Below are 72,089 nucleotides of genomic sequence, written 5' to 3' on the forward strand. Positions count from 1 at the left end.
CAGTGGTGCCAATCTCACATGTGCATTCTTCTATGTAGTGATCACTATCTCCGCTGTGTAGAGTTCATATGGAATTTCAATCTATAGGTTTAGTTTGGCTAGATATTCACTAGCGGAGAATGGCAGTGATGCCAAACTCATGCTGGCCCTAAGAAATGGCATTGAGAAGCCTAAAGTCACATGTGCATTCTTCTATGTAGTGATCACTGTCTCCGCTCACATGTGGATCGGAATCAGACACCATGATCATTGGAATACCCCTCCTAGAATAGTAGGGTAAACATCTATACAAGTGGAGAATGGCAGTGGTGCCAATCTCTTATTAGGCCTTAAGAAATGGCATTGAGAAGCCTGTGTCAATCTCTATGGAGAATGCCACCAGTGGAGAATGGCAGTGGTGCCAATCTCATACCATGACCTGAAAACATGCACAAGGAATGCTAAACCCACATGTGCATTCTTCTATGTAGTGATCACTGTCTCCGCTGTGTAGAGATCATATGGAATTGTGTCAATCTATGTGGAGATTGATATTGTGTATATTTGCTTGCTGGGTTGGTATAGTTTTTCATAATGCATATATAAGTTGCTTCGCCTTGGTTATTTTGTTAATAGAAGTTGCATTGTGGTTGTAATATTTCCTACTACAGTTATGATTTTCTATTATACATTTCATTGTGTCCTTGGTTCTTTTGTTAACAGAACATTGCAAGAATGGCTAGCAAGGGAAAGTGAAAGGTTCGAGAGGTGTCAGTTTATGATGGAGTTAGTTCTGGAAAAGGATGGTTTTTGGATATATACAATAACGAACTCCAAAAACTTCATAAAGTGCATTGTTTTGTGAACATCCAAGGAAAAACTTTTGAAGATGTTGGACAAGTTCAAGAGATGGAGGATACCGAGAAAGACAACGTTCCTTGTCTCCAAATTCATACATTGGGAGGCAATGTGTATCAATTGGATCCTACTTGTTTTGATCATGCGAGGATGAATGCTATTGGGGAGGACACGATGATATCTAGGGGTTGGATTAATGAGCCAGAAAATTATACCAACCAACAGATATTAGAAAGCTTTGATTTGGTAACAAAAGTTATAAAGCAAGATTTAAAAAAGAGTAGAAAAGTTTCGAAAAGAACCAAGAAAAGTGATGTTGTTGGATCAAGCTCTCAAGTGTCTCAGAACACAAGGTGAATTTGACCAGGGGTGTTCTATGAGTAGTCTGATAGATGTGCTGCCAGCTTTTTTTGCTTATTTTTTTAGAGAAGGCTAGAGAGACCGGTGAGGAGGAAACAACAGGTGAGAAGGAAATAAGGTCAGATGGAAAAACAAGCATTGGGGATAAACTGGATGCTAAAGACAAAGAGACAACTTTAGGAGGAACACAGGGAGGTACGGGAATAGTCACTGATGGAATTGGGATTTTAAAAATAGGCCTTGAACACACATGATATAGAGGGTTTATACATAGTGACCCCCCAATGCAAATGGTCCAACATTATGTGGTTTGTTCCGAAATGTGTTTCGCCAAGTTTTAAAAACGCTAGTGGAGGTTCTATAGATTGGTGGTTTTTGAATATGCCCAACACTGTATCATGGTTGAGGAAATATAACACCAATATTTGTCCTTCATTTATAGTGGCTTTAAACCACCAAGGTCAAGGCAATTGCAAGAGCATGGCGATGCCCAGATGGTTGGATATTCTCAACTTATAAATTTTCCATTTTTCCTACAGTTCTTCGCATTGTTGTGATTATCTGAACAACATCATGCTCCCCAACATCCAAGATTACAGCCTCCAATTGTTCAACAATGTATTCACCTCTCTTGGCATTACCACTTGTGTTAATGGATTGACAAAAAGCCTCTCCCTTAAATATCATGACCATGATATTGGTAAGAGGCCTCTTGGTGACATTTTTCCATACATCACTAACAATGGTACATCCTGCTCTCTCAATACCATCGTATACTACTTGCTCCATCTCTAGTTTCATTCTCTCATAGTATGCATCCAAGTAGTTGTTGCAAACAACATCGTAACTGGGAAATGTAAAGCCTAGACCCACCACCTTTGCTATAGATACCATGGCTCTTTTCCAATGCGGATTTTGACATATGCTTAGTGGGTAACTGATGCGACAATGGCCTCAAAAACATCTTGTTACACTCTCTCTATATGTTGTTGTCTAAATGACTCTTTCAAAGATCTTTGTTGCAGATGTGCACGTGATTGCAAACGAGAAATGTCACTACATTGTCCACTATCCATATACTTCATAGAGCAGCTTGTTGTCTGTGTGAATGAGGCCACACCACTACTTTGAGGTGGCACATCTACAGATTGACTAGTTGGAGGTGTAAGTAAATCATCAAGCATATGTTCTTGAGGCTAGGATTGGTGAGGTGTGACTATATCATCTACCTGGTTGTCCGTACTTTTAGGCATTTTTCCACCTAGAGTGGCTATAACTTTCTCAACTCCTAGCCCCTTCCATTTTCCAATCTGTTTGTTGCTATCACCCAAGAAGTGCTTTTGCATTCTTGTGCCGAAGCCTGAGTACTCTTCATGACAAAAGTTGCATTTCCACTTCTTGTTAGGAAACATCGTAACGTAATCACGAGCCTTTGTTGGATTTCTTTCTCGTTTTTCCAGATCCATGCTTCCAATAAAGGCTGTAAGAGAAAGAAACAAAATTTATATAAGTGCTATGTATATTCACATTAGTTTTCATGTTCGAGATACTACCATATCATTTAGATTCTAGGACACATAATAATATTATGAATCGTTTACAGTTCTACATCCAAAATCAATGTGGCTATTTGGGACACTAACTTCGAATACTCCATGCAAGCTTGCTAGACCTCGAGAGAGAGAAATCATCCAACTGTCTTGCCTCCTCCTAACGTGATTGGATGATTGTGAACATGGTAATCTACCTGTTGAAATAGGTGTGGGATGGCAAATTACCTTTTCCCACATTCTTCTCTCTCTCGAGTAAGCATCTATTTGCACCATGATCATCCGCAACATCATGCTCTATTAACAAATGTCAGTATTTTACACACACTGGTGCAGTAGCTAGCATTACTTACACAAGTAGTTATAAATAATTTTACTACTATTTTCTAAGCTAGGAGAATTTGTTAACCTAATGCCCTCAATCCTCAATATTTTTCTTTTCTACGTATATATGTACTATGGAGTTTGAGTTCTAATAAAGGCTACAAATTAAAACGTATGTAATATATTCATATCTAATTTGTTTCATCTAATAATGTATAAAACATAAGGATAGTAAACCTATGTATACCACTATCTCTCCACATGTACACAACATAATTTTGCAAGTTCCTACAAGCCGGCAATTGTGAGCTCCACAACTGGCTAGACTTCAAGCAAGATGCAAACGATCAGCATAAGCGAGCCTGCAATTGGCTCAAAGTCAAATATTTCCTCATCATTCTTAAATACTAGTTTGTAGAGTTTTAGTAATATATAGTATGAATTTTAACCACATACGAGATGTTCCGGGTTGGCCTAAGCGAACCTCCATCTGGCATGTGGTATAATATTATTCATCAACGAACGAGTGGTTACAAGCTGGCTTAAGCGAACCTCCAACCGGCTTATTGACTTTTTCTTTAGGTATAGTTACAAGCTATAGTTACATGCTTATAGATAAATACATATGGGGTCAACGTTTGCTTGGGTGTAGCCAACTACGAAACTATTTTCGAGGCCATTTTGTATGCACTTCTAGGTGAATATTTGAATTTTGTGTGGACCTGCGCTCTCGTAAAAAATTTTCCCGACATCATGAACATGCATTGGCATAATAATGGGACGCAATCTTATCATGGTCAATAGCGTAGAGCTTGACACATGGCACTATATGCATTTACTCATGAGCATAGAGAGTGTTGCTCTGGCCTGACTACATCACGCAGCCTTTGCCTTGCCATGTTTGCTTACGTAGCTTTGCCATCTATCACTGTGCAACACAATCTTTTGTGGCACTAACCACCGTGTTGGTTTGAGCACAACCACGTTGGCCTGACAACATCCTAAAACTTTTTCCTTGCCACCTATCATTATGCAGCTTCGCCATCTATCGCTACGCAACACAATCTTTTACTGCACTGACCACCGTGCTGGTTCAAGCAATGATGTTGGCATGGAGAGACCACCACGCTGGCATGAAGACCACCGTGGCATGTCAATCTCTAATAGGACCCCTCAAGGTCCATATTCGCAACCACCGCACTGGATGTCATATTACTCCTTGTGCAACAATTTCTCAACCATCGCACACGTTCTTGGAGCTATTTTAGTTCCAAGGTAAGGAAAATGTAGCATTTACAATTTACAATTTAGTATAGTTTCATTGCAACCACTGCACTAGTTATTGGAGTTATCATAGTTCTAAAGCACCGCGCTAATTATTGGAACCATTTTCACTATAGTAAGAACAATTTTTTCAACAATTTCTTGTGCAATGATCCCTATGGTTGCAGTAAAATGTAAATGAGGGCAGAAATATGCCATTTGTTCTTCATTAAAGCCACTTTCACTACCAAAGTAACAACCAACAATAGTTTTGGCAATAATGGTACTACATTGAAATTGAAACAAAAGAAATTACATTAAGAAATTACATCCGAGAGTTTTTACGATAATAGTATTACATTGAAATTGAAACAAAATAAATTACATCCGAAGCAAACATTTAACAAAATAGATTACATACAAAGATGCTAGCACTTTGTTTTTGTGACACTTCTTTAAGCACTTGTCAACACCACCACTGTGGTAGGACTAGGTGTCACTTTTTGCCCTTGTTATCACTTTCTTACACTTTTGACCTGGTGCCTTGTATCTTGTATGCAAGGGACAATACAAGCACCTCGTAGTGCTATCATAGGTAGGACTTTCTTAAAAATTTGACTTGGAACTCCTCATATATAGGGGATAATACGAGCACCTCGTAATTGAAATAACCTTTTTCATAGCAACTTCAGAAGTCAAGGCACTGGAAAAGGGAGCTCAACTTGGAGGTGAGCTCAATCAAGCACAACATTTGATAGTGGACAGGGAACTCCATTTGGTGCTGAGCTCCAGCACACTGATGCATGCTCTCATTGCATTAGAACTGATGACCAAGTTGAGTATCTTCCCCAGTGTGAAAGGTTGTGTGCAATTAGAGAGGCTCAACACCAAGTTAAGTTCTCTCCCAGTGCCTCACGGAACAATGATGACCCATTTCACTTGGCTCCCCATCCTGCAACATGGTTGGTCATGAGGTTTTTCTTTCAAGTCTTTCAAGGAATTGCCTTCGTCATAGCAACTTCTTTCAAGGCACTGACAGAGAGAACTCAACTTGGCGGTGAGCTCAATCGAGCACAACATTCAATAGTGGACAAGGAACTCAATCTGGTGGTGAGCCCGAACACACTGACACATGCTCTTAGTGTGTTACAGCTTATCACCAAGTTGAGTTCTCCTTCCCCAATACCGAACGTTGTGCTCAATTACGAGAGTATCTTCACTAAGTTGAGTTCTCTGCCAATTCTTGATAGAACAACAATGACCTATTTCCCTTGGCTCTCCATCCTGCAGCTCTCTTGGTCATGGCAATGGATCCCATGACTTGGGCAGCATTATGAAGGGGCATCGAGGTTGCAGCAAAATATTCATCATAGGGGTAGAAGGGGGCTTGGAGAGAGCATGGAAAGGGGTATGATAGAAATTTTCCTAGGTGCAGTGAATTGTTTCTCTGCCCTTAAGGCCTTTATATAGCTAGACTTGCTACCCTCCCACTCTTTCCCCCTTTGTTTCTTATGTCAGTTGTGTGACTATGTGTGCCTATCGCTGCTAAGAGCACACAATCCACCAACTAGATTTTGCCGGTAGCCCAGCCTAGCGTAGGCTGATTACATCATCGTCTAGCCATGACGTGCAATTAGATGGTTGCCATGCTAGAATTTCTTGGTCATCGGAGCCAAGATCTTGTGTTAATTGTGCGACTCTGGTTGCCTATCATTGCTAAGAGCACACAATCCACCAGTTGGATTTTGCCGGTAGCCCAGCCTAGCGTAGGCAGTCATCTACATCAGCTAGAATTTCTTGGTCATCGGAGCCAAGATCATGATAATTCAATAGGATGAGGGGGGAGGAGCGGTGGCACATACACCCAACTTTGCTAGTAGCCCAACCTAGCATAGGCGGTCATATTCATCATCGACTAGCCATGATGTGCAACTAGATGGTATTCATGGGAGAATTTCTCGGTCATCGGAGCCAAGATCATAATAATTCAATGGGATGAGGGGGGGAGGAGCGGTGGCACATGCACCCAGATTTGTTGGTAGCCCAGCCTAGCGTAGGCAGTCATATACATCATTGTCTAGCCATGACATGCAATTAGATGGTTGCCATGGGAGATTTTCTCAATCATCAGAGCCAAGATCATAATAATTAAATAGGATGAGGGGGGAGGAGTGGTGGCACATACACCCAACTTTGTTGGTAGCCCAACCTAGTGCAGGCGGTCATATACATCATCGTCTAGCCATGATGTGCAATTAGATGGTTGCCATGTGAGAATTTCTCAATCATCGAAAAATGATAATCTAGGCAGCTTGTGAACTAGATGGTCCTTGATGCAAAGTCATTGTTATTACAGTCAATTGAAGAAAGGAAAGACCAAAACAAGACATTAGATTAGCATTGAGTCGATTCATCAGGCTATAATAACAATAATAGTTCTCATTCTAAACTATTGTTATTATAGCCTGATACACCAAATGAATTCTAATCTAAGCTTGTGAACTCAATGGTCCCCCATGCAAAGTCATTGTTATTACAATCTGATTCCGGCTCAATGCTAATCTGAGCCTATGAATTAGATGGTCCCTCATGCACAATCATTGTTATTACAGTCTGATTCTGACTGAATGCTAATCTAAACCTATGAATTAGTCGATAAATCATGCACAGTCATTGTCACTAAAACAAGCTCGGTGGCTGTTTGGGATTAGTATACTGTTTGGAATTTATATTTTCCTTTGTTTAGGATTTATTGATTGGGATTTATTGAAACAAGCGCAGTGGTTGTTTGGGATTTACTAAATATTATATTTTGTGGGGGTTGTAGTTAATCCTAAACCAACAAAAATGCATTTCATTGCCAGTGCCTACCTCCTCTACCCTTAGCTATCATATAACTAACCTGTCATACTCATCAATGTAATGTGTGAAAAATCTATCGGTACATGAGTCTTCAAAGATGGCAAAAATCTCATTGGCTTACATCGTTGAGCATGTCAAGATGGCTTGATTTTATAGATTAGAATATGTGAACAATTACATCTTGGATAGCAAGAGAGTAAACTAGTTTAAAAACCTGACAAGTCTTGAGTGAAGGAACAACGGCGGAGGAACTAAGATGGAAAGCCACATTCCGGCTACTTGATGAAGCCATTTCACAAGGGGTCCCTCGATAACCCAAGATTGTCGTAGATGAGATTAATCGCTTGGAGGAGGAACATAGAGTTTCCAAGTGTGTCATTCATAAGATAATCATATTGCATGAGGAATTGTGGGAAGGCCTTCAATACTATAAGAACCCACAATTTGCGAAGTATGTTGTTGAAGGCTCCCACTGTGTGAAGTGTCGAGCCTGCATCCTAGAATCCTTGCGTAAATATAAATCCCTTCAAAGATCTCAGACTTTAACTCTTGTAATCTTGGATATATATTACGTGGGGCTTTTTTAGGGGCTGACCACCCCTCTAATATAGTCAGGTTTTCAATAGAACTTGAGTTTAGTAAATTGTCTTCTTTGAAAAAAAAAAGTAAATTTTCTTTGTATTTATCCATACTTAGATACGATGGTGGTCTCTTTTCAAAATGTAGAAGAGTAAAACTTGGTTGTATACTACCTGGGTATATAACTTTAGGGGCTGACTGTACATTTGTCTTTTCTATATAACTTGAGTTTTAAAGAAATACTTCGCCATTTATACGTCCTTGGATATGATTGCTTCACTCATCTGGATCTTATAATTTAAAAATGTTGCATTTAGTTGGATTCGAAGGTTCTATTTTCTTATGATTGCTTCACTCATGACATGCAATTAGATGGTAATTCTAACTGTGTGACCGCTTGAATGCTAATCTAAGCTTGTGAACTAGATGCAAAGTCATTATTATCACAGTCTGATTCTGGCTCAATGCTAATCTAAGCCTGTGAATTAGATGGTCTCTCATGCACAATCATTGTTATTACAGTCTGATTCCGACTCAATGCTAATCTAAACCTATGAATTAGATGGTCCCTCATGCACAGTCATTGTCACTAAAACAAGCTCGGCAGTTCTTTGGGATTAGTATATTGTTTGGGATTTACATTTTCCCTTGTTGGGATTTATTGATCGGGATTTATTGAAACAAGGGTGGTGGTTGTTTGCGATTTACTAAAGGTTATATTTTGTGGGGTTTGCAAGGCATTTTGTTGCCAGTGCCTACCTCCTCTAGCCTTAACTGGTGTTGGAGCTGACCCAATCAAATGATGCAATAAGTAATGTTTAAATATTGTTTGTATAAGTAAATGATGCGATAAAAATGATGATCCAATTGATTTGATGGGCGAGAGGTGAAATTTTGAAATTCACACGAATAGCAAAATTTCAGCCGTCAGTTTTTCCCCCCTCCCGATGATACACATCAGCAATTTTGGATATCCCAAAGAAGTGCAATGTGGCCTAAAATGCTTGAAAACACAAATAGGCCAAAGGGCATTCTATCGGGTTTGTGCTATGTATTATTAAATGCAATGACCTTTGGCATGCTTATGAGCCATATAGAAAGCAAGTGCATGGAAAAAGAAACAATTCAAAATTGTAAATAGTGTTGGATTTATTAAAATATCTTTTCACATGCACAAATTGCACTTTTCCAACTCCTGCCATTTTAAAGTGAATCTAGATACCAATACCAATAACTATCAATGTTTTAAGACCACCATGGACTAGTCGCAATAGTTTGGATTTCAAATTTTCAATCCGTTTTGGTTTTGAACAAATTTAAAAAAAGTTATGGAGCGTGTTCTCAAATGGGTATGCATCACTTTAGCACAACATTGGAGGCCATTAACCCATTCATAATGATCTCATTTAGGTGTGTCCTTGGGTTGAGGAGAAGCTCACGTAGTATACTTTAGAATGATTACTTGGTTGCATGTATGTATAGAATAAAATTTTAATGTTTTTGAATAAATTGCTATATCCTATAGTCTTCAGGATGCATGCTTCACATGCAACATTGTAATGCTTTAATGGTCTCGTTCCAGATCCTTATTCCATAATTTTTTGCTCTCATGTTCAAGTTTGGAAAGTGTACTACAACTTGAAGACAAAGCTTGTTGAATTCCATTGAGCAATGCGTAAGTTATGGGTCATGCAAGATACCTATATATAGAAAAGTCCTTAAACGTCACCAAAAATGGCTAAACCCAAGCAAACAATGACCCTATGCTAAAAGTAATAAAATCATACACACAAACATTAACTATTCCAAATGGCAAAAGTAAATCATTTCATGCGCTAATGTCTACTATTCAATTTTTCTAAAATTTACTTCTATCTATCTACTATATTTCATGCATCTAGAATGAAATCTTATGTAACTAAACTAAAATTCCAAGCCATGCAACTAACAAACTCTTTACCTAGTCCTAATTGACAAGTCTTTCCAAAGAGTCTATTTTCTAGACAAGTTACAACTTATATACTTCATGCAAAAAATGAAAATCATCTATTTTTCCAAAGCTAAGTACAATGTCACATGCAACTAACTTACGCTTCACCTAATAGTATGTAAATGCTAATTTTCCAATTAGTATCCAAGTGCGAGTGGATTCCAACTGGCAAAAGCAAGCCCACCACTAGCACCATATACTTTTTTCAACTTACAAGGACTAACAAAACTTACAAATTTCTTTGTAGCTTTGTTTATCCTCTTTCTTATGCTTTTTGTCTTTCCCAAGACTCCACAATATTCTAGGAATCTCAATTTTGTGAATAGTATAAGCACGACATTGGTTTATATAACATTAACAACACTGATTGGTGTAGCTAAACACCGACTGGTGTTGTTAATTATACTGATCAATGTAGTGAAACACCGGTCGGTACCCTACACCAGTCAGTATTATGCAATATCGGTCGGTCTTGTGTCAAAATACCGATGGCTGGCATATCGAAACACCGACCGGGAACCAATCCTAGATAAAAATCGTTACTTAGGCATTTTAAAATGCCCCAAGGCTACTTTTAAAACATTTAAAACATTTAAATACCGCCACAAATCCCTGGGTACAATAGCTTGCATGAGTAGCCTTGCATAGTACTACATTTTGTTTGGTGAGGGGATTCGAGAATGTATCCAAAGAAAGTGCATCATGCAAACCCTATCATGAATTGAAGCAAAGCTTCAGCTACCAAGAATCACATCACATCATAGTCATTGCATTCATTTCAAATGCAAAAGGAGAAAGAAAGTATATTATAGTCTACGAAAGACCTAAAGGTCTATGAGACTAAAGAAACCAGAATCAATTAAGGACTAAGAGTCCATCCTAGTGTCTTAGAATACTTATGCATTAAATTAGGTACATGCTATCTCCACATCTACACTGGTGTCATAGCCACCTTGAACTCTTTAATGAGAGCAATGCCTTTGCGGTATACTACCCACTTGCCATTCTTTCGAGCTTCCCATACTTTTGGAAGTTCAATAGCCTTTATCTTAAGCTGTTGAGGGGTGAGATCTTCCGCTATCCATACTTTGGTGCCTTTCAAGGGTTTTGTTTGGCAAAGGATTGCTAACCTAGCCTCTCTTGCCTTGAATGTGATGATGGCATGATTGAGAGAGAGAGAGAGAGGGGGGACTAACTTAATTGAGACATAGATGAGTTAATTTGGTACATAATTTTTATATTCATTAGGGTACATAAACCAAGTAGTGCTTGTGAATTCTAACATGATTTTTGCTCTTTCTGTTATGAGATTTCTTGTAAAGTTGATTCAATGCTCAATGATTTTTATATTTTCATTTTCTATATGCCTAAAGTATTTCAATTGTTGTTATATATGTAGCATGGCAACTCCCTCCCTTGTTTCTCTTGTCACATTAGAGCACCACATTTAGGTTGTTGGGGCAAGGGAGATCCAAATCTTGTTACAAAGCCATGCATATGCTTGTCCATTCATAGTGGATATCATGAACTCATCGTCCACTAGAAGGCTATGTACAATAAGCATCCATTTTCACATGTTGTTAGAAAATCCCACATTCCATGGGAGAGGGTGGCTAATTATATTGAGGGGGAGAGCAAAATTGAGGGCATGGACAATAACTTTGTGAAGAAAACTAGAGTAAAGAAAAATGCCGGTCCTATCCTCAAGGAGCCAAATGAATTGTGTTGGTTGAGCTGCACCATATAAGTGCTCACAAATCCTTTGACCATTGAGCCATTCCTCATGTGCATTAATTTTTTCATTGATGTGCAGGGGGTATGTACTTTATGATTTCTTTGTAATCACATTATATTTTTCTTCCACTAGGCATTGATGTTCGTATAGCGTAGTCAACTCCTTCAACCACATGCACCTCCATGCACCAATGAGATCTTTTCATCGAGGATAAAAGCACATCCACCACAACAATTAACTCTACCATAGTTAGACCACACAGGAAGTCCATCTCTTTTAAGGATGGTTGCAAATATCATTTTGTTGTTAAGAGATTATATGTATGGTCTATCACATATATGGAGATGAATTATGTTGCCACAGTGTTGCATATGTGAAGGATGATGCCAAAAGGAGCATCATCAATGCTTCTTGGGTTGTCATTGCTTAGATAGTAGAACCCTATGATGGATGACATACCCTTCATGCGTTTTATAGCTCCATTTCTACACTATCTTGAAGTTTGATGCACATCGGCGGGTGGCATGGGTGATAACATCATTCTGCACTTTTGCAGACATAATTTTTTGCTTGAAATTCTTTAGGGATAGTATGCTCTTCTGCAACCACTTTTGGGAGGCAAAATGCCTTCATGGTGTATGGTATACCAAATGAGTTGTAGGCTATATGGTAGGTCCACGTGCTTCTCTGGTGGGATGCAGAAAATAAAAGAATTGGTACCATTGTGTCCTTTTTCTTTCCCTCTATTCCATGTGTTGTGGGTGTGGTTACAACTACAATGGTTTGCAACTTGTCATGTGTAGGGAGGTATTTGGGACCCCCATCTACCTCTCCTTATGACATGTACAAAGGTGCTGGCAAAAGTACCTCATGCTTAAGGCTTGAGATGGCTAACTATGGTAGCCATGTTCAAGGATCTTGGAGAAACCATGATCATTAAGGTGGCTATAGGGAAGGGAGTCCAAGAATAGAGTGGAAGAGGCTAACACCATGGTGGAAGCATTCAAGTCCAAATATCACATCATGCTATTTTTGTCAATTATTTCAAGGCATAATGTGAACCACGCATAGGTGTAGTACAAATCATGCATTGACCATCTGTTATGCTAGTAATGTTTGCTTCTGTTTTACATTTGTTATCCGTGACTTCTTGGGGCATTTCTCACGTATGTGGATCCGTGCTACCAGATCCATGCCTCTAGCAAGTCAAGGTATGAATGGTGCTATTAAATCCTTTCACTCTACATTGAAGGCTAAGTGCTTGGTTGGGAAGAAAAATGCAAACGAGAGACGAGTGGACTAGTTTATCCACAAACTCATGACAGTCTGCCTTCCCTACTTTTGGGATATTGGAATGCTAAAGGTTGCTGGGCTCAAAAAATGTACAAAGTGTAAGAAGTTTTCAAGCACACAGTTAGGATGTTAGGAATATTCCATGTGATTTCATCATTCTTTGTGATGGGACCTCTTCAGTTGCCCCATGTGAGGAGACTAGGCATTCTTACACCACCATTGTTAATGGAGATTGTGAATGGGCATGTTACAACTATGGCTCGGCCCAATAAGGAAACTTGTGCAAGCATCAAGCAAAAGTGAGGATGCTATGCAAGGTGCCAATGGTGACCATGGCCACTAAGAATGTCTTGCATCTATACAACAATCATGTTCACACCACCAATGCTAGTAAGACTTTTGCGGTTGTGGAAAAAGCACTTGAATTTTAATGGCTGTAATTATTTTGGCACAAACAGGACTTGTGGCAAAGGATACTTCTATCATGATATTTGAACTCCTCTTGCCTCTGTTCCCATAGCTTCTATTGGTACACTTGGTGTCATTAGGAAAAAAGGAAGCTCATTTTGGGGCCCTATAAGAAATTCACTATTTTCTCTTTTATCTCTCCGCTAAAATGTGGAGAAAGTAATAAAATATGGATATATGTCAGTATGAATAAAGAAGTCGTTTTAAATAACTCAAAAGACACTGCATTAAACTCTCCATATAGACGGCATTCTACATCTCTTTCGACGGCGTTCCGACAGCCTCTTATAAAGAACCCATAACTAATCTATTTTTTCAAATATTTGAATGGTTACCGTGAAACATTAATGAATAGTTTTATAAAAAGCAGACAATAAGAAGAACCAAACCTCACAAAATGGTTGCATGCAACCATACTGTTAAAGAAGAACCTCAAAAGAAGTGACTACACCATTTGCACATTTATTTGGAAGAATAATATGCACCACTACAAAAAAGAGGAAAGGTTATGCTTGTAAATGCTGAGCGAAAGGAAAACATGATAAGAGCAGGCTCCGAGCATATCGACTTATGGTGCGATGTATAAATTTACCCAAAATGCCCATTGAGAAATTCGAGCCCTCCATTTTTTAATCTGACAATGCTATTGAGGTTTATGGGTGATGGGAACAATGGATTGTATGGATACATTTTGACTCAACATTCAATTGTAGAAATGTACAAGACATTGTATGTCCAAGAAAGAATGGAGAAGGCGCAAGAAATGTCAAATCACTTAGTTTAAGGCCTATGTAAAGTATCATGCCCATAAGATATCATTTGCATGCTTTGAAATGCATATTTCCTTGTTTCTTATTATGTGGTATAAATGAGTGTTAAAAATATGCATCGGTGTGCTTTTGTCCTATGTGCTTGTCCCTGATAAGTATGATACTTTGTACAGGTCTTAAACTTACTTATTCTAAGGCCTGTGCAAAGCATCGTACCCATTTGATATCAATTCCATAGTGTGGAATGCATTTTACATGGTTTTTACTAAACCTTGAATCCTAAACCCTAAACCCTAGGCCCTAAACCTGAACCCTAAATCGTAGACCCTAGAACCTAAACTCTAGAACTTAGAACCTAGAACCTATAACCACTAACATATAAGCCATAAGCCCTAAACCCTAAACCCTAAACCCTAGGTCATAAACCTTAAGCCCTAAACCCTAGGCCCTAAACCCTAAACCCTAGACCTTAGACCCTAAACCCTAGATTTTAGACTCTAAACTCTTAACCTTGTACACTAACCAATAAGGCCTAAACCCTAAACTCGAAACTCAAAACCCTAAACCTTTAACCTTATACCCCAAACCCTAAACACAATCCTAAACCCCAAACCCCAAACCCTAGACCCTAGACCCTAGAACCTACATTCTAGACTCTAAAATCTTAATCATATACACTAATCTATAAGCCCTAAACTTTAAACCCTAGACTCTTGACCTTAGATGCTTGCCCTTACATCCTAAACCCTAAAATGTAGATCTTACACCCTAGGCCTTAGGCTCTAAAACTTAAACCCTAGACCATAGATACTAAACCCTAAATTACAATCAATAATTTATGAAATATATTGATTTGTGCAATAGTTTGCATAGCATGTCTAGCAGGTTACATACACCCCTAACCTAATTTGTGCAACAGGTTGCATACACCCCCAACCTGCTGCAGGTGCAACAGGTTGAGTGTACCCCCAACTTGTTGCATGTGCAATAGGTTGGGGATGCATATAACCTATTGCACAAATCAAGAAAATTTGATGATTTGTGCAACAGGTTGTGTGCACCCCAACCTATTGCATGTGCAACAGGTTGTGTGCACCCCAACCTGTTGATGACACACGTGATTACATATAGTGACTTTTTCTATTTGACTCCCAACAATCAAAAACACAACAAATCATGGTTTTATCACTCTAAAAACCAAAGAACTAGAAAGGATAAGGTTGCAAAAGCAAATCAAGCCCAAAGATCCAACCAAGAGAAAACCATAGCGGGTGCACGGACCACTCATCCGTCCATTCATGAGGCAAAAAAGGAAATGGTTATTAGCTCCATAAAACATGAAGTTTTGCAAGCAAACAAGACTCTGCTATGGTGGAAGTCTTGGAGCTCAAGAAGACAATCAAGGAGATGGGGAAAAAGTTGCAACATCTGGAGCACTATTACGAGAGCTTGAAGCGAAAAAAACAAGCAGTCATAGAGAGGAAGAGGCAAGAGCTACATGGGTACTCGATGGAGAGTATGGAGACGAACTTCGATAGTAGTTCTAGTTCCCTTCCTTCATGCAAACGGATCGGTCGGATACGTTGATGACACTTTATTTGATCAAGAGCGAAGACATGCTTGGATGTTTGTGCATTAGAATTCTTCAAGACTCTATACACATGTTGTCCAACAAGATTGATCTCATTGTCTTTGCATTGTTTAGCTTGTTCTTGAAAATATTTAGTTTCAAGTCATGTGACAATAGGAAAGATATGCAGATTCGAATAGTAACATACCAAATACCAATCACAAGAAATCCCCTACTGTTGAAAAGTGTTGTTGTGATGGACTTAGGGTGTGGAATAGGCATAACAAGGTGTGAAATGCTTGGCCTTTTCATCATGTTTCTTTGGTACTCTAGATAGGTAAAGATTGAGACAGCTAGCCCCAATCTATTTTCTCACCTTGATGGTTCCAATTTGTTTGCAGCAAAAGTCGCTCGTGGTGATTCTATCGACCTTCGACCACGATTACAACTATTGACATTTAAGTAATATGCTAGTATCTTATCCATTTGCAAGACTTGTTCTCGGTGCTAATTTTCTCCACGGTTATATTCTCAATGCTAATATTCTCGGGCGTTAATATTCTCAGCACCCAGGGAAAGGCCCATTCCCTCAGATTATAACTCTTTGGGGAAGGAAGCACGCTGCCTCCCCACCTGCACTATGTGTGGTTATAATAATTATATATTATATATTGTCATACAAATATTTTCAATTTCTCGTCCATTGAAAATCACTTGTTTTCAATGTGAATTCTTACAACATTCCTCTCTTTTGATGCATGTTCTCGATGCGAGGGACCAAGGAAAATCAAGCTAGATGCAAGATTGAAAGATATCGATACCTTTATTCATATGATTTGTAGTCCATGTGACAATATTGTATAGATTGCAACGAGGATCAATCATGAGCTCTTGTGTCACCTTATTCATGTATTTCTTGGGATTCAACTCCCAAAATGCACAAAAAATATGGCCAAGTCTATAATAAATCACACCCATGACATTTGCAAGGAGGATCGAGTCCTAACGGATCCTACATCATCTCTCATGTCCACATTTTTACTCATTCGGTTTTTTCTGTTAAATTTTTTGATAAAAGGATAGGATTTAACTTCGATTTCGAGTTAGTTATTAGTTATATGCACATGACGGAAAGGCTGCCTGCCGCAGATCTAGTTGAGATTGGTCAAGAATCAGATGTGGCTTTGTGAGTTGTCCCTACTGCATAAGCTTCCATAGCATATTCCAATGCTGTAGGCATTGTGTAAAATTCTCTATTATCCACGTTTATTTATAGAGGTGCAGAAAAGTAGAAATAGATGTCTCCTCACATTTGTGTGTTTGTTTGCAGCCCGGGGTGATCTTCAGCAACAATGGTCTTGTCTCTCTCCTTCCTTTCAGGAGTGCATTGCTTGGTAGTTCCAAGAGTAGGCCAAGGCTAGGGTAAGTTCAAAGTAGGCCTATCATGCAAGTTCTTGGTCTCTCTTGTAGGTCCTTGTCTTTTCTTGGCTTTTCTTGCAGATTCTTGCAACCCAGTTAAATCTGAGAGGTCTGCGTGGCTTGGAACAATTCATGGAGGGGGCCCATGGCCTAGAACAGACCATGGTACTACGTTTTGAGGCAGGTGACACCTTGTGGAATGGGTGTGACAACCTAGAGCACGTTGGAGAGGGCACATCATCCCCTTGGTACTACGTGCTGCCACAATAGCTCCCATAGCCAAGGTAGTAGCTCGAGGCCTAGGACATTGCTCACAGCAACTCACAATCAAGCCAGGAAACCCATGGCCTCCCACAGTAAGTGCCCGACCACTAGGGCTCTTGTTGAGTGCTATGCAAAGCTAAAGAGCTTAAGAGCTCAAACTCAAAACGCAAAACTAAAAACTGAAACTCAAAATATGAAACCAAGGGCCGTGGTGGCTCTCCGGTGGACTACAAAGATGTCCTGCATGTGCGTCTATCACGCTCTCTCTCGCTGTGGCAAAGGACGTGGTCTTCTCGACCTCTGTATCCGATGGGCTATCTCAAGTGTTGCGCGTCATCTTTGACAGTCTCCTCTAAGGAGAGCTGAGATAGATCGGACTTGATCATGCGTGCTCTAGTTACTGTGTCGTGTGTGGTCTCTACATCTCTAGCTCGAAAGCGTCACGTCATCTCTCCCCAGTGATCTACACTTTCCTTATGTCGGCTAGCTCCTCCTCCACCCTACTATGTCCTAGAGGTGAACAAATGCATAGACGTATGTGACATGTTGCTATGCTTGGTCTAACCTCCTGAGGCACGATCACCTCCTGGTGCTGTCTGACCAGTCACAATATTGTCTCCGTGTGACGTCGCATCTCCATCAAATAGAGCCCAACACAGACCTGGTCATTGAAGTGGATCAACCGTGAGAGTGGACCAAGGCTGTGCCACTCTTGAAAGAGGCATTGGTATCATCCCCAAACCTCATAGTAGGCCAGGCAGGCACACAAGAAGTGCTCTTTTGTCTCAACATCCCCCAACATGCATAACCTACACATCAGTTGCTCTTTGCAGCTCTCCCTTCCTCAATCCTCAATTAATGGAATGAGACTTGCATCTGCCCAATGGCAATCCTCAATGCATGTGAGACTCCTCTGCCCTCTAGGTACTAGGGTCTCATGAGAGAGAGAGAAAGAGAATGAAAGTTTATTAAAGTCTTTGGAAGACCGATGGGTCTATGAGACTATGAGAATCCTAATACAAACAAGCTGAAAGGGTGGAGCTACTAAACGAGCATCAACATCCAAGCTAAAAGCTAAATGCTACATAGTCATAATAACATCATGATATCATCATATTAATATCAGAATGATCATCTACATCATCGCTATCATCATATCATATGTGCTCCCCTCCCCCCTCCCATCAAGGATGTTGAGGGAGTCATGAAGTCAGAGATACAGTGATGTCGACTACCTGTGGATGCGGTCCAGTACGATCTTCTGGCCATGGGTCTGTGTCTAACAAGGGCTACAATAACCCGTGTCAGTTGTGCTCTAACTCTGAACGAGGACGGGATCTCCGCAAGTGTAATATGTGCCTCTATCCTCTACCTCATCTGTACCATCACTAGCACAACCGTGCTGAAGGCCCAATTGGAAAAACTCAATGATCATACCAAAGTGCTCTGCTCCTGCCTTCGTGATCTAAGTAGGTGCTCTCAGTGTAAGAACATAGGAGTAAGGAGGAGAGTAAGCTAAGATTAGACATCACATCAAAAGTGGCATAACATGGCGGGACCGCATTACAAGCATTGGCATAAATGAATCCTCCTCAGTTGTTTGGCATCCATTTTCATAGGCTTGGTTAGTGCTTTTCAAGGAGAGAGAGAGTGTGTGTGTGTAAGGACGTAGGAGGAAGGAGGAGAGTAAGATAAGATTGCAGGTCGCATCAAAGGTGGCATAACATGGCAGGACTGCATTACAAGCTTTGGCAGAAATGCATTCTCCTGATTGTTTGGCATCCATTTTCATAGCCCTACTTAGTTTTTTTCATAAGTGCTCTAGGTGACATAGATTCAACAATAGTTGGATGCTCTATGGCATTTGTATCTCCAATTTCAACACAAAAGGTCATCTCATTTGCTTGCATCTTTTTCAACAACCCTCTTAAGAATCCTTCTTGCATCTCTCTCATGTCCATGCTCAGCACTAACTGCATACATGTTTTGCATTACAACTCTACATTGACTCTCATGTACCGACTGCATAGGCCTTTGTTTTCAGAGAATGATATTCACAGGGTCTGCAATGCACTAGGCTAGCTCGTTGTAGGAAGGTCTCAATCTGACAAAACCGCTACTCCAAAATGTCAATAGAGAGGCTCAAGATAATGGTCAATGATGAGACTATAAGATGGGGCCCAGGTGGGCTCAATCGGGGTCGAAAAAGACCGTAAAATTTAGAGGGGACTTTTAAGAGGGAGGTGTTTGGGAGGGGATCTTAAGTCACCTAAGACTGTTAGGACAACTAATCTATGACCACTAGGGCACTTAGGATAGATAAGACTCTTGCACCTAACTTGCCCCACTCGACTGGCCTACACGATTTTTTTTGTAAAGCACAAAATATTTCTGTCAATGGATGGATGCTAAGGTTGGGGATGGCGTCTAAGCGATCTCTGCAAAAAAGGTATATCACGAGCAACTCCCTGAGGGGGAGTTGTTTTGTTGGCGAAATTGTTTTTAAAAGGGACCTGCATGCACATCCCTTACCTCTACGGTGGAACCCTACCGTAGAAGCGACAACAATCAAGGGAGATGGGAAGTCCGCAATGCTGACGAACAGATCTTTAGGTCTTTCGTCAACTGGCCTACACGATTTTCTTTGTAAATCACAAAATATTTCTGTCGATGGATGGATGCTAAGGTTGGGGATGGCATCCAAGCGATCTTTGCAAAAAAGGTATTTCACGAGTAACTCCCTGAGGGGGAATTGTTTTGTTGGCGAAATTGTTTTTAAGGGACCTGCATGCACAATGATTGGCAACTGCACAAGGGCAGGCATTGTTTTTCCCACATCAACCGTTTCTACTATATTACTGATTTTGTCTTGGTTGTTAGTCTGCCATTTTTTTGTCTCATCACAGCCCGAGCCCAAGGGCTCTAATTCCAATGTAAAAAGGGGGCAGGGCAGATTGGGAGAAGAGAGTAGAACTAGCAAAAAGGAGAGAGAGGAAGGGGGAAAGGGGATGGAAGCTGAAGGAATGGGGTAGGAGAGAGAGAGAGAGAGAGTCAACGGACATGAAAGAAGCGGGACAGCTTAGGAAGGAGTCACATCACAAGATCCCTTGCACATGAGGAACGGTACTAATTGGGTACTTAATAATAATCTCCTTATTCCCTTTTGACCTCTCTATCTTACAAACACCTTAAGTACTAATAATCCTAACCTCCCCTAACTTGACCAACTTTTGGCGTTCACTACAGAAAAAGGAGGGGGGGGGGGGGGGGGGGGGCTTATTTCAACAACATAGCAAGCAAGGCACAAGACCTGTAAAACTGATCGAGGAGAGCAAAACCTAGGTCTAGAACAAAAGGGGATTTGGAGCTAGAATCTTTACTGGAATATTTTAACACTTTAGACAAGGAGAGCTAAGATTGCAATCGATTCTTGAATTATAGCCCTTGCCAAAAAGGAAAACAATTAGATTGCAAAGCTAGGAAATTAAAACTTCCTTAACCAAAAATTAAGAAATCATCACTTAGCTTATCAGGTGGAGCCAGTTTACAGAAGTGAAGACATGTCAGATGCTCTGCAGCATCATGGAAAACTAGAAATATGTTATGAAGGACCAAAAATATCAGTAATCTTAGAAAGAGCTTTCGGAAAATACATAGATTGTCATATACATAGGACCACTAGGACTCGCTAATTTCTCTTTCTATCCTTTCTTGCTGAACCTGGCATTCCTCTAGCATTAATTGCAACCTTGCGGATGTCAATTTGAGCTCTTCTAAGCTTTGCTGCCGCCATCGTCTCTGAAGATTTTCGATGGCTGGATTGACAAATTCAAGCCTATTCGCAGCTCTAAATCTCCCAACAAAATCATCCATACAACCTGAAGTTGAAGGGTCAAGAACGTCAAATGAAGGCATGTGCATACCTGCCATCCCTGAAGGCGGAACACGAAATCCTGCTTCTTTCACAGTCTTGTTAACCATGGCTACCAATTTGTCTTTCATTTCTTCCAGTACTAGCTGACAACTATTTTGCACTTGTTTTAGGAGTGCCTCATGTTCAGTATGAAATATTTCAAGCATTCTTTGAGCATCACATTCCTTTGCATGACTTCTTGTCTCTGTTTCTATATTCTCCACAGGGATTTCTTTGCGTATTTCACAGACATTTGCATCTGAAGTATCTTTCTCATTCAATTTGGAAGGAGGCATGCCAGAATCTAACACACAGTCTTTATCCCCAATGGCTTGATTTTCTATTTCCACTTTGAACTGGGAATCACCTTCTTCAAACCCTTCAGCATCGTCGTGATGAAAAACATCATCTCTTTCCCCATTGGCAAGTTTTTTCGTTTCCAAAGCAGGTTCCTCATCATCTTCTTCAAGATGTAGCTTTAGGTGTCCACAACCTCCCCATATTTGCTGAGACAACTTGTAAGCTTGTTTCTCGTCTGCACTCTTAAAAGAATCAAGAATTCCTGCATCCATTCTCTGTTCTATAGTTGAATATCTTGCCTTAAGCCGCCTTGCTTTCTCATATACCTGAGTTCGTGAGAGATCACGCTTCAATCTCTTGCTTACCTTTTTGGCAAACTGATGCCAACCAAAATCACCGTTCTTCATAGGCATACCACTACCTGACCTACAAACGTCCACCATCTCAGAAAGAAACACAATTTCTTCCTTGGGATTCCATTTCTTGGCAGAAACTGGAACCTCTGGCAAAAGATTTTGCGATCTAAGCTTCTTTATAGCTCCCTTACCAACAGAGCCCTCCAATCGTCCCTCTTCAGATTTACTTGCCTCAGATTTGCGACCAGGATGTCCAATCACTTTCTCCTCTACCACAGGATGCCGGCTGTTCACAGGAAAATCATTTGATGGTAGGTCTGCTGGTTTCCTTTTGGGACGACCACGATGTCTAATCACTTTCTCCTCTATCACAGGATACTGGTTCTTCATGGGAGAATTATTTGATAGTAGGTCTGCCGCTTTCCTTTTCCCATGACCATATTTCCTCTTAGTCAAAGCCTTTTCAAGTCCATCCCCACCTTTGTCCTGTCTGGCAGCTGGTATCTCTTCTCCATAGGTGCTTTCTTTCGCCTCATCACTTTTCTCTATTTGCAGTTCTGACGACATGGACTCTGGAACACCTGCAGGAGATCAGAAAAATATATGCCTCCAATCAGCATGGAAAAGTCTCTAGCCTAAATGATGTATAAAGATCACATGTTACTTCTTGATCATAATTTTGAACATCCTGTAACAGCTTTAATAACCCCCTCTGCTAAATGATTACATATTGGCAATCCTAAAATCATAAACACATAATTTATGTCTGATCAATTGCAGATAAAGCCCTCAACGTAAGGCAACACATGGAAAAATTCAACAATGTGTGCCACTGCTCCTCAAACAATGGGACTACTGCATAAGACGACAGTTACATAGTACAACTACTGCTCCCTGCTCCCCCGACGGCCCCTTCCCCCCCGCTTATCTGCATCCCCCCCCCCAGGCCTTGCCTTCGCCCTTCTTCTCTTTGGTCGTGCGCTCCCTTTCCTCTGTTTGCAGCACCTTTGTCGTGCCTTGTTCGTGACTTCTAGCTCTTGGAAAAGCTATCACCAGCTGGCACAATTTGGTGGAGCTTCTTGCTGCTGATCTGCAGATTTGAGTGCTCGGGACAGGACGCGATCATCCCGGGAAGCTTCCTCCATTCATTGTGCAGGTTGCAGCTTGCATTACTTATTGGAAGTCACATTGGGAGTCGCACAAGCTGACGGGCCGGCCTGTTGGACAGCAGTTTTCTCCGCTCCTGCAGTCTTTTTTGCTCACAACTACTCCAGGCTCTTCACAGTGGACTAAGCTGCTGAACTGCCTGTTTTCATTGTAGCATTGGAAGCCTTGGCAGCTGCTGAGCTCTTCTTGGAGACCCATAGCAGCCCCTCTTTGTCCACGGCACCTGCCCTTCAGTACCCGCTGTTCGAGTACCTTTACAGCTTTGTTTCTTTTGGTTGGCAGCTCCTGTACAGCCCACGCTGTTCGTGGAGTTCTCAGCTTTCGTTTCAAGCCTGGCCTGAGGTAAGCCTTCTTTTCTGCAGGCTTCCTTGGCTTGAGAGCTTAGCTCGTGCTATTGGACAGCCACCTTCTTTTGGTGGTTTTTTGGCCAGCCCCTGCCTAAGCTTTTGGTTGACACTCTGGTGGGGATCCTGATCCTTGCATTTTCCCCTTCTTTATCTCCCTTTTCCCCGCTCCCCCCCCCCCCTTCTTTTTTTTCATATCACCAGGATACTTGTTTCGCCTTGGAGAAAGCAAGTTTCATGGTGACTTTTGTCTGCAAGAAGGGCTCAAATGCCGCACATTCAACTCCCCCAGCCGTCCAAGTTTTACTTTTCCCCCAAGACAAACAACAGGTGAAGAGCCTAGCACTAGAGGGGGACCATATTTAGGAGGTCACCATTTATGGAAGAGGAGTTCGGTTGAGCTCACCTGACACCACCCTCGCACTTGTGGACCAAAGCCCCATCTACCTTGGCCCGCACCTGGTTTCTCTCTTCGTGGTACCATGATACCACTCATCATGTGCCATGCTTCCCGATGACCCTCCACTTCCAGGGGATCCCAAGGGAGTACGGGGCCATCTTTCCCTCCATTGGGCACGCTTTTGGCACAGTGCTAGAGGCTCCTCTAGACACAACACCCTCAATCATGGTAGATAATGGGGTCCCTCGACTCAAGTTGGTTGTCCAAAGTTCAAAGCCCCTTCCGGAGGAGATCTACCTTGAGACCCTTGATCGGGGCGAGCTCCAATAGAGGATTGAGGTCTCAGGGTTACCAAGACAGTGCCTTCGGTGTCAACAGATGGGCCACCTCGCTCGTGATTGCCCCAGAGGACAGAGACGAGCCCCCCCCCCCCATAGAGACAGTAGAATAAGGCTCAACGCCCAGTACTAGCAGTAGTCCCAAAGCCCTTGGGTGGATGCTTGAGCCCTCTGAGAGGAAGTGGACTGTCACATTCAGGGACTAGCTGTGCAAAAGAAAGATGAACATACAAAGAGAACCCAAGCATGAAAGACACCAGAGATCTTCCTAACTATACACATTGCTTTATTTATACAGATGGCATAAATGCATTCACTATTTTTGTACATGATTGCCAAATTGGCATACAAAACTGTGCTGCGAACACTCTCCTAACTACGACGTGTGGGAGATGGAGCTACGCTGCTGCAATAGGACACCAAAACCTCGCCCATGGGATGGCTGAAAGGTGCTACTAGAGGCTTGGAGCTGAGTGCTGAAATGAGGGGCAAAGCCCTCCTTATATAGGGGCTGCAAAGGCCTGTTTTGGTGGAGCAAACCAGCCCTAACTGGCCGACCAGCCAGTCGATTGGTTGGCTGGGCTGGTCAGGCTGTTTGCTCAGCCCTAGGGGCCGACCTTGAGGCAATTGAGGCTGCCTATAAAAGGCACCTCCCCCATCCCACTTAGTATGCATGTTGGTGCCCTTTGGAGGTGCCAATGCTGCATAGGGAGTTGCGATCGATTGACAAGGAAGCTAGCTGTCACTGCAACTTGGGCTTGACCCTGGTGCATGTGATCCCCTCTTCTGAACTTGTTGCTAGGCGGATATCTCACAACGCTTTGCCCTATTGACCCGAATGGCTTGTGACTTTGGGAAATGGAAATGGACATGCCCAAAATTGTCCCTGGACTAGGGATCACAAAGGGGTCACGGCATACAACATTGTTGCTTGATATTAACCCGGCTATTCATCCTCATACTCATCATTGTTGCTTCGTCCATTAGGATGAAAACATAAGGATCATAGGGGATCGAGACGTGTATATGATTCCATTGATTACTCCTACCCAAGCGAAAAGATTAGTAAGAGGAGGGATAGATTGTAACCTTGTGTATATACGGGATTCACGAGATCTTCATATCTCAAAAGAAGATTAAGAGAGAAACGAGTTCCTTTAGAGCTTATGAGGATCGATTTTCAAGAGATGACTCATTTGAATTGCCTATGGAGAGAGAAGATGATCATGCCATAGACTTAGAGTCCCATACAGGATGAACAGGAAAGAAATAGAGGAGGTAGAAAAACAAATTGAAGATCTATTGCAAAATGGCCTAATTCGAACAAGCAGTTCTCCATTTGGAGCACTTGAATTATTGATCAAGAAGAAGGATGGATAATATCGTATGCGTGAGAGAAGATGATCGTGCCATAGACTTAGAGCCAGGAGCTTCTCCTCCATGTAGAGTCCCATACAGGATGAACAGGATAGAAATAGAGGAGGTAGAAAAACAAATTGAAGATCTATTGCAAAAAGGCCTGTTTCGAACAAGCAGTTCTCCATTTGGAGCACCTCAATTATTGGTCAAGAAGAAGGATGGATAACATCGTATGCATATAGATTACACTGCTTTGAATAAACTTACGATAAGAACCGGTATCTAATTCCAAGAGTGAATGATTGATTGGATATGTTTAAAGGTGCTAAAGTTTTTAGCAAATTGGATTTGAAATCTGGTTATCATCAACTTCGGATGAAAGCTGGATATGAACATAAGACTGCTTTTTGCACTCTCACTGGATATTTTGAGGATTTTGTCATGCCTTTTGGCCTAACTAATGCTCTAGCCACTTTTAGTAGGCTGATGAGAAGGGTTTTGTGACCTACTTGGAAAAAGTTTCATAGTCTTCTTTGACGACATTTTAGTTTTCAGCCAGACTGAGAAAGAGCATAAGGATCACCTTGCTAAGGTGATGGAGCTCCTAAGGAAGGTGTTCCTAAATACCAAGAAGTGTGAGTTCTTCAAGACAAAAATAGAGTATTTGGGACACATTGTATCTGCTGAGGGAATTTGGGTTGACCCTAAAAAGGTCAAGGCCATAATTGAATAGCCAATACCCAAAAATATATATGAGTTGAGATCCTTCCTAGGGATGTGTAGTTATTATCGCAGATTCGTTAAGAATTTTGCACATCTTGCTTCTCCACTAACAAATTTGCTGAAGAAGCATTCCTTGTATGAGTGGGGACAGCTTCATCAAGTAGCTTTTAAGGAGCTTAAGAGAACATTGGTTACGTAACTACACCAGTGTTAACACTTCCGGATATGGACAAAAAGTTCTTTGTTGTATTTACGGATGCGAGTGGTATCTCAATTGGGACAGTGTTGATGCAAGGAGGGCATCCCAATACTTATGAGAGTAGAAAACTTCAAGGGGCTGAATTGAAATATATCACGTATAAGAAGGAGTTACTGGCAGTCATTCATGCTTTGAAGTTATGGAAGCATTATCTATATGGCTCTGCTTTCAAGATTAAGACTGACCATCAAAGTATCAAGCACTTGTTTTCTCAACCCATTGTTTCTTCAAGACAAATCAAATGGGCTGAATATATTCAATCCTTCGGGCAACCAAATATTGAATATCAACCAAGAAAGGAGAATTTAGTAGCTAATGCTTTGAGTAGACGGCCCCAAGTTAATCAGTAGCTTCAGCGTAATGGGGACTACGCTGGGAGCAATGGTTGAAGCTCATCCTTTAGATGAGGACTACGCTGAAATTTATGGGAAGCTTCAGCGTAACAAGGTTGGAGAGTTAGAGGCCTATTCCATCGTGGATGGATACCTATTGTTGGGACATGCCATTTGTGTACCCAAAACATTTCGGTATCTAGTCATGAGTGAGTTACATGCGAATCCATATTCTGCACATAGAGGAATTAGAGGGACCATTGATAATATTGAGAGGTACTTCCATTGGCCTAAACTTTGCAAAGAAGTTTCAGCCTCCGTTCAACAATGTGACGTACGTCAGCGCATTAAATCTGACACAAGTAAGACTGTTGGTCTTTTGCAGCCTTTGCATATTCCCTCTAAAAGGTGGGAACACATTACAATGGATTTTGTGTTAGGTTTCCCCAAGGTTGGTCAGTTTGAGCAGATTTTCACGGTTATAGATAGGCTGAGTAAACAGGCTCATTTTATTCCCTGCAAAAAGGAGTTGTCTGCTCCTGAAACAGCAAGGTTATTCATTAGGGAAATCTTTAGGTTACGTGGGTTACCAAATTCTATTGTATCGATAATGATGGCCGTTTCAGTAGCAAACTCTTGGACAGCCCTATTAGAGAATCTGGTCAATTTGAGCAGATTTTCACGATTATAGTTAGGCTGAGTAAACAGGCTCATTTTATTCCCTGCAAAAAGGAGTTATATACTCCTGAAACAACAAGGTTATTCATTAGGGAAATCTTTACGTTACGTGGGTTACCAAAAACTATTGTATCTAATAATGGCGGCCATTTCATTACCAACTTTTGGACAGCCCTATTAGAGAATCTCGGAACCAAACTGAAATTTACCACAGCCTTCCATCCTCAAGGAGATGGGCAAAGTGAGAATGAAAATCAAACCATAACTACTCGTCGTTTTTGAAGCTTTCTCTGCAACAAATCTTCTCCCCTTGGTGTTTCCTGCTACTGCCATGCTCCCTGGACCTAGGCGTCTCCATTGTGGGCCTTTTCTGAAGCTTTTCTCAACTTTCTTCGCAACAGAAGTTCTCCTTTTCTTCAACTGAAGCCATATTCTTGGACGCCTCTCTCCTGGCTCCTGTCTGGTGCAAGGCACACTGAATTCTGAGCTTCCAGTGAGCTGGAATCTTCATTTTAGTGGACAAATCCATGACGGATTTGCTGCTGATTGCTGGCCTTCTCTTGTGACCTTTTTTGGTGTTGGAAGGCAGCCAAGGACAGCTCCCTCCTGCTAGAGTCTACTATCTGCTATTCGACCATCTTCTGAGGCTGTTTCGAGCTGAAACAAGCTCCATTTGTTGGTCGAATTCTTGTCTTCTCCTTCTGCTTTGTGCTACTGCTACTCTTGCTGAGTTTTTGGAAGGTTGGATGCCCTGCCGTTGGCCCGGGAGAGGATTGGGGCACTGGTTGTGATACTCTCTTCCTGGGGAAGCAGTGGCACGCCTTGGGCTCAATAATGGTTTTGATTTGTGTTGATGCATTGCTTGGCATGATGTTGTGTTGTTCTACTTGAGATATGCTTGGCTACAGAAGGTGTTAGAATATGAAGCCAAGTTGAGTCAATTTGGTGTGTTCTAGTGTTAGTTCTAGTCTCGTGTCTCCTATGGATGCCACGTGTCATATTGGGAGTTATCCCATATGCATAGGTGTTCATATGTATGTGTGTGTGCTCTTATATAAGAGCTGTACTTGTCTAGTGTCAAATCAATCAAGTATCAAGGTATAAGCTCTTTGGTCTACATGTGAGTACTCCCATTTTGTTCATTGCTCTAGTCATTTCATTTCCATTTCATTATGTCTCTCTTTGAGTATCACTTTCTCTCTCCCTAGCCTACCCTCTCTCTCTCTCTCTCCCTCTCCACCATGTTCCTTCATGTGGTATCAAAGCCTCCCTTCCTACCTTCCCCTTCTTCTTGCTCTACCTAGAGGATGAGAGAAGCCCGCAAATGGAAGCTCCTCTCTCCTCCATGATTGAGCTCCCTTCCAATCTTTAGCCTCACCTCAGGAGCTGATTTGGAGCTGATCTACCTTGCCATCAACTACCCATTCTTCAGCCAGAAATGCCTCGCCAACAGCCGCTTCTTTTGCCTCGCCATCGGCCGCCTTAGTAACCTCGCCTCCAGCTACTCCATCAACCTGCAAACAGGCCATATAACCCGCTGTAAGCAGGCCGTACAGACCGTACAGTCCGTACGGACTGTTTTTCGTGCCGTCCTGTGCCTGCCCGTACAGCCTGCCCGGTATGGACTGTATGGACTGTTTTCGTGCAGTCCTGTGCCTGCCCGTACAGCCTGCCCGCTAGACCCATACACCTGCTGCTCACGCTCCTGCCCTCGCCTTTTTCCCTCGGGACTACCACCAACAGTAGCTGCTCCAGCCTCGATTGCAGCACCACTTGCAGCTGCCTCTGCCCTCAATTTTTGCGCCGTTTGCAGCTGCTTATAGCCTTGATTGCTGCGCCATCTGATGCCGTCTACTGCTGCTGCTCCTGCCCTCAAAATCCACGCCAAAATCTGCACTTGATTCCGCCATAGATTGCCTTTGCTACCGTCTTCATTCAAGCTCCCATTGGTGGTCACGAAGTTGATTTGAGCTGCACACGATTTGCTTTTCCAACCGGGCATCTTTCTTGAGCATCATTGAAGCTTCCAACATGTTTGTATGTGTGAGAGCATACTTTTATACTATGGTCTACACCCATTGTTGGGCGCTGATGATGTCAGTGGGGATGTCATAGTAGCTAGTCCTTGCTATGCATGATGGAGTTATGGTTTTCAATCTTATGAGTGACTATCATGAGATTGAAACTGCACTATGTTGTGTTTTTAGAGGATGAGTTTGGGAATGTTCCTGGATTCATCTAGGTATATGCTTTTGCCATATTAGCGGACATGCAAATTTCACGTTGTGAAGTTTTCGTCCAAGTTGCGGCCTGCTAGTATTGCTATGCTGTGGAATTGTATGCTCTAAATATTGTGTTTGGGCAATGGCAATGGAACTTGGTGGTTATATTTTGGTGTTGTGAGAAGATAGAGTAAGATAAACTGCCCTTTGTCAGTCAAAGGCCGGTTACAGTGGTTCCGTTGCCAGGACCCTCATCTTATCATCCAGAGGGGTCCTTGGGCAGCTTCAGTAGAGAAAGTATCTGCTGATTTTTCTTGGTACGGCCACCCTGTGAAAATCCACACTTTTTGAGAATGCAAATGTGTGCAATGCATGCAGAATTTGAATGCCGATTGGCCCTCCAATGGGGAAGAGCGCCCTCGTGAGAGTACTTGTTTCTATTTCGACCTACATGCAAGGTGGGAGAGAGATGACGGACGAATGCAATGTGGTAGAGAGAATGCTACGTGAGATTCACAATGAAAGGGTGATACACTTTCATTAACGTCCCTTGAGATCACTCAAGTTCCATCTTCCCATTTACACCTACCCTTAGCCTATGACCCATGCATCTACCATTCAATGCACCTTAATGCACCCTTCCCTTCCTATTGCCCCTAGGACCTAGACACGTGTATGCACATTTTTATTAATAGAATAAGTATCACATGTCCAAATTCGATACCGTCTGAAGCAGTGGCTCCAGCTCGACTAGTCCTATCTACTCAGATGATCCACCGCCATAACAAATCGGTCGGTGTCCATCATAAATACAAATACATGTTACACCATTGGCGTATAACATAATAATAATGTTTTAATGTCTACTAATCACAGATTAGTGATTTCTCGTCATGACACTCCCTCTTGCTTGAATGGGCAGAAGTCCTCCTCTGGATCCTCTCTTGTCTCTTTCTCTTGCGTATGCTTCTCTTTTACTTATGCATTTGCATCTCCTCTTCATAATCTACAAATAATCTTCTCCTGGTAGTACACGATCTCTTCTGAATCCGAACTTAAATCTCATCTTCAAGTTCTGGTTCCACTTGATGCTGAATATTCAAAATGCAGAAGTACCACTGCAGTGTCTCTTCAGTATCTCTTCATGCTCAGAATCCTCTTATGAATACTTAGCTGCTGAAATCTCTTTACAGTAGCCTGCTCAATAAGCTTAAACACATTCTCAACAAATTGGTCAGTATTAAAACGATTCTCTCACCCAAATGTTTTCATTGAACTAGGTAGACCTTGGCTATGGATGATTTTGCGATGGAGAGCTACGTAGTCCATAGAAACTATAGACCTTCAATCTCTTTTTCCAACTCTTCTATTTCAGCCCTATTTATCTTATCACTACACGGAGGAGGAAAATATTTATTCTCTGCCCATACTCTACAATGAATATGCCTACTCTCTATTCAGTTCACACATCCATACACTAGTGTTGGCTGAATGGATAGCATTTACTCTTGGTTCTATGTTCATCGTAGAGTCTTGGGATGAGGAGGTAGAAGCCTCACCCTCCTGCTTGGATGCTTTGCCTTTCCCTTTTACAGAATTGGTTTTGACAATTTTGGCTAATAGAGTAGGACATTTATGCCATGGATGCCCTGGCTTATGTTTCTTACATCCAAAACATTTTCCCTCCTTAATTTGCTTTTTCTTCTCATCGTCAGTCATGGAAGGAAATGGTATCCATCCAGGACGTGATTGGCTATTAACATTTTGTACAATAGCTTTCTCATTTCCTTTGTTGAAGGGTTTACGCGGATTCAATTTCCTCTCGGCTATTTCAGCCAGCTTAGTGAGGTCCTTAAGCGTGGTCGGGTTAAACATTTCAACCTTGTACCTTACTTTTGGGCTTAAGGCTGCTAAACACTTCTTTCTCCTATCTTCCTCACTCTTTTCGGGTAACTCTAGAGAGAGTTTCCAAAATCTGGCTATAAAATCTGCATTACTCTCATTATCGAACTGCCTAAACCTCTCCCAACGAAAGGTTAGGTTCTCTTCATGCCTCGGTGGCATGAAAGTGGCTTTCAGTTGCTCCACGAACTTAGCCCATTCATGAATAGGCTCTTTTCCTGTTTGTGAGACGGACCACCACATTAGAGCATCCTTCTGCAGAGGCAATGTGGCAAGAGCAAGCTTCTCTTGCTCGGTCTTGTCTTGATGGGCAAAGTATAGCTCAAAATGACGAATCCAATAGAGGATTTTGTCAGCCTCCCTTGCCCCATCATATTTGGGGAACTCAATTCTCTCTCGTGGTTGGAATTTGGACCTCTTAGAAGGGATACTCAACTCTTCATCCCCGAAGTTTGAAGTCCTCTTAGTCCCTAATCTTGTCATAATGGACTGCTCAATCATATTGCTAAGCTGGAAAATCAGCTTATCAACAGGAATCTCCTCTCTTCCTCTTGCACTTGGATTATAATCCATGTGTACTGGGCTTTGAGTTGAAGGCGTGAACTCATCACCTTGTTCTTGGCTGGTCTCATTTCTTCTTTCATTACGAAAGGAGAACTCCCTATCAAGAGGTTCTTGAAAGAGAGACTGCTGTAAATCTATTTGTGGGTTATCATACTCAAGATGTGTATAACTCTCACCTAATCCCTCCTCTTCAAGAGGGGGTGAAGGTGTTCTTTCTCTCTCTCCTTGGGGTAATGGAGGAAAAGAAATAAGTTCAGTGTTATATGTCCCTTCCCCTTCCATTCTTTCCTTCTAGTAATACAAGAGAGAAAATGTCTTGCTGTAATTTCAAAAAAAAAAGAGGTTTATTTTACAGCAAAAGTCAAGTGTTGTAGAGTTGGTGGTACTTATCCGACTCCCGCTTCGTTTGTGTTGAGAAGACACTTAAAATGACCTCCTTTCCCTTCTCTTTCAAGCTTTTCTTCTTGTATTTCTGCTGTAAACTGATACGCTCCATTTGGGCTACTTGTTTTGAGCGGATTGGAGCTCTAGATACCATTATAGGGGGTACTTGATGGGTGGATCACCCCCTTAAAATCTTATTCCGATCCGACTTTCCGTTGGGGAGAACGGGGGATCCCTTTTCCTCACGGTTTAAGGCTTTTAAGGGTACATTCACAGGGAGGGGGGTGTTGGTGGTGGGTTCACCTCGTGAGGACACCCTGTTCACCGTTCAAGACCAGAAATTTTCAGAAAAATCCCTTGTCTCAGAACCTCGGAGATCGGGCGGTCGTGATCCTCTTCCGCAACTTCTCTTGCGACTTCCGTCGTCCGTAACTGTCGCCCTCTTCTCGTCCCGCTCGTGGATCGTCACCGCTCTGATACCAAATATGAAAATCCACACTTTTCGAGAATGCAAATGTGTGCAATGCATGCAGAATTTGAATGCCGATTGGCCCTCCAATGGGGAAGAGCGCCCTCGTGAGAGTACTTGTTTCTATTTCGACCTACATGCAAGGTGGGAGAGAGATGAAGGATGAATGCAATGTGGTAGAGAGAATGCTACGTGAGATTCACAATGAAAGGGTGATACCCTTTCATTAATGTCCCTTGAGATCACTCAAGTTCCATCTTCCCATTTACACCTACCCTTAGCCTATGACCCATGCATCTACCATTCAATGCACCTTAATGCACCCTTCCCTTCCTATTGCCCCTAGGACCTAGACACGTGTGTGCACATTTTTATTAATAGAATAAGTATCACATGTCCAAATTCAATGCCGTCTAAAGCAGTGGCTCTAGCTCGACTAGTCCTATCTACTCAGATGATCCACCGCCATAACAAATCGGTCGGTGTCCATCATAAATACAAATACATGTTACACCATTGGCGTATAACATAATAATAATGTTTTAATGTCTACTAATCACAGATTAGTGATTTCTCTTATCATGACACACCCATTGCCTTTAATATGGAGCATATAAGGCTTGTTTATGATGCAAACTCAGAGTCTAAGCCAGAGCAGCAGATAAGGGGAGCACACCCTGGAATAAGAGTGCAAGATGCACACATGAAGGGCAGAATACTCATGTTGATGCATTGGGGCAGCCAGGTCCACAAGTACAGTTGCATTGGGTGTAGACCCAAGTGTACAGCCAAATGCTATGGCCGTGATGCAAACTCAGATGGTTTCTGTGTTGCAAGTTTTAACTAAGCTCACTCAAAGCTTTGCTGAAATTGTACATAATCCAGCTCTTTTGCCGAGGGCAGAGGCACAACCCATACAGGATCCGCAAATGCATGTGGGACAGCCACTACCAAAGTCACATACACCTGTGGTACAGCCACTTGCAGTGCCACCGAGGCAAGGACGAAATGGGAATGAGCATGGTAGCATTGCTCAAAACATGCAGCAAGCCCAGCCACGGCATGTGGTTCAGCCAACTCACTTTGGTGGAGGATCTATATTTCAGGCCATGACCACACAGCCAACCCTAAATCCTTTGTATGCTAATGTGGGGATACAACTTGGAATGCAGGGAGGCAGTCCCATGGTGTCTCACAATCAAGCATTATGTGCCACCAAATCTAGCCGAGGGGAGTGCTATACAAGCTCCAGAAGGACCCTAAGGACAGCAGCCTCCTTATTTGCAGCCCCTTGGCTATGATCATCTGGAGCCCAGGCTTAAGATTGTTGGAGATAAGTGCACACTAAGTGTACTATTTCCTGGTCTACATTAGTCTAAGTCTAAGTCTAGTCTTTATGTGTTGAGTGTGTGCCATGTGGCACTTCTACAATTATCCCATAAGCACTCTTGCTTTATGTCTTGTACTTTGGCCTATATATTCAATGGGTCACATCATTGTAATCTATCAGTCTAGCTTGTGTCTTGTCTACACTCTTCTCAAGGTATTTCTTGTCTTTCAGTCTTGTTATTTAATTTCTAGCTTCTAGTTCTAGTTCTTGCTTCCATATTCCAACATGGTATCAGAGCTAGGTTGATCCCTCTTCTCCCTCTTCTCTCCCCTCAGTCTGCCTTTTCTCAGATCTCTCCCCCGCTGCAGTCTGCCTTTTCTCAGATCTCTCTCCCGCTGCAGATCTGCCCCTCTTCTCAGATTTCTCCCTCTTTCTGCCCCGCCATTGCGCTCCAGATCTGCGCCAGATCTGCGCTCCAGATCTGCGCAATTCAGCCACAGATCTGAGCGCCAGATCTGCGCAGTCCTGCTGTCACCGACAGATCTGCACAGTCTTGCACCCGCTCCTGCAGTCGCTCCTGCATCAACGTACCTGCTATCCGTACTCCATACGTCGTCCGTACGTCGGCCAATTTTTTCCAGATGCTGTTCGAAATCTGCTCCATCTTCACGAAGATCTGCGCCCTTTTTTTGCACCTCTACCTCTACCTGGGATTAAGGTACTGTGCTTTGCCTCTTTCAGTTTGCTGAGCAGCCTCTCCTTTTTTTGCTGGTTCCTCCTGCTTCGATGGGCTGTCATATGCTATGGCCTTGACAAAGTGGTGAGAGAACCGGCTTCTTGGATCTCTCCTCTCATTTATTTCTGCAATATTGTAAGGGAATAGACACTGCCCTTGCATCCTAGCAAGAGGTAAGACCTTCCCACATGGCATCTTCCTCTCATTCTCTCATATCTATCGACAAATTCAATGGGTCCAACTTTCATACTTGGCAGATCAAAATCAAGTGCCATCTTATGAAAGAAGGTCTTTGGGACATTGTTCACCGTGCTGCTCCCGAAGGTCCCTCTGAGCAAGTTGTCACTACCAAGAACGACAAAGCCTATGCTATCATATTGCTCGGCCTTGGAGATGATTACATTCATCACATCTCCGACATACAGTCTACTCCTCAAGCATGGATCACTTTGGATACCCTTTTTGGAGCCCGATCTAAAAACTCTAAGATTGCACTTATGATCTCATTGTTTGATCTACATATGCAGGAAGGAGCTACTATAGACTCTCATGTCAATTATCTTCGCAGTCTTATGGTTCAGCTTGCGTCAGTCAAGTCTCCCATCTCCGAAGACATTGCTATTGCTGTGCTTCTCAAAAGCTTACCTGACACCTATGCTACTCTTGTCACTACCTTCAAGTATCATAATAATCCTTCTCTTGAATCATCAATGCTCTCCAAGAGGAAGAAAGAACTCAACAACGAAAGGTAACTGACACTGCTTTTTTAGCAAAGAAAGAAAGTTCTAAGGTAAGAAAGCCTTGCACCCATTGTGGCAAAACTAATCATATGGAGAAGGACTGTTTTAAGGCTCATCCATGCACCATTTGTGGCCGTGATAATCACCGGGAGAGGGACTGCTACTCCAAAACCTCTACATCAACCCCTGCATCTACCTCAGCCCATGTTGCTGCAACATCTCCATCAGCTGATCCTGCTGTTCCTTCCTCACATGATGAGAAATGGGCTTTCTGATTACTTCTATGACTTGTCTACCACCTTGACCACCGATGATGTAGGTCAAGGGGTTCTAGTGTCTTGGTCTTTCTATTTGTCTACAGTCAGTCTTCTGTCTATCCAGTCTTGTCTGTCTATCTATTTGTCTATCAATCTGACTGTGTTTTAGATCCATCTTGTCCCTACCCTTGTGGACCCATATGAGGATATCACTTGAGGAGGGGTGTCTCAGGATCTTTTGTCTGTCATGTTTTCTATCTTGTCTCTCAGTCTATCAGTCTTTATGTCTGTCTTCTAGTCTTGTCTTTCTGTCTTACTCCTAGTGTCCACTTAAGGAGGGTGTTGGAGATAAGTGCACACTAAGTGTACTATTTCCTAGTCTACATTAGTCTAAGTCTAAGTCTAGTCTTTATGTCTTAAGTGTGTGCCATGTGGCACTTCTACAATTATCCCATAAGCACTCTTGCTTTATGTCTTGTACTTTGGCCCATATATTCAATGGGTCACATCATTGTAATCTATCAGTCTAGCTTGTGTCTTGTCTCCACTCTTCTCAAGGTATTTCTTGTCTTTCAGTCTTGTTATTTCATTTCTAGTTTCTAGTTCTAGTTCTTGCTTCCATATTCCAACAAAGATGAAGGATTACAAGGAGGGAGGGGCAGTAGTGAAATTGGAGACCTTCAATGGACATGCAGATAGGATGAAGGCTCTTACCTTTTTGCAGCAATTTGACTTGGCTTATGCTAGAGGTTATTTCATAGAGTCCTCAAAAATCAAGAAGGCAGCCACATTCCTCAAAGGTAATGCGATGCAGTGGTGGTCTAACCCTCTTCTTCACGGGTAGGCACCTGCTACATGGGTTGATTTCAAGCAGGTATTCTCAGCCACATGGCTCACCACTACATTTGAAGTGGATGTCATGACTCAGTGGCACAATGTGAATGCTAGGGAATACAAGAATCTAGAAGACCACAATAAGAAGTTTTAGGACGCATTTCTGCGTGTGAGCTCCTACAGAACAGTCCCCTTTTCAGAGCAGGTTGAAAAGTATTGTTGTGGTCTTCCTAAAGAGTTGAGGGACTATTGCACAAAGACACACATTTCCAGCATGTCACAGTTGATAGAGAATGCAAACACAGCTTACTCACTCACGCAGGGAGAGTCTCAGGCTTTAAAAGAAACTTTAAAGAGGAGCACATGAAGCCACATCAACCTAGAAAAGTACCTTTCAAATCAAAGTTTGTGGCAGGCCAGAGAAGAAAACAGCAGCCCTCTTCCCTCACCTTTGAAGAGAGGAATGTTGGAATATGGAAGCAAGAACTAGAACTAGAAACTGGAAATGAAATAACAAGATTAAAAGACAAGAAATACCTTGAGAAGAGTGTAGACAAGACACAAGCTAGACAGTTGATTGCAATGATGTGACCCATGAATATATGGGCCAAAGTACAAGACATAAAGCAAGAGTGCTTATGGGATAATTGTAGAAGTGCCACATGGCACATACTCAAGACATAAAGACTAGACTAGACTTAGATAAATAAAGACTAGGAAATAGTACACTTAGTGTGCACTTATCTCCAACACCCTCCTTAAGTGGACACTAGGAGTAAGACAGAAAGACAAGACTAGAAGACAGACATAAAGATTGATAGACTGAGAGACAAGATAGAAGTCATGACAGACAAAGATCCTGAGACACCCCTCCTCAAGTGATATCCTTATATGGGTCCACAAGGGTAGGGACAAGATGGATCTAAAACAAAACACAGTCAGATTGATAGACAAATAGACAGACAGACAAGACTAGACAGACAGAAGACTGACTGTAGACTAACAAAAAGACCAAGACACTAGAACCCCTTGACCTACATCATCGGTGGTCAAGGTGGTAGACAAGACATAGAAGTAATCAGAAAGCCCACTTCTCATCATGTGAGGAAGGAACAGCAGGATCAGCTAATGGAGATGTTGCAGCAACATGGGCTGAGGTAGATGCAGGGGCTGATGTAGAGGTTTTGGAGTAGCAGTCCCTCTCCCGGTGATTATCACGGCCACAAATGGTGCATGGATGAGCCTTGAAACAGTCCTTCTCCATATGATTAGTTTGTTCTTTCTTCCTCTTGGAGAGCATTGATGATACTCTCAAGAGAAGGATTATTATGATACTTGAAGGTAGTGACAAGAGTAGCATAGGTGTCAGGTAAGCTTTTGAGAAGCACAGCAATAGCAATATCTTCGGAGATGGGAGACTTGACTGACGCAAGCTGAACCATAAGACTGCGAAGATAATTGACATGAGAGGCTATAGTAGCTCCTTCCTGCATATGTAGATCAAAGAATGAGATCATAAGTGCAATCTTAGAGTTTTTAGATCGGGCTCCAAAAAGGGTATCCAAAGTGATCCATGCTTGAGGAGCAGACTGTATGTAGGAGATGTGATGAATGTAATCATCTCCAAGGCCGAGCAATATGATAGCATAGGCTTTGTCGTTCTTGGCAGTGACAACTTACTCAGAAGGACCTTCGGGAGCAGCACGGTGAACAATGTCCCAAAGACCTTCTTTCATAAGATGGCACTTGATTTTGATTTGCCAAGTATGAAAGTTGGACCCATTGAATTTGTCGATAGATATGAGAGAATGAGAGGAAGATGCCATGTGGGAAGGTCTTACCTCTTGCTAGGATGCAAGGGCAGTGTCTATTCCCTTACAATATTGCAAAAATAAATGAGAGGAGAGATCCAAGAAGCCAGTTCTCTCACCACTTTGTCAAGGCCATAGCATATGACAGCCCATCGAAGCAGGAGGAACCAGCAAAAAAGAGAGACTGCTAAGCAAACTGAAAGAGGCAAAGCACAGTACCTTAATCCCAGGCAGAGGTAGAGGTGCAAAAAAGGGCGTAGTCCAGGAGGACGAACAGATGGCGCAGATCTCCGTGAAGATGGAGCAGATTTCGAACAGCAGCTGGAGAAGTCGCCCTGTGCAGGTACGGACTCCGCACAGTCGTACGGATTGTACGGACGACATACGGACGGAGTACGGACGACGCTTATCTGTACGGATAGCAGATACGTTGATGCAGGAGCGACAGCAATGTTGGAGATAAGTGCACACTAAGTGTACTATTTCCTAGTCTACATTAGTCTAAGTCTAAGTCTAGTCTTTATGTCTTGAGTGTGTGCCATGTGGCACTTCTACAATTATCCCATTAGCACTCTTGCTTTATGCCTTGTACTTTGGCCCATATATTCAATGGGTCACATCATTGTAATCTATCAGTCTAGCTTGTGTCTTGTCTACACTCTTCTCAAGGTATTTCTTGTCTTTCAGTCTTGTTATTTCATTTCTAGTTTCTACTTCTGCTTCCATATTCCAACATGGTATCAGAGCTAGGTTGATCCCTCTTCTCCCTCTTCTCTCCCCTCACTCTGCCTTTTCTCAGATCTCTCCCCCGCTGCAGTCTGCCTTTTCTCAGATCTCTCTCCGCTGCAGATCTGCCCCTCTTCTCAGATTTCTCCCTCTTTCTGCCCCGCCATTGCGCTCCAGATCTGCGCGCCAGATCTGTGTACTCCCGCTCCAGACCTGCGCCAGATCTGCGCTCCAGATCTGCACAGTTCAGCCACAGATCTGAGCACCAGATCTGTGCAGTCTTGCTGTCACTCCAACACCTGCTGTCACCGACAGATCTGTGCAGTCTTGCACCCGCTCCTGCAGTCGCTCCTGCATCAACGTACCTGCTATCCGTACAGCGTCGTCTGTACTCCGTACGTCGACCGTATGTCGTCCATACTCCGTACTCCGTACGCCGTCCGCACATCGTCAGTACTCAGCTGTCCGTACAGTCCGTACAGCCCATACGACTGTACGGAATCCGTACCTGCACAGGCCGATTTTTTCCAGATGCTGTTCGAAATCTGCTCCATCTTCACGAAGATCTGCGCCCTTTTTCTGCACCTCTACCTCTGCCTGGGATTAAGGTACTGTGCTTTGCCTCTTTCAGTTTGCTGAGCAGTCTCTCCTTTTTTTGCTGGTTCCTCCTACTTCGATGGGCTGTCATATGCTATGGCCTTGACAAAGTGGTGAGAGAACCGGCTTCTTGGATCTCTCCTCTCATTTATTTCTGCAATATTGAATAGACACTGCCCTTGCATCCTAGCAAGAGGTAAGACCTTCCCACATGGCATCTTCCTCTCATTCTCTCATATCTATCGACAAATTCAGTGGGTCCAACTTTCATACTTGGCAGATCAAAATCAAGTGCCATCTTATGAAAGAAGGTCTTTGGGACATTGTTCACCGTGCTGCTCCCGAAGGTCCCTCTGAGCAAGTTGTCACTGCCAAGAACGACAAAGCCTATGCTATCATATTGCTCGGCCTTGGAGATGATTACATTCATCACATCTCCGACATACAGTCTGCTCCTCAAGCATGGATCACTTTGGATACCCTTTTTGGAGCCCGATCTAAAAACTCTAAGATTGCACTTATGATCTCATTGTTTGATCTACATATGCAGGAAGGAGCTACTATAGACTCTCATATCAATTATCTTCGCAGTCTTATGGTTCAGCTTGCGTCAGTCAAGTCTCCCATCTCCGAAGACATTGCTATTGCTGTGCTTCTCAAAAGCTTACCTGACACCTATGCTACTCTTGTCACTACCTTCAAGTATCATAATAATCCTTCTCTTGAGGGTATCATCAATGCTCTCCAAGAGGAAGAAAGAACTCAACAACGAAAGGTAACTGACACTGCTTTTTTAGCAAAGAAAGGAAGTTCTAAGGTAAGAAAGCCTTGCACCCATTGTGGCAAAACTAATCATATGGAGAAGGACTGTTTTAAGGCTCATCCATGCACCATTTGTGGCCGTGATAATCACCGGGAGAGGGACTGCTACTCCAAAACCTCTACATCAGCCCCTGCATCTACCTCAGCCCATGTTGCTGCAACATCTCCATCAGCTGATCCTGCTGTTCCTTCCTCACATGATGAGAAATGGGCTTTCTGATTACTTCTATGACTTGTCTACCACCTTGACCACCGATGATGTAGGTCAAGGGGTTCTAGTGTCTTGGTCTTTCTATTTGTCTACAGTCAGTCTTCTGTCTATCTAGTCTTGTCTGTCTGTCTATTTGTCTATCAATCTGACTGTGTTTTAGATCCATCTTGTCCCTACCCTTGTGGACCCATATGAGGATATCACTTGAGGAGGGGTGTCTCAGGATCTTTTGTCTGTCATGTTTTCTATCTTGTCTCTCAGTCTATCAGTCTTTATGTCTGTCTTCTAGTCTTGTCTTTCTGTCTTACTCCTAGTGTCCACTTAAGGAGGGTGTTGGAGATAAGTGCACACTAAGTGTACTATTTCCTAGTCTACATTAGTCTAAGTCTAAGTCTAAGTCTAAGTCTAGTCTTTATGTCTTGAGTGTGTGCCATGTGGCACTTCTACAATTATCCCATAAGCACTCTTGCTTTATGTCTTGTACTTTGGCCCATATATTCAATGGGTCACATCATTGTAATCTATCAGTCTAGCTTGTGTCTTGTCTACACTCTTCTCAAGGTATTTCTTGTCTTTCAGTCTTGTTATTTCATTTCTAGTTTCTAGTTCTAGTTCTTGCTTCCATATTCCAACAAGCAGGAGCGGGTGCAGGAGTGACAGCAGGACTGCGCAGATCTGGCGCTCAGATCTAGCAGAAATGGCACTCAGATCTGTGGCTGAACTGTGCAGATCTGGCGCTCAGATCTGGCAGAAATGGTGCGCAGATCGGGAGCGCAGATCTGGCGCAAATCTAGAGCACAAATACACAGGTCTGGCGCGCAATGGCGGGGCAGAAAGAGGGAGAAATGAGAAGAGGGAGAAATCTGAGAAGAGGGGCAGATCTGCAGCGGAGGAGAGATCTGAGAAGAGGCAGACTAAGGGGAGAGAAGAGGGATCAACCTAGCTCTGATACCATGTTGGAATATGGAAGCAAGAACTAGAACTAGAAACTGGAAATGAAATAACAAGATTGAAAGACAAGAAATACCTTGAGAAGAGTGTAGACAAGACACAAGCTAGACAGTTGATTGCAATGATGTGACCCATGAATATATGGGCCAAAGTACAAGACATAAAGCAAGAGTGCTTATGGGATAATTGTAGAAGTGCCACATGGCACATACTCAAGACATAAAGACTAGACTAGACTTAGACAAATGTAGACTAGGAAATAGTACACTTAGTGTGCACTTATCTCCAACAAGGAATAACGTGTTTGCTGAAGGGAAGTGTTTCCTCTGCAAAGAGACTGGTCACAGGGCAGCAGATTGTCCTAACAAGAAGAGAAAAGAACCTGCAACAACTCGGGCTGAGTCAAATCAGTGCACAAGAGAGGACCCCAAAGGCAAGAAACCCAAGCCAAGTGCTGGCCACATTCCTGATATCATTGGGGTTGAGCATGATGAGGAGAAGACAGAGATGTGCAGAGCATGGGGCAAGCTACGGGATCAGCATTGTTTGTACTTCTTTGACTCAGGGGCCAAAGCAAATTACATAACTCCTGAACTTGCAGCTCAATTGGGTCTTCAACCAGAGGAGATTGGCCCACTTTGTGAGGCCAATATGGCTAATCCGGAGATCACTACCCCTATCACTCCTATCATAGGGAAGCTACGGATTCACATTCAGGGCTATGTGGATTTTTATGTGATGCCTTTACTTAAGTGTGATGTTTTGCTGGGGATGCCTTGGATGTACCGTGCTCATGCTATCATTGATACACATGATAAGAAGCTTACCTTGACTTAGACTGGGTTGGCTTAGTCCAGCCCTGCTTAGTCCAGCCCTATAAAAGGACCCCTTGGCTGCCCTGTTTTCTCATTCAGTTTGCTCCTGCCTTCAGTCCTCCTACAGCTCCACTTCAGCCCCCTGTGCAGCCCTTGAGATCGTCAGATCTGGCCGTGCTCTAGCCTCAGTCCTTTGGCCATCAGTTCAGCCTGATTTGAATGTGACCACGCAGCACAACAGTCGGAGGTTTAGACCAGCAAACGGAGAAAGGTTTGGACATTGTTTCCTCAGCTTTCTCAGCTCTCTTTTACAAGTTTACACAGCTCACTCTCAGCTCTATATTTCAGTGATCTCTCAGTTCTCTCATAGGATCTATCACTTCTAGTTTTCACTCTCTCACTCACACAGTAACCCTACACTCTGGTAGACAGCACAAGCCCCTTCCTTGCCTTGCAGAAGCGTCCTACATCGTCAGTGTGGACAGCATCAAGGTCTCGGTATTGGTCGGCATTTCCTCTCAGGTCTTTGGGTCTGCTATACATGTGCACAGTGAGCTCTTCAAAAGCGTGTTCCGTGCTCTCTTGAAGAGTGTTCTTTGTATTTCTTAGTTCTCCAAGTATAAAGCGAGTTCTACATGCAAGTTCTACATACGATTCCTACATGCAACTCCTACATGCGAGTTCTACATGCGAGTTCTACCTGCAACTCCTACATGCGAGTTGTACATGCAACTTCTATATGCAAGTTCTACATGTAGAGAGAATGTCTTACAATTCCTACATGCAGAGAGAGAAGCTCTCCAACTTTTATAAATACCCCATAATGGAATGAAGCCCACACGCTTTGGGGCATTGTGTTGAGTTCTACTTTGGTATTCCAAGCAATTGTCTCAAGTGTCCATGCTTCCTTGCAGTCCACATCCAAAAGGATGTCCTAACCTTGCAACTCCTCCTCCCCTCTCCTCCAACCTTGCAACCCATCCTCTCCCTCTCCAACCTTGCAACCCATACTCTCCCCCTCCTCCTCCCTCCTCCTCCTCCTCCTTCTTCCTCCTCCTCCCTCCTCCTCCTCCCTCCTCTCTCTTCTTTCCCCCATGCTCTTACACCTTCTTCCTCTCTCACTCCTATGCTCCCCCAAAACCCTTAGTTCCTCAACCCTTAACCTCCATGATCTACAAGGGAGAGGATTTCTCCACCATGTACTCTACCCTTAACCTTGGAACCTCTTCTAAACTCTGGAACCTGCCTCTAAACCTTGGAACCTCTCTCGAAACCTTGGACCTCCTTCTAACCCTGGAACCTCTTCTAAACCTTGGAACTTCCTTCTAAACCCTGGAACCTCCTTCTAACCCTTAAATTCTCCCTTGATTGGGGGAGGGGACCCTCAGTGGGTACAGGGACCTAATCGGTTGTCGACTCTACTCTCTCTCTACCCTCATCTCCTTTCTCTCTCTATGGTAAACAACGCTCATTCCTCGCTAAAGGTTTAAAGGTCTTGCTGTGAATTACACGATCAGATAACCATTGCATGTTACAGCACTCAAAAGATGAAGAGGAGCATAGGCAACACTTGGCAGTTGTATTTGCAGAGCTCAGGAGACACAAGCTACTGGTCAACACTAAAAAGAGTGAGTTCTTCATGCCAGAGATCCATTTCCTAGGACATCATCACACGGGAAGTGGAGAAAGGATGGATCTTGCCAAGATAGAGGCAATCAAGAATTGGCCTCCATTGAAAAACCTACATGAAGTCCGTAGTTTTCTTGGCTTATGTTCATATTACAGGCGCTTCATACGCCATTTTGCTGAGATAGCTTCACCTTTACATGCTTTACAAAAGAAGCAGTGCCTTTCCGTTGGGGGAAGAAAGAAATTGCAGCATTCAATGAGCCGAAGGAAAAGCTATGCTCTGATCCTGTTATCATTTTGCCAGACTTGCGAAAGCCTTTTGTTCTTCAATGCGATGCAAGCGGCAACAGTGTTGGTGGAGTTCTTATGCAAGAAGCCAGAGTGGTTGCATATGAGAATAGGCTGCTCTAAGGTGCTGTTTGATAACATGGGTCCCTCACTGTTGTTTTCATCTTCATATCATCCACAGCTTGATGGCCAGTCAGAAGAGGCAAATTCTACAGCATTGGCTTTGCTGTGTTGTTATGTGTCTGACCACAAAGCAAAATGGGAACAATATTTGCCGCTGATTGAGTATTCATACAACAACATGGTGCATTCTTCCACTGGTAAGGCACCGTTTGAAATAGTGGCACGTGGGAGAAAGGTTCCTCCTATTTTGCATACAAAAGAGGAGATATTTGTGGCTGATCAGTATGTGGAAGACTTGCGGACAGCGTATGAAAAGGTTAAGCATGCCCTTCAACACATCGAGAACAAGCAGAAAAGAGCTGCAGATAAGCATAGCAAGAACCTGGTCTTCAAGGAAGGTGATTGGGTATTGTTGCATTTTCTTAAGGCATGTCTCAGGAGCAAGAAAGGGAAGGTAAAGCTGTATACCAAGCTGATGTTGGAAAGGTCACCTTGCCAAGTGTTGGGGCCAACATGTGTCACTTTATATGCTATTGAGTAGGGGCATTCTAGCCTCCCTTGTTTTATATGGTTCAGTGATGCTATGCTGTGGAATTGTATGCTCTAAGTATTGTGTTTGGGCAATGGCAATGGAACTTGGTGGTTATATTTTGGTGTTGTGAGAAGATAGAGTAAGATATATTGCCCTTTGTCAGTCAAAGGCCGGTTAGACTACTGCGGAAGTGGCTGATTCTGGTTCAGCAGAGCACAGGTTTGGAGCATTACCGGATGCTCGGGGGGAGGGGGGGGTGTAGCATCTCCGCTCCCATAGTGCAGACACTCACAGGATATCTAGAGGTCGCTTGGTGACACTGCGGTTCCACCCGAGGCACTGCTGCTGACAGTGTTTCTGCCGTGAGACTTCTATGATGAGTGGTCATGACACTCCAGACAGTTGATACACTACCATATGGATGGATCTGCAGTCCTGCCGTATGTGCACTGTATTTTTGTACTTCAGGTGATGTTGTACTATGGATTATGGGCTGTTTATGCCTATTGTGATACCCTTTTCTATTTGCTGTAATTTTGGGACAGCAAACAGGATAGTTTGCTGTTTCAAGAGGGGGGTTTGTCACGAGGACGTGATGGCAAAGTGATTAAACTAACTGTCACTGAATTTGGCCTAGGGGTGCCAGGCTAGGGGCATCAATTAATGTCCAAAGGGTACCTATGATTTAATGTGCAATAAGTGCAACTCCTAGTGCTATTAGCGGTTCTATTCTCTAAGGTCATGCTTACTACCATCGGGTTTGTGAATCTGTAAAATAACACTTCAGCACACCAAAGGCTAATTGGTTGAAAGCTGCTAGAAAAATTGAGCTTTGTACCAAAGTTGTCAAAGAGAGCCATCCAGTGAATTTGGAGTCCCAATCCAGCATAATGGCACATGGCATACCACACATCACATACCATTGGATGAAATGTCGCATTGTGTCCTATGTGTCAATGGTACCTTTGCATAAGCACGGCGGACTTACTAAACCTATTCACGACGGTTAGACACATGGTCTTCCTGGAACCAATGGTTGGTACTCAAAGGGTGGATCTAGAATCTCAAGGGGCTGAAGAAGCCCTAGCAACTTCCCATGAGATACATACCTTTACTTGTTGGTACACCTGACAATGAGAGGTATACTCCTGGATGTCACTGCGTAAATGAGGCTAGAAAAACTTGCAGTCAATCTCCTTGAGAGTGCCCTAAACACTGCCAGTCGCCGAATCATGAGCGTCATACGTATGGTAGCACGAGATTGGGACAGCACACAAAGGTCATTGAAAAAATAACCACCCATCATGTATGGCATAATCAGCGCGTGGTAATCAAAGCATAGCCTTGTACCAATGAACCTGAAAATCTGAGGTAGTAATTTAGCAAGGGTTGAGGAGGACACAAGCGGGAGCAATTTGTATTAAAAACTTAGCAACACACAATGAGTGATTAGACTAGGGTAGTCATAGAGACTGGCTGCAAGTTGCAAGACAAAATCTTGCATAAGGAATGGTAACTGTCTTGTCTTTTTTTCAAAAACAGAAAAGAACTTTCTATTAATCCTTAGAAACCAACCATACAAACCGGCAATCTGTGTGCGCTGATAATGAGAAAAACTGGCTGAAAAAGGACTAGCTTGTTTCCAGAGAACCCACCTCGCTGCCAAGGCAATCTTTTAATAGGGGCTAACAGCCAAGGAGGAGGACTATACAACGGATCCCTCGCGGTGTGAAAATATAAAATGTACTTGCAGGCCAAGCTTTGCAAAACGTACCCGCCTTTCGGCAATTGCTTTAGATCCTGCAGTCCTGCGCTTCCAAGTGGCACAAAGGTTGTAGATAATATCCTACCAGATGGCAACTAGAGTGGCTGCGAGTGGAACACTATACTTGACCATCACCAAGTTGTAGTGCGCAACCTAGATGTTCCACGCAGTGATATTGGCCACTGTCCTCTGGAGAAGGGAGAGGATGGTGCCGAGTAGGTGGGGCCGCCTCATGTAGCTCAATCTTGTGGATGCTCTGTCCATGTATCCTGTAGGTTGGGGAGACCACATCAATTAGAAAGGCATGGCCTCCCTTTGTCAGCCAAGCTGGCATGCCCTAGGTGAAGTCCCTCTGTATCCTCTGTACCCTAGCCACAATCCGAGGGGATCCCAACCGAAATCTCTGTGCACTAGGGAAGCCTTATGAGTAGTGAGGGATTGACCCAGATTTCCGTGCAACAGTGGCACCGACCATCCATCTGCATCTGCTCCAATTAAGGGCCTATGGGTAAAACCCCATGGGCGACCATCCAGAAGAAGTAAGAGATCTTCCGTGGCTAGAGGTTGGTCCCTAAACGTGGCCAGAAACTTGATCTGAGCTCTTGGGGCACTTGGTGCTCGGCTCAATGTGTCTCTCTTAGGAGTCCATGCCGAAGCCTCCATTTGAAGACACCGTCCTATCTGTACCGTGTAAGAGAAAAAGGACACCTCCTCCACATGCGCTGTGTGGCCCACCCTGGAAGGCCAAAACCACAATTCTAGAACCCACTAGACCTTCCGAAGGGGATGGCCCTTCATAGCTGTCAACGCATTGTTGAAGCGTCAAGTCGAATGTGTGAGCTGCACCTTTGGTGCCGAACGGATCTCCTCTATTGGAGACCTCTGTCCCAAATTTGTGAACGCACTGTTGAAGCGTCAAGTCGGGTGTGTGAGCTGCACCTTTGGTGCCAAATGCGTCGCTTCTATTGCCATGTCTGCACTCGGTCTCTTTGCCGTGAAGCAAGTTGAAAGTAGCTGAATCACCATATTTGAGCCACGACTCTGTCCGTTTGAGGACCCATCCACATTGTCATCATGCGGTACATCTACTCACTCATCATTTACTCAATTACTCAAATAGAGAGGGGGTCAACTGCTCCTCCTTGGTGGATGTAAAAGGAAAACCAGAAAGGGAAGCACGAGAACCAACCATTCAACGGATCCCCCTTTCCAAGGCCACAAGATCAACAATATTATAGCTAGAGCAAGCAGGTATGTGTCTGGAATCTCTAGGTAGTCCAAAGTCCAAGCCTCCAAAACTCCCTCAACACGGGTCGCCCAAGGCGGGGCCTAGGACTTGGAAGCAAAGAAAACAAGCTCCCCTTCCCTAGTGTCTTTGAGGAGGCTGAGTCTGATGAAGGGGGAGGGGTGATGTGGCTGAGAGGAGGCGGACTCAACCCGAGGGGGAGCGGCCTCGCCCTTGCCAGAGAGCTGGGGAGCACAGGAGGCAGAAGAAGTGGAAGAAACGGATGGGACTATTGTAGCGGGAGGGGAAAGGGAGAAGATGGAGTTGAGGGAAGAGGGGGACGGGTAGTGAGGGTGACTGTAGGAAGTTGACGGGTAGTGAGGGTGACTGTAGCAAGTTGAACGGGCGGAGGGGGCGGAGAAGAAGAAAGCGGAGAGGGAGGAAGCGAGGGGGGATTTAGAGGGGGGAAGGGCGAGATTGGAGGGGTCTTGACAACTGAAGTTGCGGGAAATCCGGTGCCTCTTGTAGTGGGGGAACCTGAGAGCTCTGAGTCTCGGAGCCTGAAAGAAGGGGAAGTTGGATGCGGGGGCAATGGTTGCTAAAGCAACAGGGACTCTTGCGCCCGGCTCCTCAGCAAGTGCCTTGGGTGATGTGGGCCATACCACGGGGGATCCTTAAGAAGATTGAAGGTCGTCTCATCTTCTGGAGTTTGGGGCCGGCCTGAGGGGGTTCTCCTTGACTACGGGGATTGGGAAGCTACCTCGCGCCTTCTTTGCATGTCGCCTACGATTGGGAACATCTTTGGAATATTATCTATTTTTATATTTTGTCCTTACTCCAAACTAGTGGTAGTACCATACTCCATTAGCCTCTCCCTCCCTTTCTTCATCGCGCATTGGGCCGGCTCCCGTCTTCACCCATAAGCGTTAAACATCTTGTGGGGCAAGGTTAGGGGAAATTTTTTCCCTCTGGCACTCATTGTCGCAGAAGTTGATGGGTCTACTAGTCTTTCATCATGGACCCGTCCAGCATAGCATCTCTCATGCAAGCATTACAGGAGCAGGATCGTCTCCTTTAGCAGAATCAACACTTGCACAGCAAGAAAAGAAAACAAAGGAGGAGGCAATGACATTAGACCGTTTCTGACATAGGAATGCCTAGAGGCGCACATCGGGACTAACATCGGGCCGACTTGGTAGCATTAGAGGTCCAGCACACGCGAGATGGAGAGAAGTGATTTCTCAGCATCAGCAGTTTCTCATGGCCTGCTCACAGTTCCTCTCTCTAGCAACAACTACCGGTGTGAGTCCATCATCTGCTTAGCGGTCTTCCACTCTAGAGCACAATGTGGTGGACTATCCTTTTGTACTACCCACATACAATGCTAGCCTTCGTCATGGCTGAGTTTGCCCTTCACCTCCGGAGTGCCGACAGAAACTCAAGATGAAGACTTTGTATAAATGGATGCTCAAGTATGTGTGGGTGTATGGATTTGTATGTGTGAGAGCATATTTTTATACTATGGTCTACACCCACTGTTGGGCGCTAATGACGTCAGTGGGGATGTCATAGTAGCTAGTCCCTACTATGCGTGATGGAGTTTATGGCTTTCAATCTTATGAGTGACTATCGTGAGATTGAAACTGCACTATGTTGTGTTTTTAAAGGATGAGTTTGGGAATGTTCCTAGATTCATCTAGGTATATGCTTCTGTCGTATTAGCGGATATGCAAATTTCACCTTGTGAAGTTTTCGTCCAAGTTACGGCCTGCTGATATTGCAATAATTATTTTTATCTTAAATGGTACTTTGTCCTATCCGCCAGATTTAGATATTGTTTGGGAGAGACTAAAATGAAATCATTTAGACTTCACATGAAGTTGTAGCTTGAATGAAGAGATTTGGACTACTTTTTGATTAGCCTTCTCCTTTAGTGCTAGCCTTCGTCACGGCTGAGTTTTCCCTTCACATCCGGAGTGCCGACAGACAGAAACTTAGTATGAAGACTTTGTATAAATGGATGCTCAAATATGTGTGGGTGTATGGATTTGTATGTGTGAGAGCATATTTTTATACTATGGTCTATACCCACTGTTGGGCGCTGATGACGTCAGTGGAGATGTCATAGTAGCTAGTCCTTGCTATGCGTGATGGAGTTTATGGTTTTCAATCTTATGAGTGACTATCGTGAGATTGAAACTGCAATATGTTGTGTTTTTAGAGGATGAGTTTGGGAATGTTCCTAGATTCATCTAGGTAAATATTGGCTTCCCTTGGGTCTACCAGTCCAGGGGACCATTCAATTTCCATAGTAGATACATGGTGTGAATAACCACATTTCTCGAAAATGCAAATGTGTGCAATGCATGCAGAATTTAAATGCCGATTGGCCCTCCAATGGGAAAGAGCACCCTCGTGAGAGTACTTGTTTCTATTTCGACCTACATGCAAGATGGGAGAGAGAAGGTGGATGAATGCAATGTGGTAGCAAGAATACTACATGAGATTCACAATGAAGAGTGATACCCTTTCACTCAAGTTCCATCTTCCCATTTACACCTACCCTTATCCTATGATCCATGCGCCTACCATTTAATGCACTGTAATCCACGCTTCCCTTTCCTATTGCCCCTAGGACCTAGACACGTGTGTGCACATTTTATTACCAATCATTGGCCAATGTTACATAATTTAGCGTTACTATTTACATCGCTTGATCGATCATAAATACAAACATATAACCGCACCATCAAATTGGCGCTTAACAATAATAAGGTTCTAATGACTATTAATTAACTAAATATTCATTTCTCTCGTCATGGCACTCCCTTCTGCTTGAATAAGCAGAAATTCTCTTTTGGATTATTGCGTGTTCTTCCTCTTATGTGCACTTTCTCTTGTTAATTCTGCAATTGCATCGCCTCTTAATAATCTACGAGTATCTGTGGAAATCTGTAAAGAACTCTTCTTCCATCCATTGTGCATCACTAGTTGGCTGGTTTTTATACTTCAGTAAATACTCTCTCTCTTCTTTCCACGAGTACTCTTCTCTTTATGGTACACAATCTGTTCCGGAGTAAACTTCAGTCCCATCTTCAAGTTCAGGTTCTTCTTGATGCTGAGTATCCAAAAGCATAGAAGAGTCGCCATGGTATCTCTTCAAATTGCTCACATGAAAGATATTCTTCATACGCCAATGGGCTGGTAATTTCAACTCATACACTCTGGATCCTTCTTCTAGATATAAAGCTGCTGAAATTTGAAATGGACCATAAAACTTCAGTGCTAACTTGACATGTTTTGTACTTCCTCTCACTGACTTGATTCTTCTTTTATCAATCTTTAGTAAAACCCTGTCATCCTCCTTGTAATAAACTTCTCTTCATTTCTTATTGGCTGACTTGGATTGTTGAACCTGGGCCTCCTTAATATGTTCTTTTACCTGCTCAATAACTTGTGACATATCCTCAACAAACTGGTCAGCAGCAACAATTCGCTTCCCCAAGTGTGTTATTGGAGTGGGTAAACATTGCCCATACATGATTTCGAATGGGGCTTTCTTGGTGGAAGTATGTACAGTGCTATTATAAGAAAATGTACAGTGCTATTATAAGAAAACTCTAACATGGGTAAGAATTATGGCCACCTTCGCCAAGAGAGAGCTGCGAAAATCCGCCATCTTCTTCAAAAGACTCCTCTAATAGGGGAGAAGACTCAAAACAGCAGGGTAGACTAGGGAAGGGCTCCAAGACCTTCCAGGTGCTTCCAGATGTGACACAGGTGCCACAAGTCACGCAAAGAGGGCGCACATGCTCACACACAGGACACATGGCAAATAGGGCATGGGATTTTAATGCCCCTAGGGGGTCACTTTGTAGATCATGACCCTAGTGCTTGGAACCAATAACCCTAGTATACAGGACCTCTAGTTGTTTACTTTCAGCATATAAGAAGATAATCCACTCAACCTAGGCCTAACTTCAATAAAGGGGATGTCGTGGGATTCCACAAAACCCATTGCACTCTGTCCTTGCTGGCAGCCCGCGGGCGAGATAGCACAGCAGCCGATAGTGTGGCAATCAGTCGATAACTGACAAGTGGCAATTGGCACCATCAACAGTGTGGCAGTCAGTCGATAACTGGCACGTGGCAGTCGGCACCATCAACAGGGGTATGCATGCCAAACTTTCCTCAAGTCAAAGAAACTATCCTTCATGAGCTTCATGATTCCCCTATAGCTGCACACCACATCAAGAGAAAGGAAGAGATCAAAGAAGGAGACCTAGTAATGAGGTTTGATGTTCCAAGTTCCAAGCCAACCAACACTCACCAATTGAAGGAGCTTGATAGAAAGGAGTTGCCGAGCAAGGTCAATGAATTCTTGATGAAGAAGCTCCATCCTAGCCAAGAGTTTCAGTGCACGAGGCAAGAAGGGATGACAGAAATTTTCAGACGTTATGGTGTGCACATGATTACGCATGGATACATGTCGCAAAGTCCGAGTCGGGTAGATAAGGACGGTCCGATTCCACCTCGCATGATTCCGAAGGTCCACAAAGCATAGTGGTGTAGGTATGCTCTAGCATCTTCTAACAAGCAAATGAAGAGATGGAACAAGAGGGTCCTGCTGTTTCTCTCTCTGTCTCGTACGTACAATGAGAACTCTAATCATCTAGCAAAAAGTGGGTCAAAATGACCAAGCTATGGACTATAGTATTTACAACTACATTCCCAACTGATAACTGTTATATTCTGATGCCCGAAAGGGCAAAAACCTTTTTGCTAATCCTCAAAGAATGCTGCATGCAAGCTTAAGCATCTCTGAAATCTTAAACATGGTGGTGAACCCCTATAGCCCCTGCTAAGGTGAGGATTCCAACCTCCTAGAAGGTTCAAAACTAGAAGGGCACAAGCCATCTATGAGGGAGCCCAAAAAGGTGGGTGACTGGTTCATATAACAGCATGGGGCTCTCTCTCTCTCTCTCTCTCTAATCTATTTAGCTAACAGTAAGGGCAGAAGCATACACTTTCTGCTGTGAGTGAGTGAAGACAAATTTTGGGTTGCAACTGCCCGTCTGTAGAGAGTACTTGCTGTTTTTATTCCTATTTTGCCAATAGCTGGGATTCAATGTTGCCAAAGGCAGAGAATACATGCTGTATATGAAGGAGATGTAAGGATGGGGATGGAGAAAGGTAGGCTGCTCTTCTTCTCTACTGGATCTGCTGGAGGAGGAGGTGCTGAGCTGCCTGGAGCTGAAATGAAACACAAACTCACGTGCTTTCTGCTGTGAGTGAGTGAAGACAAATTTTGGGTTGCAACTGCCCGTCTGTAGAAAGTACTTGCTGTTTTTATTCCTATTTTGCCAATAGCTGGGATTCAATGTTGCCAAAGGCTGAGAAGACATGCTGTATATGAAGGAGATGTAAGGATGGGGATGGAGAGAGGTACGCTGCTCTTCTTCTCTACTGGATCTGACTGGAGGAGGAGGTGCTGAGGTGCCTGGAGCTGATACAGAAATGCGGGCCCCTTACATGTAGGGCTGCAGACTACGTACAGACTGGCCGACCTGCCACATCAGCACTGCAGACTGACAGTTGCTGGCGTCAGCACCTGCTGAATGTGTGGCAACGTGGATCTGTTTTGGTTGCTGTCCTGCTGCCACCTAGAAAGTCGTGCCATGGGCTCAAGGTGCCCATGACAGTCCTTGTAGCTGGACTGGATCTCCAACAGAAAGTAAAGCTTCGTGAAGGAAGTCTATAGTTTGAACAAGCAATTTATTCATTCATGCAGCTGATCTACTCGTTGATTAAGCCCACTAAGCCTTTCCAGGCTCACAATGGCCAGATTAAATGGCGAGATAAAATGAAAAAGTATATAATGTTGTTTGTAGGGTCCCGAAAATTGGCGAGATAACATGCACGTAATAAAATCGCAATATCAAAGAAAGAACCGCCATAACGACCACAGTTTTCATACGCTGTCCATGGTTCTTTTATCCGTCTTCTTACCCGTGCCCAGTTTAAGGTAGACCGAGTGCATCGTCTCAAAAATTTCGGCCAGAAGTAAGCTGGAAGGCGGGCAGTCAAAGAGCCTCGCACTTCTCATTTACATTGAAGTGGTAAAACCCCCCCTCGCCCGCTCACCCACTCCACCCCACCCTCTCTCTCTCTCTCTCTCTCTCTCTCTCTCTCTCTGCGCGGAAAGTAGACCTACACAATCAAAGACCAGCTCACGTCTGGCAGAACCGAGCTGATGGAACCTTGTATCTGGATTCCTTTCGTACTTGACATGCAACAACACGTGTGCGCAAGGGAGACAGAGAGGCGTTCGAAGAAAAACTGCGTCCCCTTGCCATTAAGGCCATTAAGGAGGGCAAGACAAGGCATACCTGGGGTATTTCCTTTCCTCCTGCGACTGGACATCGCCCTCCTCCAACTCCAACTGGGACTGTGAGCTTCAACGCAACACACTCAACACACATGCATGCATATTGCAAAAGGACCGTTCGCAGAAACCCAGGTACCATTTTGCAAACCCTTGGTTTTGACCGGGGTTGCCTTGATTCAACTTCCTACTCCAACGGACCAAACCGTGACCCCAACCAAATGGGAAGACACCTACCCCGCATGCAGAGTGCCACGTGTTAGGTCTAGGGCTCCAACTGTTCACCAAACAAGGACCTGCCTAGAAGAGTTGTTCACCAAAAACAGACCTGCCCAAAAGACGAACGCGGGAGCCATTTGGGGCTGGGAGCTCGCACAAATGGGGCTCTTCCTGTCAAGCATGCGCGCTACTTTCTTTGTGCATGCTGCCACAAGCTACCGGGCTCCCTCCTCACTGCCCCTGTCGTACACCAAATTCCATGCCTTCCCTTCAGCCAGTGACCCGGATTTAAGGTGTTATGTCGGTGCTCTGCCACAACTATACCTGTTTGAAGCGGAATGTGGCTCAAAACGATGTCGATTCTAGCTTTCGTTGCTCGTGCAGGAAGGACCGATCCAAGTGGAGCAAGCATTTTCAAAGGAGGTATGTTTTTTATGCTCAGTCGAGTTCTTCATCTCCGATTTCGTCACATGCTAGTTCTTCCTCTTCGATTTTGTTGCATGTCACGAATGGGGCAGCAAAATTCACTGTGGGTTTCATTGCATGTGACATAAACTCCACAAAACGCATCGTTGCATGTCCCCTTATGAATCGTTTCTCTGCATTCATCATGGCATGTCCCATAGACTTTAGGAAAGTCGTGCATGGGCAAAATCCTTTGCAAATATGTTGCCTCATTAGCTTCCTGATGTTGCATGTTCAATCGGCCATGCGGGAGGATACGTGAAGGTAGGACAAGAATGGTTGTTGTTACCGGCATGCACTTGGCCCTTAGCTTGACTAGGGATCTGTTGCTTGGCTAGCAATTTCGTGTATGGACTTCCGCTGCAAACGAATTGGAGTCCTACTTCAACCGATGGACGAGCATATGTTTAGGTAGACGATGTGGATTACATTCCATATTTCTAGGCAGACGATGTGGATTGTAGTAACTGATCTGCAAGATTTGCAAATTTTGGGTGGCATGCAAGCATGTAATCGTCTCTAATTTTGTTTCAAGTCTTGGTGACATGGAATTGCTAAGTTATGAGAGATATGTAATTGTTTAAGTGTGCATTCAATTGAGCTTCAAATGAGTCTGCATTACATTCCATATGTAAGTTTGCATTTGACAGTGATTACAACGATATGGATTGTGAGCTTGACATTTTCAGTGGTTTCCTTAAAAAGTACATTGTTAATTTTGTTCACTGGTGCATTTCGAAAAACATGTGCATTCCAATGTAAACTCAGTGGCATGGATTCGGTCTCCTGTTGTGCCTTAAACATTATGAATATAAGATACTGTGCATTCTTAAACTATGGATATAAGATGATTTTAAGTTATGCAATCTGTTCGGCATGCTATTTCGCCAAATGCAAACGTTGTAACACCATTACATTAGGGTCTCAATGAAACTAAGGGGATAGGAAAGGTAGATCCATGCATAGTATAGAGGGGAGACATAGTAAACCAATTACATAAATGATTACATAGTGTACTTGGCAATGTATCTGGGGAACATTGCCTACAAAATTCACTTGTGCTGTCTTCTACTGCAAAATTCAGGACTATAGCCTTCTCCTGTAAAAATCGGCACTACCATAGATTGTTGTTGGGGCAAGTTGTCTACTCACTGCATGTGGCCTTTGAGTCATATCTTGCAGTAGAATTGGGCACGTACATGCCTTTCATGTTCCATGGCTTCGTATACATTGCTCTATTAGGGTCTCCGTAGGACCATGGGTCGAACGTGTTCACATGTGCACATGGGTTCATAGCATGGAACTCATTAGCCTCTACCTTCCATAGTTGCATAGAGGCCATAGCTCAGGTTGTTTGCCCCCATCGGCATACTTTCCCTCCTCAATGTGACTTGGGTGTTTGGTGGGCATCCATAGTTTGTGACTCAGGCAATGTGCCCTCGAAGATCTCATATGCAAGGGGAACCTTTTTGTGAGGTGGAGTGCATGTGTCTCTAGTGGTAGTGCATCACCATGCAATGAAGAGTTATGGGGAGGCTCTTCCCCAATGCTTGGAGGAGCTGCTTGAACGTGCTTTCTCTTCCATCTCCTTTAATACTTCTGCCCTCACTCATGCTTCAATCTCTGGCTTTTGCTCTCGCTCTTCTGCTTTTGGCCCTCGCCTCTTTGTCCTTTCTTGCCACCCATAGCCTTAGTAGCAACCTTTGCTACACGCTTGACCTCGGCTTCTTGCCTCTTCAACACCCTTTCCTTCTCCACTTGGTCTTTTTTCTCAGCTCTCGACTTTAGAATAGTAATAAAGTCATCTTGGGTCAGAATTTGTGGCTCCGAGAAGTCTAGGTAGGGCTCACTCTTCCTGGGCACCGACTTGTGCATTGTCTCTCTTGGCATGGGTAGGAAATCTTGAGGTACCCCCACGTTTCTTGGGTTGTGTCAACACCACCGTCATGATCTGGGATTTCCTCCAACCCATCCTCTGAAAGATCCATGAAGCAACGAGGGCCTTCCTCCACGAAGGGTTCTCATCCTCTCCCTCGACATTCTCTCCAATGATTTTAAGATTAGAGGAAGGAACCATTGAGGGCGTATATGTGCTTCCAACATCATTTGTTGGATTGTGGTCTGCATGTACATCCTCCTCCACCTGAATCTCCTTCACCATACCCTCAATTGACACTGAGCTCTTGTGGCCTAGGTGTCCATCCTCCTCTAGTGTTAGCTCTATGGGTTGACTGAGATGCAAAATGGTTGCAGCAGCCTCATTGTCATCAATCCCCACAACATTTATGTGTTTTGACGACCCATATGCCTTGTCCAATGCAGTAGGATCCAATGGAAATATGACCGTTGCTCGAAACCCAGCTTTGATCTTCTTCTTAGTGCAAGCCATTCGAAGGCTTCTAGAGACAATACTAGCTAGTACAGTCCTACATACCTCCTTGCCCTTGTTCTTGCACATCCACAATTGCCATTGAGCCTTGAAATGCATCTTAGAAGGGCTTGTGCACAGCCACATCCAAAGGTGGCAACTTATGGCTAGTGTGGGAAGGGAGAGTGACCCCATGTCGATGCCCATTTCTGCAACAAGGATGATCGCATCAAGAGAGATGTGTGACTTGCACCCATCGAGGACAAGAAGATGATGATTCGTCGGCCTGAGGGTACCCATTGATTTTTGGAAGTGTTTCAGCCACAAATGGAAAATACAGGCAATCATCCAAGGCTTCGGTTGAATTTTCATTCAACTATTTGCTTCACATTCTCTGAAGTAATTCTTGGCCTTTGAGTTTTCCCTAAAGATTATAAGTTGGGAATGGCTTCTCCTGCTGCATTAACGCAACACATGACTGTCATCCATTTATAGGCTTTGGGTATCAACCCTTTCACATACCTCATGCCCTTTCTGGCGAGAACTCACATCGCCCCTACCCTTCTTGCTTCGCAACCGCTCTCATCATAGTTCCAGAGTTGTTCGGTGCTGTAATTATGATTTTCGTACAGAAGAGCAAGCTTGTCAAAGAACTTACTAACTAGGCTTGGATTCAAGTTGATTGCTTGATCCCTTTTGAGGCCTTGAGACACTCTTAGCACCAACTCTGGGTCACGACATTAGAAGCCTCTCCACCACGAGTGTGTCCGAGAATGCCTTCAACAAATGGAGTATGCCTCATCTCACAAATTTTATCCACCTTCACTTTCAGGTCATGAAGTGTGACTGGCTGTGCAGCTCTTGAGTGCTCATACACCCATTCTGTGATGAGTTTCTCATCTGCTTGGATGTGGATGGCATCAGGACCTCACCTCCGAGTGCTTGCACGCCCATCCAACCAATCTGTATGTGACGATGGACCCATGCCATATTTGTGTGCAGCAGCTCTCAGGGTTAGGGCTCCAGATTCCACCTCTACCATTGCATTGTGCATGTCCTCAATAGTCCAGCTTTGGGTCTTTTGCCACTGGGGCATTCCTTTCTCGGACAAGGCTCCATGAGATGCACTTTTTTTTATAGGCTTCTTGGCGCTAATGCACTTGGATGGAGGTCCAATCACTACAACTCTCCTAAAAGTTGGTGTGTCCCCCCTCTAGTTTGGGCCATTTGAGTAGACTGATAGGACCAAGCCAATGGGCAAAGCCATAGAACTGGGATGAAGTGAAAGCTGACAGATGAAGCATACGCTATGATGTAGGAGAGGAAGTAAGAGTGTAGGAGATGAAGCATGCAGAGAGGGGAAACATGCAAGTAGGGCGAGATCTCTAAGGCACTGACATGTCTGTGTGTTTTGGAGGTAGCAGGTACATGTTGCTAACGAGAAGATGTGACGTGTTGGGAGGAGCGAGGGAGAAACGGTAGTTGAGGCTCTTGAGACATCCTCATACCCTTTTATACAACATTCTTTAGGATTGCACGGTGTGCTGCTCAGCCCCTTCAGATTTAAATTTCATTGTTCCTCACCTAAAGTTCCCTCTCTAATTTGATTTAGTCTCAAATTGCTGCTCTAATCTCCCGCTTTGGTGCAGATTGATGGTGTAAGAGCTCTAATCTCATGCTTGATTTGCCCCCTCTAATGTAATTGGTCTACCAGTCTACCTTCGACTGAAGGGTCTCCAGGGTTGTACTAGCAGCATTGGCTGTTGGTGTCATTGGGACCAGAACACGGGATGGGCAAACCAAGTGACAATCGGTCATGAACCAACACCCCCACACGATTGATTTGGTCGACGGACACTGTTGTTCGAGTAGTCAGGGCTGTGCGATGGATGCATGGCAGGGGGACATACTCTCTTCCATCATGAGTGGTAGAGGCTACTGTCGTTCGGTTGTGGCCATAACTCGGGTATTGCTACACCAAAAGATGTGAAACCACTCTCATGTTCACGAACAGCCCCTGTTTGCGTACATGACCGCACATTAGAAGGTGCACACAGGAGCCCCATTTCCTATATGCACATGGTGGAATCAGTTGGTTGAGCGGATGCAGGTCAATAGGCAGGTAGGCTTTGATGCAGTTTGAAGATGGGGGAGTGTCAGATGGAGGTCACAGTGGCGCTTTGATACATGAGATTTTCCTAACATTCGAGTACCCAACCTTTGTCGAGTGGGAGCCTGTTCGAAAGTGTGTCGTTGTTCGAGTACCCAACCCATTACCTTACCTCTCTTCAGAGTGGTCCCCCTTAGTGTTGAAAGAAATATTTGTAGGGGTCTTTGCCCATGGAACTTTTAGAGAGCAATCATGATTTTAGACACAACAAGATTGCATCCTTTCATTTCCCTTTCTTGCCCTCCTCAAAGACTATGGACCGTAGAAAGGGTTTTTTTTGTGTGGTCGAGACCAAAATGGGCCTTATTTGCCCTCTCGAGGCAGTAGGGCAAGTAAGTTTCTTTTTTCCGTTAAAGCCTCTTCAAGTAATAACTAGAGTTTAAAAATTTTGTTGAGTAGGGGGACAAACCTAGGGCAAGTAAGTTTCTTTTTTCCATTAAAGCCTCTGCAAGTAATAACTAGAGTTTAAAAATTTTGTTGAGTAGGGGGACAAACCTAAATTATAATCAAGATCTTCGTGTTTATTAGTTAAACTTTTAGTTTAGTGTAATAATTAGTTATGCTTAGGGTTTTGTTTTCTTATGAGTTTCTATTTTAGTGGGGTTGATCTCTTTCTTCTTAGTTTGTTTGATCGATGCCATGTAGCAACATATCATCATTCTCTAGTCTTTAACTAAGTTATCTTTTTCTATCATACTCTCTTCCATCTCCTTTATTTCATACAACAAACATATAAAGTTTCCAAAAGGCAAATAAAATTAGTGGTGAGATGGGATGCCTTGTGGCTACAGCATCCTCTTTGTCCATCAGATAGATAGCAGCTTTTGATAGAGGAGCACCTCTTTATCAACACTATAGATGGCAGCTTTGATAGAGGACACCTTGTGGCTACATCATCCTCTTTGTCAACACTATCGATGGTAGCTTTTGATAGAGGATCACCACTTATTATGGACCACTTAGACGTTAAAATATATGAAGTTGCTTCCACATGCGTGCTTTGATTCTATTTGTATGAGTCATCAACTTCTATTTTAATGTGTATGAGGTTCTCTCTTTCCTATTGGTGCACTCTTCGTTGGACATTCTCAATATCTAATTATAACTAAGGATTTATTTGCCCTTTGGATAGTTCATTGATTTGTACATTTGATCAAGAGTGGTTCGCAAGTGTATGCTTGATATTTAGTCATAACACAAAAGGGCTATAAATTTTGTTTGATGCTTTGGCTTTGTGCCTTTGATATTATATTATAGGGTTGGCATTGGACAATGCAAGGTGTTGTTGCTTATTCAAGAATATAGACAACATTTCATTCATTTCAAGTCCTTGATATGTTTTTGTCAATCCATTGGACATTATTGCAATAAGTGGATGCGTCGATGCTTGCCTTACTGTTGTCATTGTTGAATTTATGATGTCCATACATTTCAATATCAACTACGTAAGTTTCAAATAAAATTACTCTAAACAGGGATCTTTGATGTCTACTCTTTCCTTGACATACTCATAGTGTCCAATAAGTTACTATACATATTCATCGTGATGTGCACATAATAATTCTGATGTGCACTTGAGAAATTGAGGACCATGCATGCCTAGTTGTTTATTACTCTGATTTGTCTATGTTTATCAATATCCCTTATTGCATGGAAGTGGAGTGAGAGCTATCAATTGCTGCCAAAATACTTGTATAGGGTTCTATGTACTCATCCAAATGTTTAAAAATGGAAAGAAAATGCATTTTCCCACTTTAAAACAAATCCAATGCTTTTTCTAAAATTCATATGAATAAGTTTATTTGCACTTATAGAGTATTTTTTCCAAATATGATTGCCATTTATTTTAGACAACAAAGGTTGGCAAGGAGTGAGCTAGACATGGCATGTGTGTGAAGAGGAACATAGGTGTGCCCTCATCGTTACTCCAATATATGTAGATGATCTCATCATAACAGGAGGCAACAACAAGATGATCAAGAGGTCAAAGCCAATCTTTGCCAACCATTTGAAATGCATGGTGTTGGAATTCTTGCATTATAGCTTGGGTGTTGAGATAGAGTGAACTAAGGATGACATTTTGTAACTTAAACAAGATACATAGACTCTATGTTGGAGTAGTGCAAGATGTTGGATGCCATACAGTAAATACAACCATTGAGATTAGGCATAGTATGCAAAAATCGAAGACTGCTGCTCCATTTTTAGATCCCATACTTTCCCAACAAGAGTTGGTTAGTTATAATTGATGACATCAACATTGCCAAACATGTGCTATGTAGCTAGTCTTGTGTACTAGTTCATAGCAAAGCTATATGTGCATCATTGGAATAGGTGAAGTGGATTTTTAGATATGTCTATGGGATAGCAAACCATAAGCTATCATAGCTCAAGGATAGCCAATGTATCATGAGTTTCAAGGTGGCCCCAAAAGGATGGCTATTTCATGATACACATTTATGTTGTTTTGAACTTATTCAAGCAAGAAGTAAGCCATTGTATCTTTATCTATAATAGAGGTAGAGTACAATTTCTCTTTGGGTCAACATTTGCATGGGTGTAGCCAATCACAGAACTATTGTTGTGGGAGGATTACCAAAATTCGAGCAAGGCGGCGGTTTGAGCGAAGCCTTTCATAAATTTCATTCTAGTGTGATGATTTATGTTCAAAAAGTATCATGCATTGCTTACTTTTACGGTTGTTGTCCTACCCATGATATTGTGAGTAATCAATTGTCTTACATACAAACAACAATTTCTAAAAATGTTTGGCTATGTTTTTGCAAGGGTCAAGGAAGAAGGAGGGGTGAAAGAAAGGGGTCAAGGTATGTGTTTTTCTTGTGCAATTTCCATTTTCAAGGAAAAAAATAATGGGAGGAGGAGCCTCCCAAGAGGCCGCGATATCACAGCCTCTTGGGAGGCTTCTTTTGCCAATTTTATTTGGGCCATAACTTGGTAAATTAGACTCCAAATATGGTCATGTTTGTAGTCACAACAATTGAAAAGATATGAATGAATCCATTTGTCATGCTAAAGTGTCAAAATTCTAGAGCTTTAGAAAGTTTGTACTTATCTTTGTTTCATTAGAGTTAGACCTAATCAAACTCTATATTTTCTTATGACCATGGATTTTTCTCATATAGAGTTTGGGTCCTTGGTTTCCTCCCTCCATCCGAGAGGTGTATACATGGTCATGTACATATGAAGGTGATCTATATTTATTTAGCATCATGATCATATGGTGATCAATAATTTATTAGTTCCATAGTTCAAACATTTTATTCATATAATCATTTCATGTACAAAATGGATCAAATCATATGGGTAGCATAAAAATAAATGAGTTACAAATAGCTATTTGTGATGGGTTTTGCTAGGAGGACCTTCTATATCATGGGTGGGAGTATTGTTATTTGTATTTAACTCCACAAAACAAAGAAACCCCTTCAACTCATGTGCTACCTTACATAATTTTGAGTGACCACCTCGAGGTGTAGACATTGCAACATTTCCCCTTATGTATCCATTGAATGATTGCCAACTTGCATGGATCTATTATTTATCAAATTATAGGTTTTCTCTTTGTATGTTGCCAATAATGTTTCCTTTGGTATTCATTGAATGATTACTGACTTGCATGGATTTATGAGTTATCCAATAGTAAGTTTTATCTTTGTAAAAATAAGTGAAAACAATCTTTGATAGTGTCATGTAGATTCAACCATTTTTAGTAAAAAATTATTGCTACTATAGGCTTAGACAAAGCTCCTCACAAGCATAGCTCAAACTCTAGGCTCACTCAAACGCAATTGCTCGATGTTTCGACTTACTCCGGTCGGGGCCATTATGGGGCCGTGACGTGATGCGGTCTTGGGTAAGGTTTTGAATTTTGTGTGGGCGTGCGCTCTCATTAGAAATTTTTTCGATGTCATGATGCCATAGCACTGGCATAATTATGAGACACAATCTATTTATTTTGAACACCGCAGAGCTTGACACATAGCAACTCTGCACTACATCATGCATCTCTATACTACTTCGTGTAGTGTAGTCTTTGGTTGACCATCTATCATCGTGCAGTCTTTTGTTGCAGCTCTGCCACTTGTCACTAGCCAACGCGCCCATGCAGATCATGAAAATTTAAGGTTGGCTTGGAGAGACCACCGCACTGATTCTTAGCATAATAATGAGACACAATCTATCATTCTAAACACAACCACATCACAGTCTCTGGCCTGACCACTTGTCATCACATAGCATTTTGTCGCAACTTTGCCACATATCACTAGGCAGCGCACCCATGCAGATCATGAAAATTCAAGGTTGGCTTAGAGTGACCACCACGCTGGTTCCTAGTGTAATAATGAGACACAATCTATCATTCTGAACATCGCCATAGTGTAGACCACCTATTATCGCCCAAAATATAAGATTAGCTTGGAGCGACCACCGTGTTGGTTCTTGGAGTTATGGCTCCATTACCTATTTTAACGTATTATAGGAGGAGATTTATGACAACCACCACCCTAGAAAATAGACGGAGATCTATGACAACCACCACGCTGATTCTTGGAGTTATATATTTGTGTACCAAGGAAAATGTATTTCCTTGTGCAACCAAGGAAAATGCAATTGACGATATGGCCCTTAAGGGGTCCCCTCTACGGGCAAGGGCCATATTGACATGCATTATACAATATCCAGGATGCCACTGGACAAATATGGCATGTCAATATGGCCCTTGCCCGTAGAGGGGACCCCTCAAGGGCCATATATTTTAATTGTAGATGTATCTCCATGCAACCTCAAAGGTGGGTTGTTGGAGCTATTTTAGCGTTATTTTGGTCCTAAACCAAGGAAAATGTAGTCCTACTGTACTAGTATATTAGTCCTTTTAGTAAATCCTAAATGAGGGCAAAAGTATTCCGAGCCACCATGGTGACTAGAGGCCCGGTGATGCCATTTAGATAATGAACTACAATTCATCGAGTGAAAATTGAACAAAAGAGATTACATCTATATCTAATAACAGGTTATATAAAAATTAACAACAACTTATACTAAGCAAAAATTAAATAGAGGATCTTACATTTATAAAAACTTAGCAATTGCTGAGAGACTTAGAGGCCAAAAGATTAAATCTGGCAACCATAACAACTCAAATATAAAAGTTAACAACAGTGCATATTAAGAGCCTCAAATTGAACAAAAGAGATTACATAAATGTAAAGACTCAGCAATTGCTAAGATCCTTAGAGACCAAAAGATTACATCTAGTGAGCTGGAGCAGATGAGCAGGGGAGCAGATGAGTGATGAGAGTTGGTGGAGGGTGCATGGAGCAAAGTAGACCAGGGGCAGAAGAGAGACGGAGGAGGGTGTGTGGAGCAAAGTAGCAAAGCGTGTGAAGTAAAGCAGCAGAGTAGGGATGAGAGCAATGTAGTAAAATGCCAAATGCCACAGATCTTATATATTATAAAGTTTGAGACATCGTGGTGGCTGGCTGGAGGCCCTGTGTTCCATCCATATTAATTGTAGGCCACCATGGTGGAATCTTAAGTGCCACCCTAGATGGGCAATGTCAATTAATTACAGCATGGTTGGTAATCATGAAGCAGACGCCCGGTGGTGGTAACTGGCAGGTGAGTGATTACAAGCCACAGTGGTGGCTGGTAATTAACTGCCAACCTGGTGGAATCTTAGCCATGATAGACGTGGCTGATGAGAGTCACCACCACCGAGTAGTAATTACCATAAAAGTAGATCATGAAGCCTAATCACCTCTAATCACTCATTACCATGCACTCTAGTATCTACTGAGCATGCAAGTTCGATGACTAGTAATTTTCTGCACCTCTCATAGTAATCATGCATGCAAGCCCGGCGGTGGTAACTGGTAGGTGAGTAATTACGGGCCACTGTGGTTAACTGCTAGCTCGGTGGAATCTTAGCCACCAAAGACATGGCTGATGAGAGCCACCAACACTGTAATCACCTCTAATCACTCATTACCATGCACTCTAGTACTCTATTGAGCATGCAAGCCTAGTGACTGGTAATTTACTGCACTCGTAGTAGTAATCATGCATGCAAACCCGGTGGTGGTAACTGGTAGGTGAGTAATTGCGGGCCACTATGGTGGCTGGTAATTAACTACCAGCCCGTTGGAATCTTAACCGCCACCATAGGCGTGGTTGGTAATCTTAGATGCCACCACTGATGGAAGATGGCAATAATTACCATAGACATAAATCATGAAGACGAATCACCTCTAATCACTCATTACCATGCAAGTAGTATTGCCACCTTAAATTAATCAAAATTCGGGCCAACCACCGTGGTGGCTCTCACCTTGATAGTTCCTTGTAGTCGGGGGACTGCAAACTTAAGCCTCCACTAATCCATTTCCTTCCTAGTTTCATCTTCTACTCCTCTCGACCGTTTCTTTCTCCCTTGCACTCTTCCTGCAACTTCTATCCCCTCTCATAATGGATCCCCCTGGATAGACCGAGCTCCAAAACATGTATGCATAGTTTGAAGCTCCTCACATGATCTTTCCTCACCCCCTACACAGTCCGAGAGCTCCTCACACAATCTTTCCTCCCCCTCTATAGCACAGTGTGAGAGCCTCTCCTCCCTTGATCTTGAAATCATGACATCTGGGAGCTCCTCACTAGCTCTTCAAAAGCCCAATTTGGATGCTCTCAACAACTTCACCAGGTTGGCACAGGAGGTGAACGTGGAGGGGGGACAAATAGTCTGTCAAGGTCAGAAGATTACCATCACTAAAAGCATGATTGAAAATGCGCTAGGCATTCTTGGAGGCAATTTGCAAGCACACTTCTTCGAGAAGCAGTAGAAGAGATAGGATATTCTAGATGTATACCCCAATGCTCATATTAGTAAAGATGGTGGAGTCAAGCTTTCTATCTTGCCAACAGACCTCCAAGATGTGCTAAAGAAGACAATGCACTTCTTTCCTGGTACGAGAGGAACCATGAAGTTCTGGCAAGTTCAAGCAGCAGTAGAGCAACTAAAAGGATGTGATGCCTATTTTGCAAGGGTGATCTCCAAGAGCGTGATAACCAACCTGAAGAATTACGTGGATGGCAAAACCAAATTATCATCTCAGTCCATTGGAGTTGAAATGCATCTGATGGCATCTACCCTCAAAGGGAATTTTGAGCAATACAATCAAAAGATGTCTCAAAAGATGACTTTTCTACAAGAGAAAGCCACCGATGTAGCAAAGGTAGTGCAACCTGAGAAAATTCTCAGGCTCGAGTGCAGAAGCCAAGGTAGAGGAGGTAGAAGTGAGGGCCTTGTAGGCATGAGAGCAAGCTAAGGCCACTTCAAAAATGGTCGACATGATAAGGCATAGAAGAGAAGAAGTAGAGAAGCACATCAAGGAGCTCCAAGATAGGCTTGAAGAAGTTGGGGACATCATGGACAAGGAGCTAGCAATGATACGAAAGGAGCTTGAAGATTAGAGAGTCGAAAAGGAGGCTCTTTACAAATGGCTCTACAACATGCGGAACACATTGAACATTGAAAAAGACCAGATGATGGAGGAACTGAAAAGGGAGAATGCAAAAACTAGAGTGGTGATGCAGGAGCTGCGAGAGAGCTTCAAGGCTAGGACAGATGGGGCAGAGAGTAGCCGAGGTGGAGAAGACACTGAGGCAGCTCTCTAGGCCATGAAGGATGCAAAGAGCAGCCATGGTGGAGTAAGTTGCAGCAGCCACAATGGGGGTTGTTATCTAGAAACACTAGTGGAAGTTCAAAGAGTAAGCTACAAGACCCTGCAATAAGATTACAATAGGATTGTGCATGAGCTTGCAATGGCTTTTGAAAGTTTTGAAAAGCAGTCTATTGTCATGAGAGATTTCCAAACTAAAGTGGAAGTCTTGGAAATGGCCGACGTTGATGTTTTTGAGCAGTTTAAGTAGCTTCAAGAGATGTTGAGGGAATCAGATGAAGCTGTTGCACGTAGTGAGCAAAGGGGAAGGAAGCAATCAAGAAGCAACTTCATCATGTATAGAGAAAGACTGTTGTATTGATGGCTGCAATAGTTAAATCGGATGCCTATCCTGTTATATAGCAATATGAAGAAATGCACGGTTTGGCATACCCTCATCATAGATGACTGCATGATCCGATGGCTTGCGTGCTACCACCCTATGCATGTTTTTTGCTTTGGGGTGCTTGTGCATGCAAGATCGCTATGTAGAGAATGTCATTTGTCATTACCTAGGTCATGGATAGATCAAATGTGCCGGCCTGCTAATAGCTATCTACGATGAGAAAGTAGATGCTGCAACTCAATTTGCCATTTGGGCAAAAAATGCAAAAGATAGGGAGCTTGAATTGAAGAAGGCCAACTGGCTCTGAGAAAATGAAGCGTGAAGGGAGGAACCAACCCCCTTCAGGAAAGGAGCAAGAAGGGCCAATCCTACAACTAGAAAGCTCAAAGCAAGGAAAGATGAAGCAACATGAAGGGAGGGGCTGGGCCCCTGAAGGAAGAAACTAGCCCCCTTCAGGAAAGGAGCAAGGAGGGCCAAGCTTGCAATCAGGGAGCTCAAAAGGGTGACCTTCTCAAAGCAATGTGGAACCAACTCCCTGAAGGAAAGGAGTCTTTGAGATGTAATCTATTGAATTATTAATTTTCTCCACAGTTTACTTGGGCAATGTATCTGTTTTAGGATAACACTTTGCAGTAATGCAATTCGTTCTAGTATAATAGCACTAGTTGGTTGCAGCTCGGAGGTTGGTTGTCACTAGGATATTAACTGCCACCAACGTGGTGGTTTGCTTCTATTATTACGAGGATATTAACTTAACTGCCACCAACATGGTGGTTAGTTGCACACTAGGAATATAACTACCACTAGCGCGATGGTTTGCTTCTATTATTATTATTACAAGACAAGATGAATGGCATATAATTCATGCATTTAGGAATTGTGGATTAGTTATGGGATTTCATATTTCTTAATGTAAGTGCAGTTGTTAAGATATATATATATATATATATATGTATATATATGCAATATTATAATATTTCCAAAGTGACTGAAGTGATGTTTTCTCAGCTATGTGACTAGATAGTGTCCTTTGACCATAATGTGAGACAAGAGATTTCAATTAAATGGAGTTGAAGATTTGAAATAAAGTGGTTGGATAATGCCAATGAGAGAGGAAGAGATGTTGCTATGATGACAATAGCACTTAGTACGACAATAGAATTCTCTGAGTCTGGAAAGTGTCAAGACACGCTAAGGACCATAATGTCAGACCGCAAATCTACATATATCTATATGTCTATATATATTCAATTTTAAAGATGAAGTGATCGAAGTGATGTTGTACAAAGCTCCAAAGTGATGTTGTACAAATATCCAAAGTGGTTAAAGTGATCCTTTGCCAGGACAAGGACCATAAGGTCAGACAAAAGATTTTGAATATCTATATACATCTATATGTCTATATATTGTAGAAAGATTACTGAAATTTGCATGCTCTTCGATACAAACGAGTCGATACAAAACAGTGAAGGAACAACAAAGGAACATAGATGGAAAGCCATGGTAGCAATGGCATTTCTTCAGCCTATTTTCCTACAGAAGATGAAGCATTTTGCAATGGGTCCCTTGGCAACCCAGGATTGTCATACAAGAGACTGATCGATTGGAGGAGGTACTTAGTGTTCCACAACATCAACCAGAGATTGTCATTCGAAAGATGGATCGATTGTAGGAGGAACTGTGGGAAGGACTTCAATATTATAAGGACCCACAGTCTGCGAAGTACATTATTGAAGGCTCCCACTATGCTCTATGTCGTGCCACTATCATGAGAACCTTGTTTGAATATAAAGTTCTCAGATATGGCACACTTGATCTCTTGGAACTTTGGCTACTCTTTTTTTTTGTTTTCACCCATCTTTTTTTTGGTTTTGAATTCAACCTTAGAACCACTTTTTCATTTTGAGTGAAACCAATTCAAAATATATAAGAGTAAATCTTGGATATATATTACTTTGGTCTTTTTTAGGGGTTGACCATGCCTCTAATACATGATAAGTGGTCGCGAGCATGGTGGTTGGTTTTACACTAGGGTATTAACTACCACCAATGCAGTGGTTTGCTTCTATTATTACTAGTATTATTCTACTCGCACATTATCTTTTCATATCTTTGCTAGAGTTCCAACACGCTGACAGAGAAGACTATCCACCTCAATTGAATGATGAGAGGTGGACATGTCAGGTTGTATGAAATAAGAATGAGAAGGCTGGGCTCAATGAACTCTCTTCCTATTTAAGTGAAGTGCAGACATAATTAAGAGCCCATTCTGAAATCTAGCCCCCAAAATCTATACACCGATCCACCTACTGCAAATCTATGACATACCCAAAAGACTTTGGAATGCTCATGTTCTATTTGAGAACAATGTTGGATGACCTCCTTACAGAACCAGACCTAGAGAAGAGGGAGGATAATAGCTACAAGGAGGACATGCTTTGCAATTGGCTATATGACTTGGAGTCGGCAAAGACGGTGAATATTAATTTCCTGGCTATTCTTTTTCCTGCTCCTTTAAGGTACTTGTCAAGCTCATGATGTAGGTTTCTTTTGGCAGGACGTGATGCAAAGTTGTATAAGGCGCCAATACCAAGATGAAGAGACCCCAAGAAAAAGGAGGGGTTACTATGGGCAAAGGCAAGCAAGTAGCAATTGGTGGTCTGAGTGTGTAATGAGGTCTACATTAGGGCATTAGACTGGCCTAAAGAGATGGGAGATGCTTGCTATAGAGAGGTTGATAAGATAATCAGGAGTTTGGAATTTCCCTATGCCACAAAATGTCATCGTATTTTTGAAAAAGTAAAAATCATGCAAGCATTTCTTGGACTTGTGGACTTTCTTGGACTGCCATCATCCATTATCTATGGTGCTCGTAATACCTGATTTTGTGTCGACCTGCTTTCATGTTAATACTTAAATGTCTTAAGTGGCCTGGTGGTTGAAAACTGATAGTTAAAGATAACCACCCTAAAGGGGACTATTTTAGTATAGCACTTTGTAATGAATTTTAGGATAGCACCATGATAGTGCAGGATAAGTGGTTGCCCAGTGTGGTGGTTGGTTGCACACTAGGATATTAACAGCCACCAATGTGGTGGTTTGCTTCTATTATTACAAGATGAATGGCATACAATTCATTTGTTTAGGATTTGTGGGTTCGTTACGGGATTTAATAAAACTAGCATGGTGGTTGTTTGGGATATACTAAAAACAAGCATGGATTTATCATTTGGGACTTACAAAAATAAGTGCGGTGGTTAGTTTAGGATTTACTGAAAGAAGTGTAGTCTCAAATACATTTTCCATTTTTCAGGATAAGTGGAATATTGTTTCCTTGCAATTTCTTAGTACTATCTTAGTCATCCTCATCCACTACTCCAAGACACCCCAAGATGTGCTCATGCATGTCTAAATCCAATTTTAGGACACTCTTGCCATTCTTTTATTGTGGCATAGGTTGCAAATATAACTTAATAGCTCTTACTAGATGAGAGTACACAAATGTTTGTGGACTCTTACATTCTCTTGGATGTTTTTTTGTACCAAAAAGCTCCGACTACTACATCCCACTTCTCATAGGTTGTTCCCCAATTATCCTTAAATGATTCCTCAACCTTGTGCTAAGGTTTTGTGCACTACAATAGACAGTATGTATCATCTTCCTCGTTCTCCCAGAGGTAGCGACAATTGCAAAGTTGTCCCCCTCTTCCAGACAGTCAGTGAGGTCATCGAAACTCTCCCCAAACTGTGGCGAGTTGTTGTTTGTCTCTCTATTGTTTGTCACTCCATATGAACGTAGAGGGAAAACTTGAACTTGCTCCCATGTCTTCACAGTTGCAATGGCTGTAAGCCATGTTATAGCATCATGGGCATCATTGAGTTTTTCTTAAGGGCATGCTAATTGGTGTTTAAATAGATCTTGCTTAATGACACCACCACATCCACCATCATGTTTACCCTTGCCATGGCTAGACCCAAAGAAATTCCCCATCATGTATAGATTGGTTAAGGATT

The 72,089-nt window shown here is 42.9% G+C and overlaps 1 protein-coding gene across 1 annotated transcript; it reads right to left on the reverse strand.

Annotated features, from left to right (window-relative positions):
- Positions 1 to 20,807: 20,807 nt before the first annotated feature.
- LOC147890623 (uncharacterized) lies at positions 20,808 to 54,895 on the reverse strand. Its single transcript, XM_087390120.1, has 2 exons — positions 54,776 to 54,895; positions 20,808 to 22,434 (listed from the first exon to the last, which is right to left on the reverse strand). The coding sequence occupies exons 1-2, from the start codon at positions 54,807 to 54,809 to the stop codon at positions 20,963 to 20,965; spliced, it is 1,506 nt and encodes a 501-aa protein (XP_087246246.1). The 5' UTR covers positions 54,810 to 54,895; the 3' UTR covers positions 20,808 to 20,962.
- Positions 54,896 to 72,089: the final 17,194 nt, after the last annotated feature.

Source organism: Dipteris shenzhenensis, chromosome 19 (assembly GCF_047967505.1).
Source record: "Dipteris shenzhenensis isolate YYH24624 ecotype China chromosome 19, Dip_SZ_1.0, whole genome shotgun sequence".
Taxonomy (NCBI): Eukaryota; Viridiplantae; Streptophyta; class Polypodiopsida; order Gleicheniales; family Dipteridaceae; genus Dipteris; species Dipteris shenzhenensis.

Bases quoted from the DNA above. Each gene is read 5' to 3' on its own strand.
- LOC147890623 (XM_087390120.1), bottom strand. From the start codon at position 54,809: ATGTCCAGTCGCAGGAGGAAAGGAAATACCCCAG. The intron at 22,435-54,775 runs GTATGCCTTGTC...GATCTCCTGCAG, and splicing joins GAGGAAAGGAAATACCCCAG to GTGTTCCAGAGTCCATGTCG.